Source organism: Trichogramma pretiosum, unplaced genomic scaffold (genome assembly GCF_000599845.2).
Source record: "Trichogramma pretiosum strain Unisexual culture from Peru unplaced genomic scaffold, Tpre_2.0 scaffold39, whole genome shotgun sequence".
Lineage (NCBI taxonomy): Eukaryota > Metazoa > Arthropoda > Insecta > Hymenoptera > Trichogrammatidae > Trichogramma > Trichogramma pretiosum.
In genome coordinates this window covers 943,469-1,015,557 of record NW_019640828.1, presented here as the reverse complement: position 1 = coordinate 1,015,557, position 72,089 = coordinate 943,469, and the positions used below count along the sequence as shown (strand labels likewise).

At 41.7% G+C, this 72,089-nt stretch overlaps 4 protein-coding genes across 4 annotated transcripts; 2 read left to right on the top strand and 2 right to left on the bottom strand.

Moving 5' to 3' along the window:
* The first annotated feature begins 41,069 nt into the window (after positions 1 to 41,069).
* On the top strand, positions 41,070 to 41,870 carry LOC106659497 (tankyrase-1-like). Its single transcript, XM_014382073.1, has one exon. It carries the CDS (start codon positions 41,070 to 41,072, stop codon positions 41,868 to 41,870), a length of 801 nt encoding a protein of 266 aa, XP_014237559.1.
* A 553-nt stretch (positions 41,871 to 42,423) lies between these two features.
* On the bottom strand, positions 42,424 to 43,062 carry LOC111694602. The gene is made up of 2 exons (XM_023463343.1): positions 42,943 to 43,062; positions 42,424 to 42,779 (listed from the first exon to the last, which is right to left on the bottom strand). The coding sequence occupies exons 1-2, from the start codon at positions 43,013 to 43,015 to the stop codon at positions 42,424 to 42,426; spliced, it is 429 nt and encodes a 142-aa protein (XP_023319111.1). The 5' UTR covers positions 43,016 to 43,062.
* An 11,718-nt stretch (positions 43,063 to 54,780) lies between these two features.
* LOC106659496 (zinc finger protein 710-like) lies at positions 54,781 to 56,279 on the bottom strand. The gene is made up of 4 exons (XM_014382071.2): positions 56,133 to 56,279; positions 55,949 to 56,057; positions 55,215 to 55,878; positions 54,781 to 54,890 (listed from the first exon to the last, which is right to left on the bottom strand). Exons 1-4 carry the CDS (start codon positions 56,156 to 56,158, stop codon positions 54,781 to 54,783), a joined length of 909 nt encoding a protein of 302 aa, XP_014237557.1. The 5' UTR covers positions 56,159 to 56,279.
* An 8,001-nt stretch (positions 56,280 to 64,280) lies between these two features.
* LOC106659566 (zinc finger protein OZF-like) lies at positions 64,281 to 66,017 on the top strand. The gene is made up of 2 exons (XM_014382165.1): positions 64,281 to 64,516; positions 64,591 to 66,017. Exons 1-2 carry the CDS (start codon positions 64,491 to 64,493, stop codon positions 65,864 to 65,866), a joined length of 1,302 nt encoding a protein of 433 aa, XP_014237651.1. The 5' UTR covers positions 64,281 to 64,490; the 3' UTR covers positions 65,867 to 66,017.
* The last annotated feature ends 6,072 nt before the right edge of the window (positions 66,018 to 72,089 follow it).

Sequence of the window (72,089 nt, the reverse complement as noted above, 5' to 3'; positions counted from 1 at the left end):
CTCTCGAGACGCGTTAGTGTCGATCGAAGAGCCCGCGTATAGCCGCGTGTTGCGGAAAAAATTTACGAGAGTCGAAGCGCACACACACACACACACACACAAGTGTACGCGTATACCATGGCTATTATGATAATCGTCGGTTTTTGCCTATTCGAAGCCTCCCAGTCACCGATAAATAATAAATATAAGCCCGAATGAAAGCTGACGCGGAATATATAGAGGTGTATGGGCTATTGGTTCAGTTTGTGCTTCGTCAATTCTTTCTTTTATTATTGGCTGCCTATTTAGGTATTATAGTACAGTATAATGGTATTATCGTCTTTATATTCGTGACAATTAAAGAATATCAACGTGGAGTCTATTTATTTATTAATTTATCGACTGCTGCTCGTTCGTGAATTCGCCTTGATTCGCGTAAAAGGTCGAATGAATACGTATTAATTATATCGTAAAGGATCGTGCAACTATCGAGGAAAAACATAGCAATGCCCGAAAACCTGAAGTTATATACATAGATACAAAACTCGATTGACATGTTGCGGAGTTTCAGATTTTACACCCCTTCGCCTTCAACGAAACAATAACGTCACAATTATTGCTGCATCGGCCTCCGGGCCGAGCCCTCTGTTTCTGCGACTTTTGGCACGTGGGCATCGTATATTCGCGAAAATTATATTCAATGCGTATACGTGAACGCGTTTGTAACCGCATTTGTATACCGGAGCTAAAATCAATTCGGTATTGTCGGGAACAAAACCCGCGCCGTATAGATACACTAATATATGGACGAATCTCTGGGAAATCGAGTGTCCAAGAAGTTTATTTTTCTGCTGCAAATTTTATACGAATTTTCGAGACCAGAATTTTTCAAAAGTTCATATTAAAAAAATCCCTAGCTTAATCTTGTCATGAGTTACTGAGGATGAGGGAATACAGACTGAGTTTATACTAAAAATTGTCTAAATTTTAAGAAAAAAATCAAGTTAAAACACAAAAAACTTTAATTAAAGCAAATTAATCAATTAAAGTTTATTTATTATTATTTTTTTAATAATATGAAAAATTTGCATTGAACAACATTAAACTTTAAAAAATACCAAAAAAATTTGTTCATCGCCATCACGAGCCTTGGTCCGTAGCCGCCAAGCAAATGTGACACAGATCTTCGTTCGTCAGGTCCTTGATGATCATTTCGCAGCAAAGAATCGGCAGTTGATATTTCGTCAGCTCCCAAAATAATTTCAGCGACCATCGCCGGAAAAATCCCCTCGACAGTTTCTCGCACAGATGCCTGTGGCAAGCTTCACCGGGTCCAAAAGGAAGACCTGACAGCATGCTCGAGTACGGCAACTCCAGGTAGTCCTCGTACGTGAGTAATTTCGCCGCCTCTTCGGGTCGTAATCGAATCAAGTCGTAGAGCGATAGACTTTTTAATGAATCTTCGGCTTCATCACCATCACCATCACCATCATCATCATCGTCATCATCATTGTCATCATCATCAACATCGTTATTATCCCTTTCGAGTACTCTTATTTGTTTCGCTTTACTCGCGAACTCTTTATCGTCTAACCAACCTTCGTCCAGATCCTCCGGCTTCTCGAACAATTTGTACTTGATGAAAAATTCAACGATCTTCAAGGCTTCGCTACGGTTCATTTCGTATCCTTTTTTCTCGAGATGTTCGACGATGAGCAGCAAGCTTGACGCTAGTCTCAATTTACCATCACCTTCTTTATAATATGATGACTCCAAACTCTTTCTAAATTGATTCTTAGCGGGTAAAACGAAGACAGACAGGTCAGCACCGCGATCCAACAGAAACTCGACCACCTCCGGACAAATATTCGCCACAGCCATTTGCAACGGGGTCCGACCCGAATAGTCTCGGGCATCGATCTGCACTGTTTGATTTAATTCGTCGTTCATGTCGAAGAATATCCCCACAAATTCATCGTCCCACTCGTTTGTGCATAAAGAGTGCAAAGGAGTCAATCCGTCCACGTTGGTAGAATTCGGATCGGCGCCCCTCCTCAGAAGCAATTCGATGAATTTTTTGTCGAAGCATTCCATGGACAAAGCCAAGTGCAATGGTGTGTTGCCCTCGTTGTCCCGGGCATCGATCTGCACCGGACGATTCAATGCGTCACTGATATCTAAAAACATCTTCACCAAGTCTTCATGGTTCCATCCACGGCACATGATATGCAGAGGTGTCTCTCCTTTATCGTTGACCAAGTTCGGATTTGCGCCATTTCTCAGCAGTGTTTCAACCGCCTTCTTGCTGTTGTGCCTCAGAGCCAAGTTTAACGGTGTGTTACCCTCGTTGTCCCGGGCGTCGATCTCTACCGTTTGCCGTCTGTCACTGCATATCTCAAAGAACTTATCTGTCAAACCGTCGTAGGTGTCTATCTTACTGATCAAGTGCAGAGGTGTCGATCCGTCGTTATTGGCCAAAATCAGATTGGCGCCATTTCTCAACAGCAATTTTGCCACCTCCTTCTTATCGCTCATCAGAGCCAAGTGTAGCGGCGAGTTCCCTTTTTCCACAAGAAGATTAGGATCCTGCCCGAGCTCGAGAAATTTATAGACAATTTCAACCAAGCCGTGATTACAGGCTACGTGGAAATGCGTTAATCCATCTTCGTCGACGTAGTTTACGTCGAAACTGTCGTATATCCTGAAAAGTTCACGGATGAAATTACTGCAACAAAAATACGTGCGTCTTGCCTCACGATATGCATGATGTACAGGTGTGGTGCGACACAATAATGGCTTGCCGTCTTCATCGAGGTTGGGTTCGTCTTTGTATCCGGTGTCAATCACAAAGTTAATAAATGCTTTTCGATGGAACAGAAAGTCTTTGGGGTTGACAACACACTCCGTTAGAAGCCATTCGATAGCTTCGGGCCGAAATATATCTCGAAGGTTAGGAAGTTGGCCCTCATAATTACAGATAAAGGAATTAAGATGACGAAGAAATTCGTGACTCTTTTCGTCGATCTTTCCACTGTCTTTTTCATTTAATTTGTTCGAAGAGTTTTGATTTTCTTGGGACATTATTTCACACAGTCACACACAACACACAATCGCTTATAATTTAAAATATTTATTCTTTGTCCCGATTATCACTGAAGAGTATCGCTGCACTTGATGCAATAATTTTTTGTTGCTTACGCTGCGGCGTCGTAGTGTGTACTAATAACTGTAGATACGATATTCTAAAATTTAGTGAGCGTAAAAATGCACGCGAAGACAAAGAAACGCGATCGAGCTATGTTTGTTTCACCGAGTGACTATTTCGCACGAACAGGAACAGGCTTAGTGCGAACGAGGCAAGTGAGCGAAGCAGACTGAGAAATACGTGGCCGTTGCAAAGTTATGAACGCGAAGCTGTAGCCGCCGCAGAAAAACCGATCGAGCAGACTCATTGGCACTGCGTAAGAGCGTCGGACAGCTCTTGGGCTCTTTCACTATTTTGGCCCGTTCACATTATAATTGTTATAAAAAAATTATTTGTTTGTAATGTTATCAAGGGCGTCGCAAATTTTTATCAGAATTTTTAAGACCCTAATTTTTAGAGAAACTAAAATTATATTCACAAACAAATTGACATGTAAACAACTTAAGGATCTTAATTTTTTTTTTAGTTTATTTTATTGATTGACAAGAAAATCTACTACAATTAGAATGCAATTAGACATTAAAAAATACTACAATCATTTTTGTCACAATCACAAGTTGTGGCTAGCAGCTGCCAAGCAAATATTACATAAATCTCGGTTCTTTAGTTTATCAATGATCATGTCACAGCAAAGAATCGGCAACTGGTAGCCCGTCAGCTCCAAGAATGAATCCAGGGCCCAACGACGAAAAAATCCCCTCGCGACTTTCTCGCACAAACATCGAGCTGAAGCGTCGATAGACGGTTCTTCATAAGGGAGCCTCCACAAATTTTCCGAGTTCGCAAACTCCAAGTAGTCCTCGTACGTGAGTAATTTCGCCGCATCTTCCGGTCGTAGTCGAATCAAGTCGTACAGCGTCAGACTTTCCAATAACTTTTTGGTTTCTCTCCCTTCCGCCTTCTCCTCCTCGTCATCGTCATCACTTTCGAAAACAATTGTTTCTTTCGCTTTACTCGCGAACTCTTCATCATCGAACCAATATTCGTAAAGTTCCTCCGACTTCTCAAAAACGTCGTGCTCAGCGAATAGTTTCATGATCTTCAAGTCTTCTTTTCGGGTAAATTCGTATCCTCTTTTTTTTAGACGCTCGGCGACGGCTAGAACGCCAGACACTAGACTCAATTTAAACTCGATCGCATAATTTACATCCCAACCTATTTCGAATGATGTGGGAAAAACGAAATTAGAAAAATCTGCACCACGATCCAAAAGTATATCAATCACATTCGGCAAAAGATTCGACGCGGCCAATTGCAGCGGTGTACGGTCCAAATTGTCTTTAGCATCGACCTGCACCCGCTGGTTCAATTCATCGTTGATTTTGAAGAATTTCTCCAACAAGTCATGGCGCTCGTTGAAACCATCGTCGGATATATCTCTCTTGCAAATGAGATGCAGTGGAGTCGATCCTTCGGCATTGGTTGCATTCGGATCGGCGCCTCTTCTCAGCAGTGATGCGGCTACCTTTCTATAACCGTTCTTCAGAGCCATGTGTAACGGTGTGTTGCCCAACTTGTCTCGGGCGTCCACCTGCATCGGCTGATTGACTTCGTCGCTGATCTTAAATATCACTTCCGCTAAGTTATTGTCGTCGTCGTCGTCGTCGAATTCCTGGTGTGCAAAGTGCAGAGGAGTCGACCCTTTGGAATTGGCCAAGTTGGGGTTGGCGCCTCTTCTCAGCAGCAATTTGACCAAATACTGGTTTTTGTCCCTCAGAGCCAAGTGAAGCGGCGAGTTACCCGATTTTTCCACCAGGAGATTGGGGTCTACGCCGAGATCAAGGAATTTCTTGACCACGTCGTTGCAGCCATGCCTGCAGGCTATGTGAAAATGTGTGTATCCATCTTCGTCGGTGTAATTCACATCACATCTATCGTATATTTTAAAAAGATCAGGGATGATATAACTATAATACTTAATCGCATGGTGTACTGCTGTGGCGCGATGCAACCGTGGATTTCCATATTTATCGACTTTGGGCTCGTCTTTGTACCCGCTGTTAATCACGAAGTCAACGAGTACTTTTGGTTCAAAACCGTTAAGAGTCATTTTCATCGACTCCTCGAGAAACCACTCGATTTCTTTAGGACAAAACATGTCCTGGAGGTTAGGAAGTGGGCCCTCCCAATTTCTGATTAAAGGAAAAACGTCATGAAGAAATTGGAGTCTTTTTTTTTCTATCTCTCGATTGACCTCTGTATGCTTATTCTTGAACGTGATCAAACAGTTTTGGTTTTCTTGTGCCATTGTTTTACACACTTACACGAACACGATCGCTATGAATATAAACTAATTTCCACTATCTTCACAAAAATCACTTGCTGCAGGCCAGCCGATGTTTCTTTGTTAATACTGCAATGTCGTAACGTGTATTGACTATAACCAAACACTTTCAGATATTGGTGGTTAATACGCGAAAAGTTATAAGATATTCGAATAGCTCGAGCCTAGTCCGTGTCGTTCGACTGAGTGACTCGCACGAACAGGAACTATGTGAACGAGGCAAGTGAGCGAGAAAGACAGAGATAATGTACTACAAAAGACGTTGCAAAGAATATTGAGCGTCAACTGCCAAGCTAGCTTAGTCGCTGTAGCAGAAGCCACCGACTTATATATGATTCCACTTCAGCTTCGGCCAATCGAAGCGTAAAAAAGACTCTGACCCTGTGGAGTACTGTGTTCCTACGATTTTCGCGCTCAATCGCTCTTCGGGAGTTTGTGCCTCTGGCTAACGCGTCTAAAAATATTTGAATTGTGATTTTTATCAAAAATAATTTTCGAACGTATAACTCGCGTTATTTACTGTAAGGACAATGGCTCTTTTGGGTTGAAAAAACATGTTTTCATTGCCAATATGGCGCTTTTTCAAACTCTAAATTTGAGATTTTTCTGAAATTTATATAACAAAAGTCCTATAACTAAATCTTGAAAGAAAGTGCATAAAAGCAATATGCTAAAAATTATCGAAACCATTCAAATAAATAAATCAATAAAAATCTAAACAAATAAAAAAATTCAATTCTTTATTTCAATTTATTCATTTAAACGATATAAAAAATATGCCACATTAATTAATAATAGATCAGATATAAAAAAAACAGCAAGTACTTGATGACTAAGACGAGCTTTCGCCCGTAGCCGCCAAGCAAATATTACTTAAATCTTCATTCATAAGTTGCTCGATGATCATATCGCAACAAAGAATCGGCAGTTGATATTTAGTCAGCTCCAAGAGAGGATTCAACGCCCATCGCCGGAAAAATCCTCTCGATACTCTCTCGCATAGACACCGAGCACAAGCCTCGATAGCCGGTCCTTCTTCGAAGAGATCATCCAATTTATACGAATTAGTGAACTTGAAATAGTCCTCATAGGTAAGAAGTTTCGCTGCCTTTTCAGGTCGTAACTGAATCAAATCGAGGAGCGACAGACTTGGCTTGATCACTTTTTTTTTCGCCTCTGCCGCGAACTCCTCGTCGTCGTCTTCACTTTCATTTACTATTATATTTTCCGCCTCTTCCACAAAATCCTCGTCATCAAGCCAATCGTAATTAAGGTCCGTCGACTTCATGAACAATCCGTGCTCGGAAAAAAATTTCATGATCATCAAGGCGTCTTTTCGGGCCAGTTCGTAACCTCTTTTTTCTAGGCGCTCGACTACCAACAGAGCTCCAGATGCTAGACTCAATTTGAGTTCGAAATCATTACTTTGATTCCAATCCGTCAATCCGAATGATGTGGGGAAAACGAAGGAAGACAGATCAGCACCATTATCCAAAAGTATATTAATCACATCTGGCAAAAAATTCGCCACAGCCAATTGAAGGGGTGTCCGGCCCAAATTGTCTTGAGCATCCACTTGTAACATTCGATTGAGATCTTTGTTGGTCTTGAAGAATATCTCCATTGATTTATGGTCATCGTAACAACCCCTGCAGGTACTGTGCAGAGGTGTCGATCCTTCCTCATTGGCTATGTTTGGATTGGCGCCATTCCTCAGCAGAAATTCGATCATTTTTACATGACTGTTTCCCATGGTCAAATGCAATGGAGTGTTACCCTTATTGTCTCGGGCATCGATCTGTAGCTTCAGAGGCTTGTCGTTGCTGATCTCGAAAAAAATCTCCGTCATGATCTCGACATTGAAGGGGTCCTTGCAAATAATGTGCAGAGGAGTCAAACCCTCCTTGTTGGCAAAATTCGGGCTGGCGCCACTTCTCAACAGCAATTTTGTCACCCTCGTATTGTTTTCCAGAGCCAAGTGTAGTGGCGAGTCACCTGTTTCTGGCACGAGACAATTGGGATCCTGGCCGAGATCAAGAAATTTCTTCACGACGTCGACACCGCCGTGCTCGCAGGCCACGTGGAAATGTGTGTACCCATCGTCGTCGATGTAGTTCACATCGAATTTGTCGTATATTTTAAAAAGACCACGGATGCTATTTCTGCAGGAAAAAAACTTGCGTCTAGCCGCACGATGTATTGGTGTGGTGCGGCGCAATAGTGGCTTCCCGTCTTCACCAACTTTGGGCTCGTCTCTGTAGCCGGTGTTGAATACAAAGTCGATGGTGGGGTTGTGTTCATCGTATTCATGGTTGTATACAGATTGCTCAATAAGCCAATCGATTGCTTCGGGCCGAAAAATATCTCTGAGGTTAGGAAGTTGGCCCTCGTAATCACAGATAAAGGAATTAAGTTTACGAAGAAATTCATGATTCTTTTCTTCGATCTTCCAATTGATTTTTTCATCGCATCTGTTCATACAGTTTTGGTTGTCTTGAGCCATTGTTTTACACGCACACAGACACAAACGCAATTTCACTTATAATACGATTATTTTTCACTATTTTTACAAAAATCACTGTCTGCAGTCGATGCGATCTTCCCCTGTTAACGATGCGGCGTCGTAACTTGTACTGACCATACGCATACATTTACAACATATACACGCTTCGTATAAAAACGCGCGCGAAGCCTAATCTTACGAAGCAACAGTCGAGCCGTGAACTTGTGGAGTAACTTGCGAGAACACGCAGAGCAGCGCGACTGAGACAAACAGGGTTACATGCCGCTATTTGATACTGTAGACTTTGCAGAGTTATATTAGCGCCATTTAGTTGCGGTCGGCGCGGAAAAAAGGAACGAGCAGACTTATTGGCCCTGTAAGATAAGAGTCTTTCACCTTATGGTACTATGCGTCCTTTTGAAGATGCCCAATATTGGCGTTTTTCAGAAATTCGAGCGACGGAAAACGCGAGGATCTTTTTTGCTAAGGATTGTTGGGATTTTTAGAAAAAAATAAAATCAATACAAAAATAAATTGAAATTTAATGACAAAAAATCTGTAATATTGAATTAAGTTGACATTAAAAAATACAGCAAATGTTTTTATAATCAGCACGAGCTCCCGCCGGCAGCTGCCAAGCAAATATTACTTAAATCTTCATTCATAAGTTGCTCGATGATCATATCACAGCAAAGAATCGGCAGTCGATACTTAGTCAGCTCCAAGAGAGGATCCCGCGCCCATCGCCGGAAAAATCTTCTCGATATTTTCTCGCATAGACAACGAGCACAAGCCTCGATAGCCGGTCCTTCTTTGGGGAGATACCACAATTCTTCCGTGTCCGTTAAGTCGTAAAAGTCCTCGGGCGTGAGTAGTTTTGTCACTTCTTCGGATTGAAGCTGAACCAAATCGTAGAACGACAGACTTGACGCGATCACTTTTTGTTTCGCCTCTTCCGCGAACTCCTCGTCGTCGAACCAATTGTCGTCGAGATCCGTCGACTTCCCGAACATTTTGTATTTGATGAAAAATGCAACGATCTTCAAGACGTCGCTTCGGGTCAATTCGTATCCTCTTTTTTCTAGACGCTCGACGCAGGCCAGCAGGCCAGACGCTAGACTCAATTTAAGTTCGAGAGCATTACTCGAAAGCGTTGTGATACGATCTGTCGATTCGAATGATAAGGGGAAAACGAAGTTGGACAGATCAGCACCATTATCCAAAAGTATATCAATCACATTCGGCAAAAAATTCTTCACGGCCAATTGAAGCGGTGTCCGGCCCAACTTGTCCTTAGCATCGACTTGTACCGATTGATTTAATTCGTCGTTGATCTTCAAGAAGAACTCGGGCAAGTCTTTGTACATTTGGCTGATTTCCTTGCAAGTAACGTGCAGAGGAGTAAATCCTTCTTTATCGGCCAAATTGGGATTGGCGCCTATTTTCAGTAGATATTCGACCACGTGATTGTTTGCCGACTCCAACGCCAAGTGCAGCGGTGTCCGACCCTTGTTGTCTCGGGCGTTAATCTGTGGCTTTTCATTGCCATTCTCAAACAGCATCGCAACCATGCCTGTATGATAACTACACTCGCTAATAACGTGCAGAGGAGTGTATCCTCTATGGTCGGCCAAATTCGGACTGGCGCCGTTTCTCAAAAGCAGCAGTGTCACTTTCTTTGTTCCGTTTCTCGCAGCCAAGTGTAGCGGCGAGTCACCTGTTTTTGTCACGATGCAGTTGGGATCCTGACCGAGCTCGAGGAATTTCTTGACTGCGTCGTAACATCTGGATTCGCAGGCAATGTGAAAATGTGTGTACCCATCGTCGTCGGTGTAATTCACATCGAATCTGTCGTATATTTTAAAAAGATCAGGTATGATCCAATATTTACCACTTATACCCGCATGATGTAGAGGTGTGGTGCGACGCGATGGTGGCTTACCGTCTTCACCAACGTCAGGTTCGTCTTTGTAGCCGCTGTTGATTACAAAGTGAACGAGTGGATCTGTATCTATGCGCTTTGATTTGATTGACTCTGTGAGAAGCCATTCAATTGCTTCGGGCCGAAAAATGTCTCGGAGGTTAGGAAGTTGGCCGTGATAAACTCTGAGAAAGAAACAAAGTTTACGAAGAAATTCGTGATTCTTTTCTTCGATCTTTCCATGGACTTGGGCCATTGTTTTACACGCTCGCACAAAACACAATCGTTTTAAAAGGTAAATTATTTTTCACTGTTTTCACAATAATCACTTTGCGCAGTCGGTGCGATCTTTCTGCGTTTACGCGGCGTCTACGTAAGCTGCAATGATTATACAATATACACGCATACACATAAACGTCTGCGAATATAGAATGCGGGTTAAAATTTGGCGGTCGAGCTGTGAATTTGTTGAAGTTTGATCGAGTAAGCTCGCACGAACAGGAATAGCGCGAAAGACACAAGATGCGACGCTATCGTTTGGACGTTGCAAAGTATTATGAGTGCCAAGCTGTCCTATATGTAGTCGCTGCAGCAGAAGCGACCGAGCTGACTTATGACCACTTGCAGCGCGAAAAAGACTGTCACTGCGGAGTCTATTATCGTGCTCGTTCGATTCTTAGGGTTCAGTCCTCCTATCTATCCAATGTCGATTTTTTAAATGAGCCTCCAAGTCTACAAACAACATCATGCAAAAAAATTCATGCAAAAAAACTTGGGAAAAGAGTTATATTGGCTATCATTCGCTCTATGAAATTATTTTACATTTCTCCTCGTTGTCTTCTCGTTATTCAATTTTCTTGACATTTTCGTGACTGCCCGAGTTGAATTTGAAAAACTTTATTTTGGGACAAAAAGTTAGGCCGCTCGGTTGTCAACTTATTTGCCCCCTAAAATCTCGAATGGAATTTCGTTTTCACGGAAATTGATTAAATTAACAAGGAAGTATTATAATTTTTGATACTCATGTACTTTCATGTACTTTCAATGTACGGTAACAATACGATCGCCATCGTTGTTTCGTTGTAGCATCAAACGCTAGATGGCGAATGGCAATCGAATCATAAATACACGATCAGAATAGATAAGTTTGATAGATATTAAGCTGCTAAGTTCGTGCGTTTTATCATGAATTATGAGCCGCTGTTTAAGAAAATTTCAAATTTTTCGCCCCTGCTATACTGAAAGTTAATAAGGGACTTGAACACCTCAAATTTAAAAAGTAAAAAAATTTGATTATTTAATCGAACAAAAAATCAACATACGAAATTTAAAAAATCGTCTATAACAAGAAAACCCCACGAGGATACTCGAATTACCCCGAATTCGAAACATCATTTGATTTCACACAGAATCTGCCATATACACAACGTACGGGACATTTATAAGCAGCAGCAGCAGCAGCGGCGGCAAACGCACCCACAGGCTCGAGCGCGCAAAAACGAACTCAATCAAGAAACAAAGAGCCACTAATACCATGCAGATTTATCGGCATCGCTGCAGCAGCGGCGGCAGACTCCATATTATATGTAGGCTCACCGCAGCAAGTGTCGGGGCACAAAAATCCCTTTTCCAAAATCGCGACTGCTTGTGTTGTGTGTACACACACGTATAAGTTTATATAAATGGGAAAGAGAGACGTGGGTTGCGTAGGTGGCGTGGCCCGAGGGACCGACAACAATCTCATTTTCTAAGCCGCACAGCAGCAACAGCAGCAGCATAATATACCAACGCGTTACAACGTAGGCGCGCGAAGTGTATTATTGTTGCTGCTGAACTGAGAGTTAAGACTCTTGGGGGGGAGTGAGTCCGTTTATATATTTGCGCGGGAAATCGCATTATACTACTATACTACGTGCGTGTGCGTATGTGTGCAGTGCTGCAAAGAGAGAGAGAGAGAAAAAAAAAATCCCAACAGTCCTCTTATCTAATCTTCCGTTTATTTTCTCAAAGCGGCGGTGGCAGCAGAAATCTCGCAAAGTCCCACCAAAAGTCACACACATACAACCCTCGTATATATACCGCTATACAATGTAACATATATAATGTAAGCGGCGACGAAATCGATTCAATTAAAATCTTACTTTAAAAACTTAAACTCTCGACCGCAAAAGTACTCGATGTACGTATTTTTCATTATGCAATGCACTACGCTCGTACGTATTATATATAGTTTTACCTGTTTTCGCGTAGTAGTAGTAGGTAGGTAGTACTCGCGTGCTCGTTCGAGCGCGTAAACGCCACCGATGAGAGAAAAAAAATCGTTTAATTTTATTTGATTCCTTTTTTTTTCTCTCTCTCTATAAACTTCAACAACCCCCCCGGTTCTCGTGCGCTCCCAGCATGCAAATAAACGTTGTATGGTGTGTGTGTGCCATGCGATCGCGACCAGAGCCGCTGCTGCTGTTGTGTTGTTTTACCTCGTTCGGTCTCTCTCTCTCTCGCGGGAAACACATATATACATGTGCATGTGCAGCAATATCTCAAAAAGCCACTCGATGTCCCGATCTCCCCGCGTCCGTCGAGTGGCCGGGCGCGAAATACACATACGAGACGGCCAGCTGCCACCACCACCACCACCACCACCGCTACTTCGGTACGTGTATTTGTATCGCTCGAATTCTTGACTTTATTGTTCTTAATACCCGCGCGCCATACGATTGAGACAAAAAAAATACCCGCGATTTGTCAAGAGCTCTGCTGCTGCCGTGGGGCACTCGAAATATTATACATATAGTGAACGAGGGAGAGAGATAACGAATTGGCGATGCAGGGGATTTATTTTTCTCTCTCTCACTCACTCATGACGTTTTTTTTTCTACTTCAAGTAAAACGTTTTTCGAGAGAGTCTATATCGGTCGTATTATATACGCAAGGTGGACATTTTACGGGGGTTGTGTTCATATATTGTACCATCGCTCAGGCGTTTTCTCACCGTATAATAGTATACACACGTATCGTATCACCTGGCCACATTACAAGCCATTTATGTGTAATATATATAAAACTCAAGTGGTTGGTGGTGGCGACCGAGAAATTTTTATACACTTTTCTACACTTTTTTTGGGGTATGCAACCCCTTTCTTCCTCTTTCTTCTCATTTTTTCTACGCCAAGGCGGTAAGGTATATTATATTTCTTTCTTCGCGCGTTTATATACAAAAACTCTGCGCGCATTGCAAATATTACAATAATATCTAAAAATCGCATCGTACTCGTTGTTAATTCGCAGCACACGTTCGAATCTACAATTAGTCGCCTTCGAGAGCTCGATGTATACATCGAACGGACGAAATCGTCCCTGCGTACGTACATGAAAGTACAAAAGGCCTTGACGTGCGGTATACACGTCCTGGGCAAGTTTCGGCCCCTTTTGTATATACATAATAATGTACTGTGTTTAAAGCGCCTCGGCGCACACCTACGCCTTTCTCGCCTTTCTATCATGTAGAGTCCAATAATATAGACGCGATAGTGGCGCGTCCATTTCGACCCTTGTAATGTACTCTCGCAGGAGCTTTGAGTTTCTATAAAGTACAAACAGCACACACACACATTTATTGTACATAATAGTGAAGGCAGAGGCTCGGGTGCGACGCGCGTGCACGTGCTCCGCACATCGGTGTGTGTAGGTGTAAAATCCGTTTCGATCCCCTGACCGCCACAAGAGAATTAATTACGCGTTAAAATTCGTACCGTAAATAAACGCTACGTACTCGAGTCGCATACACACACACACGATGAATATATGACTTCATCGTTTTAGATTATGCATTTATATGTGTGCGCGCGCGCAGATGCCCAAAAATTTAAGCTCGTGCGAGTGTGTGTCGCAGAAAACGAGTTTTAACTTTCGTTATATACAGTATAATAATAATATACGTATGATAAAGATGACTTTGGCACATATGTGCGCTCGAGGATGTATTTATGTTTACGCGCGCGCGTCGCAGCGGATATATATATCTACATTGTGTATGAATTACGTTTTGTGCGACAGCAATTGACGATGGGATCGAAGTGGAATAGGCTAAAAGTGTCCATTTGGTCAAGTCGCGCATAAATAATATACTTCAAACTCGCTCCCAATCAGGCAACGAGAAGAAATCAATAGATGCAAAAAAAATTTAACTTTAATATCTCGGAAGCTCGAGTTTTTCACTTGTGTATTTCAAAGTGAAATCTGGCGGTAGAGCTTGAGACTAATCCCAGACCGTCTTTTGACTTACATAAGAAGAGAGGCGTATGTGAGAGTCAGATCGAAGAATGGTCGGTTCGTAATATACAGTAAAAAAAAGGTCAGATTTAATAAAAACGAGCCCGCACTTTGCGAGACAAAAATTCGAAACGAATTTATAAATGATGGATTTATAACAAATTGTTCAGAGCTATTAACATGTTATTAAAACTCGTAACATAAGGTGGCTAAACCGCTGAGCTCCGTGGCACCGATAAGCTGCCGTTGCCGTGGCACTCATAAGATATAATTTTTTTCCAAATCAAAATACAAAAACCTAGGTTCGCGGTATACCGCAGAATTATGTGACTTATACAAATATTTTTACTTAACCACTTGCAGATTAACAGATAAAGGTACACTCGCCATCTAGCGCTAACGGCTCAAAGTAATATTATTGTAATTAAAGTAGTCATATAGTAAACAATATTATTGTAAATAATTTCGACATCGTACCTAATCAAAACACTGACCATGTTTGTAGTAAAATCAAATTGGTTGAATGTTATCTTTGACAACCGAACAAGCCATTATAATACTACACGATAAATTTTACTCATTTAATTTTCGTGTCACTAAATAGACTGATCCTTAGTTTGATTTAGGTATCGAAATGGATAAAAGTTATAAGCAATCAGAGGAAGTCATATCGGAAAATACTTTAAGTGAACGCGACGATGTTGTTTCAAGCGAAAAACAACGTGTTTGTGATATTTTGCAGGAGGCATTTACACTAGAATCAAGCATGATAATACACCGAGATACAATTATCCAAGAACAGAAAAATTTCACATGTGACAAGTGCGAAAAGAAATTTGATTTCCGAAGTCATCTAAATAGACACCAAATATTAGAACACAAAGGCCGCAAAGATTATGCATGTGACAGCTGCGAGAAAAAATTTGTGAAAAAATCAAGTTTGTTGACGCACCAAAAATTAGTACACAAAGATAGTAAAGAATTCACGTGTAAAAAGTGCGAGAAAAAATTTGAAAATAAAACAACTTTACTAAAGCACAAAAAAATTTTCCACGAAGTTTTAAAAAATTACTTATGTGAAAAATGTGCAAAGAAATTTGACACTAAAAATAGTTTGCTCTTGCACATAAAGAAAGTCCACGAGGGTTGCAAAGATTATTTATGCGACAAGTGCGGGGAGGTATTTATAAAAAAATCGCAATTGCTCTTCCATCAAAAGACAGTACATCGCGTCTTCAAAGATTACTTATGTGACAATTGCGGGAAGAAATTTGGAAGTAAGTGGAATTTACTGAACCATGTAACTGCAGTTCATGAGGCTCGCAAAGATTACGCATGTGACAGATGCGAAAAGAAATTTGGATATAAAAGTAATTTGCTCGAGCACAAAAGAACAGTACACGAACGTCGCAAAGACTACGCATGCAACATGTGCGAAAAGACATTTGGACAAAAATCGCATTTGCTTTTGCACATAACAACAGTCCACGAAGATCGCAAAGATTTTACTTGCAACAAATGCGAGAAGAAATTTGGACACAAATCGAATTTGATCAGACACCAAAAGACAATACATGAAGGTTTCAAAGATTACGCATGTGACAAATGCGAAAAAAAATTTAGACATAAATGGAATTTTTATGCCCACCTAAGGACAGTCCACGAAGGTCAGAAAGATTATGCATGCGACAAATGCGAGAAAAAATTTGGACTCAAGGGTAATTTGCTCATCCACATAAGGACAGTGCACGAAAATAAAAGAGATTACTCTTGTAACAAATGCGAGAGGAAATTTGTAAATAGCTCTGATCTGTGGAAGCACCGAAAGACCGTACACGAAGGTCAGAAAGATTATGCATGCGACAAGTGCGAGAAGAAATTTGGACGAAAACAGCAATTGCTCACCCACCGAATAACAGTCCATGAAGGTCGAAAAGATCACGAATGCGACAAGTGTGAGAAAATATTTGGGCATAAATCAGCTTTGTTGCAGCACCAAAGAACAATCCACGAAGGCCGTAAAGATTATGCCTGCGACAGGTGTGAGCTGAAATTTGGAGATAAGACGGCATTGATCAGACACCAAAAATCAATCCATGAAGGTCGAAAAGATCACGAATGCGACATGTGCGAGAAAAAATTTGCACTAAAATGGACTATGATCCAGCACCGAAGGACCGTACATGAAGGTCGTAAAGATTACCTATGTGACAAATGCGATAAGAAGTTTGGAACTGGAAGCAATTTAATAAAACATCGGAAAACAATGCACGAAGTTCACACGGATTACGCATGCGAGAAATGCGAGAGAAAATTTGGAGTAAAATCGAAATTGATCAGACACCAAAGGACAGTACACGAAGGTCACAAGGATTACGCGTGCGAGAAGTGCGAGAGTAAATTTGGATTAAAATTCACTTTGCTTACGCATCAAAAGACAGTGCACGAAGGTCGCAAAGACTACGTATGCGAGAAATGCGGTATAAGATTTGGGCAAATGGTGCAATTGCTTAGACACCAAAAAAATATACACGAAGGTCGCAAAGAGTAAGCATGCAAACATTTCAAAAAGAAATGACGATTTCGACAATTGTGAATATGTACAGATACTATAAATGCATATGTTTTTTTTATCGAAAATTTCAATAAAAATTGTCCTGATTTGACGGGGTTAGTTTACTGAAAACCCCAAGGAGGAATCCACTCCATCATTTAATATATACCGAAAAATTACTTTCGACATTCTTTAAAATTATTCACGTAATTGATAAATCTTTCTTAGTTACTTTGCACTCGGTATTCATCATCAACAACTACAAAAAAAAGAAAACATAACAGAAACAAACGAACTGGAAAATCTACACTTTATAATGGGTATATACTAGTTGTGCCTGTCGCACGCACAATCGCTACACTGCAGCGCACACAGAAGCGCGCGCGACGATATAATATATAATTACAATTTCCGACGCGCGACGCGGGGCAATGCGCGTGACGCCTTTTTAGCCGATCTTTTGTCGCGTCTATATAAACATATAAAACATCGCGCCGTTTGACTGTGTGTTACAAGCGAATGTAGTAGTACTACGCGCCGCATCCTTTGTGGCTCATTGCACACACTTTATGTATACACTGTAGAGAGATCGTAACACATTATGTCAGCATTTATACACACACACCTACGCCTCGCGAGAATCCGATATGAAGTGTTATGTATAGGTACTACTATTATTGCTGCAAGACGAAATCAAAATTTCGATCGCTCGCACAATGCATACACACACATATATAATACGCGCAGCACGTGATTAATAACAATTCGTTGCGGCAGCAGCACAATACCTCGGCATACATACATATACGTATGTATACATCTCAGGGCTAGGGGGTGATTTGTGGCTTCGATTTGCCTATTTAAAAATTTGTCACAGGTAGTATGGCGTATGAATATTATACAGGTGAGATAGATACAGAGAGAGAGAGAGAGAGAGGATCGTCTTGTCCAGTAAAAATACAAGGCGACAATAGCGCGCCGGCGACGACGACCCGGGCACGACCATCGTGCTGCAGATCAAGAGAGAGAAAAAAAATTCGTCTCGATTCTTTTCTTCTTTTCTCTCTCGGGCTTGAAAATACAAGGTACAGCCTCGAAGCTACATACGGAACAATATCCTTTTCTTTCTCTCTGTCTCTCTGCAAGCTCGCCTCGCACAGGTCCTCCCGCGGAAACAATGTCCGAGTATACCGGTATTACTTATTATTGTACGATACACAATGCTCTCTACACTCTAGTCCGGTGCAAAGGCCCAAGAGCCAAGCGCGCGATTGAATAGCGGTTAGAGCTCGTTAAGCTCATTCAGAGCATCGGGGATATTATATTATAATGATATAATGTATGTATAAAAAAGTCAATGCGGCGCAGAAAGAGTGAAAAAAAATTCGTCGCATGGGAAACGAGAAGACGAAGTGGAAGAAGAAGAAGATGCTGTGTACATCGCTTTAATATACATAAATTCAAATTATCCATTTTAGGCCTTTTGGCCGCGATGACAAAAGAGCCTCGGTTGCGGCTGCTGCTGCTGCTGTGGAGATAGGTGCGATTTTTATGCGGAGATAATTCGTGCGTGATCATAAATCAGTGCGCGCGCAAGCAACAACCCTTAAAAAAGTAGTAGTAGTAGTAGTGGTAGCTGTTGCTGGGCTAGCCGGTACGAGTAAGAAAAGAGGAAAGAAGTCTCGCGGCGGCCAGTGGTGTGTGAGGAGTTTTACCCCCCGTGAAGCTTATATATCTCGACGGCGAAATTTTGCGCGCACTATACTGCGACTGCAGCAATGATGACGATGATTTCAATCACAATGGCCCCCAATGAAAAGCCATTAACGCTGAGCGCGGCAGTACTTCAGCGGTGGTGGTGGTGGTGGCGGCCCGGCGTACAAAACCACAAGTAAAGAAGAAGCACAGAGAGCGAGAGAGAAAAAAAAAGTTATGGTCACTCTACTTCTTATGCGGCGCGTGGTATGAATGACTCTCTTTCTCTCTCCCTCGCGCGCGCGATGTATACAAAAACTGACCTGCACGCACGGACCCCCCCAGAATGGCCGGCAATGGTGTAGTGTCGCGCGAAAACCGGACACCACATGTGTCGTCGTCGTCGTCGTCGTTATTATTATATAGCTCCCTGGAAAAACTCGCTCGCAAGATACGAGTCCTCGGGAGTGAAAATGATAATAAAAGAAAAAAAAGGGGTTATATAATAATATAAAACTATAAACGACTATAATGCATTGTAGTACTACCACCAGCTCCGAAAGCTGTATGTGTGTGTGCGTATGCACGATCGGAAGTCATTTATATATCTGGTTTTTTGTGTCATTGCCTATACGGCTTGTGGATTGAATCTCTCTCTCTCTCTCTCTGTCTCTTCTATTTTGTGTATCCCGCGTGAATAAAGGTGGTGCTCGAGGCTCATGTAACAATAATATAATCAATGGTACAGTTGGTAGCGCACGGCTTTTTTTTCGTAGACAATCGCGCCATTATGCGCGAGGCGTGTGCTCGTCGTTTCTTAATATTGTATGTATAGGTGTGTTGAAGACCGGTTAGCAACGCCGCCGCCGCTGAGAAGCTACCGATTTTTCGGTGTTACATATATAGCGGTGATTCTTCATCGACGCGAGTCAGGTGTGTGTTTCGACGCTTTTTATATAATAATAATAATAATAATAATAATAATAATAATAATACAGAAAGACCGGCGTACTGATCGGGCGCGCGAGCGATAATTACGCGTTTCTTTCACCTTCGGTAATTAATAATATATCAAGCCGATTTTTTTCTCTCCTCTCTTTTAAAGCCATTATTATTATTATTATGATACATTCTTCGAAAGCTCGCGAATATATATAACTCACTCACTCGCTCGCGTAAGGAGGTGTGCCCGCGTAAAGAAAAGAAAAAAAAAAGATAATACCAATTAGCATAATATTCTCCATATATACGCGTGTACTACATTTTTCCGATGTATGTATATGTATTTTTGACTTTCGAATTCCTTCGGCCGCAATATTATTATCATCGTTTCGAGCCGATCGCCGAGCGCAGACTGCTTGACGCCAATTTATAATACACACGTGAGCAGGCAGCCTTTCACCTCTCTTAAGCGCGCGTCATCGTTCAAAAAAAAAAAAGAGCTGAGGAAGAACGAGGCAGCCAAAAAAAAAAATTCCACTCCACGTGCGTGAGGAATCGTTGAGGTATCCTGCAGTGCCGCCGTCGCTGCTGCATGCTGGGCGCGTGCTCGCGCGCCCCCGGTGCAGTACTACTACTACTATACTACACAATTGCGCGCACGATAATTCGCGCGATCGTCTTTTGCCGGTCGCGCGCTCAGTTGGAGCAAAAAAAAAAAAAAACAGTGTAATGTATTATATCGTTCGATACCGAGTGTATAATGGGTCTGGCCGCTTTTGTTTTGGCTAATTGATCGGGACGATCGCGCGAAAGACACAATGACGCCTCTGACACACTCTACATATAAATATAATGCGCGCGTTTCCTCAAATACGCGCGATTGTGTACTACAATAATGGTATCGTCGAACTTCCTGATTCGTACAAAAAAAAAAGAGAAGAAAAAGAACTACTGCTAATATCCCTGCGGCTTCTCGGTATTTTTGTGTGTTATATGTCGTTGCCGCCACCGCTGCCCGAAAAATTGTCAAAAGATGAAGAGACGCACGGGGCCCGTCTTTAAGCGCTGCTCTCGATGTACGTATATGATACGAAATTTCGCGCCTATACGCCATTCACGCGGTACGTAACAATCGCCTGGCCCTCTCTCCCATTCTCGTTTATACAGGCATCTCATTGTGCCTCTCGCTTTTCTTCTTTTCTTCTCTATTTTTTTTCGAAAAAAAAAAGAAGAAAAAAAAAGGGAGCGTATGAATAGACGCACGAATCAAGTTAAATGCTTGACTCTCTGGTCATTCTCTGTCTGTGTTTTTTTTACGCGCTCACGGGCTCTTGGAACCTTTTTTTCTTCTTTTTTGAGAAAATTGAATTTATGACTGCCTTTACGGGTGATAATCCGCGAAAATTCGTTTGTCACTCGTACGAACGTATCATCATCGTCGTCGTCTATAACAAAAAAATGTGCTAGAAAAATATATATCCCCCCATTGTCGGACGTATACGTATGCTATTGTGACGGCCGTGAAATATATACAAAGATATACACAGTTTATTAATAACAAAAGCGCACCTTATAACACCTCGAACGTGTATAGCTAGCTAACAAAACAGTCAACGAGATTGGCCTGTTACATATCGACGCTGTCGATGTTATTTTCGAAAAAATTTTAATTCGCGGATTACCGATCGTAAATATTTCAAAGTCATCGTCGCCGACAAAGCGAGAAAGTTCGCACTTTCCAAATGCTCGATTACGGACACACACGCGCGCAAAAATAATCGAAATAATTTTCATTTACCGCAAGACGTATAAGGATCGCGCGTTACATATACGCATGGACGTCTTTATCCGCATTGTAATGTACGAGGGCATTTGGCTATATAATTGCGAAATTAAACCCGATCATTTATTGCGTCGTTATAATGTGCTTCTCTCTCTCTATCTTTGTTAATTGACCCCCCTAGAGAGAAAGAGAGTTACATTTGAGTCAATGTAATATAGTAACGGGTAAAGAGCAGCAGCAGCAGCAGTTGTTGCTGCCACATAATAATGATTAATACATTATTTCGAGAATGGACAACTCAGAAAACGTTTAACGAGATATCAAGTTTTGTGGGTATACATACAGTGGCTGCCGCAATCATTAACTCAGAAAAAAAAGGAAGAAGCAACCCCGGCGACTGACCAGTACACACACACACACACACACATTATAAGCAGTAGCCTAGCGCAGTGATATTGTATATCCCACAAGGGCCAGAGAGCCATATTATAGTGTGGTCAGTAAGTGCTCGATATTATATTCCTGCACTGTGCACGATAAACGTCGCGCGAGAGAGCCCCGGAGGGTGCGAGTGTTATGTATTTCTGCGTCCCGCGGCGACATCGCACGCGCCTCACTTTGAAGCTCCGTTAATGTAAGGAAAAAAAAATATTATACGAGAGAGACGGAGAAAGTCCAGTTTTTAAAAGTCGCGCAGCGGGGAGCTTTTTTACACGAGCCCGTGGCGCGTCGATCTTACTTCCACTATTATTACACGTATGCGAGTGCATTTCGTGATATTATGGCGAAAGAAAAATTTTTATAATCGCGTTTTAGTCTCTCGAGAGTGGGCTAGCCAGATGAGCGAGTGTGAAATGAGCAAAATCGAGAGAAATATTAGCGGGTATAGTCCTGGTGTGCGTGACTTCGAAATTATAAACTAAAATTAATGTAAAAACTTTCAACAGTTCGGAAAGACATTTTCATGATAGAAGAAGCATCAATATTATATACAATTATTTAGCCTTTCTCACTTGCAGGTTTACATTTAAATGTGCTCGCCATCTAGCGGTGAACTATGGATTTGATTGTGATCGAAATACATTTTTCATAAACTTTATTAAAACAATAAATTAGTATAAAAACATCAACTTTCAAATGTTCAAATGTTTAAATGTTGAAATATGACTAAAGAATTGAATCGCATACTGTTTTTTTTTCTTACTGATACAATAATTTTCAACGGCGAGTTCATGTAATGATACCTTAATTTCAACGTCTGAAATTACATTAAATTTGATTTGAATTCGAGGTAGAGCCATAAAAAAGCTCGTGTATTGTAAAATCAATTTAGAATTTGGTTTTTCAACGCTCCAAATAACAAAAAAAAAACAAATTTTTTTTTCTAATTAATTCTAATACAGAAAAATGTTTGTTAGGCAAAATAAAAAAAAACCGAAGCAACCGGTTGAATTTTGAACCGTCCGTTAAAGCCATTATCACGCGTTTAGCTGATTATCCGAACGCGGTATTAAACGTGCCATAACGCGCACACGAGCGCCGATGAAAATTTCACGAACCGAACCGCGACGACCGCAGCTCACACGATTCATTCGAGCAATCGCCAAATTGTGCCGTTTGCGGCTAATGGTGTGTCCATAGGGGCGGGGGTGGCGGCGATTTTCTCGCGTCCCCCGCATTTACAAACGCAAACGGCACTTGCCACGCAGCAGTGGTATAGTACTTGTAGTAGTTGGTGCGGTGGGCGACGACGACGACGCGTAGGCCTGCGTTTGATAAGATACGTCAGGCGCCACACGTAGGCCGATTTCGGGCGCGCAAATATTACAAACATCGTGCGCACCGTATACATAATGCGTATAAATAGAGTCGTGCGTGCGTTACGCACTGTATATAAAAAAAGGGGGGTAACAACGCCACGCACACCTCGTTTTCACGCCTTCGCGGTTGAATCGTGGGTTCGTCGCTTTTTTTCTTCTTCTTCTTCTTCTTCGCCTTTCTACATACGCATCTGCACTTGATGTGTGTGTCTCGACGAGCTTTGCCTGGGGAATTATATACATATACACGCCCATATACGTATGTATTTCCAGCGCGTTATGTTTGTACGTAATAAGTGGCCGCGAGGAGAAACGCATGGTTGCAGTAGCTCGAGTAGTCGCGAACATAATTGTTTTTTTCACGGCTTGGACAGCTACGGGATAGTCGTATTTATACCAATTGGAGGTTGGTTTTACCAATTGCGAATTTACCGTACTCCATCTGTCGATGGAATCAATAAGCTCGAAATCAAATTGTGCACTCAGTTCGCCATAATAAAGTATGCGACAGTCGTATTAATACCAATCGGAGGTTGGTTTTGCCACTTGCTCCATTACAATATAAAAGGATTTCTTCGATAATACTCGGCGTGAGATTTGGGTTATAAAGTAACGTTTTCGAGGGTGCGCAAGGAAAAATTACAATTTGCTTCGCGCTGAATACTATCTTATCTACCTAGACTAGGATGAAAATCAATATTATATACAATAAGTTTTGTTATATATTTTTGTACATAATATCCCAATGAAAGAAGTTTGTCGCCCCTCTACACATTATTAAATTCTATATGTTTTTTTTGTATATATACTAATTGGAAATGTTTTTACCACTTTCGAATTTACGACTCTCCATCTGTTGACGGAATCAAAAAGCTCGCGCGATCAAACGCGAAACCTCGAGTTCTAATCAATCTCCTTACGATACGAAATAATAATTCTGAAATAATAATTCTTACGCGTTTCCTGCAACAATACGATTCATTTTTCAACTGGATAAGCAGCTGCGTCGGGACGGCTATCGAGAAGTGAAAACTTCAACGAAATTCCACAAATGAAAAAAAAAAAAAAAAAAACATAACGCACACAATATTCTGAAAAATTCACATTACAATAAGATACACTTCGAGTACACATTAATTACGCGAGTTTGTACAGTATACGCGCGAATCATCGATCGCTCGAAAAATCATGTCGATGCGTATACGATGATCTATCGGGCGGAGTTGTGCCGTATAGCGAATTATAAACACGTCAAAAGCGATCAAATTGAAAATGCGCGTATATAGACGCGCAATCGAATGTGCCGTTTGTCCCGATATATGCCTCGACAACAACAACAACAACAACAACAACAACGGCAACAAAACCTAAAGTCACTTAAAAATCGTTTGCTTTGTTTATTTTAACACGGGTTATATACACCGGTGTATTTTTATTGTACGCGCATCCACCGCACCTTTGCACGGGCTTTTATGTGCACGCACGCACACACGCGAATGATTGATTACCTCGACGCGACGCGACAAGTCGTCATTGTCAAAGCCTGTCTGTCTCTCTTATGTGTGTATATACGTCGTTATAATGGCTACACGTGAAAGAGCAGCGCAGCTCTCGACTCCGAGACTGTGTAAGGTAAACAACAATAACTATCGCTAGCAATAATGATATATTTATAATTGGACGCTGTGTACTTGGGCTAGGTATCGAAGAAAAGAAGAAGAAGAGGTTGAGATTGGAAGAAAAGAAGCACCCGAATTCAAAGCTAATTAGCGAGGACATTGTGGGAGCATTACCCATCGATTGAGCAATTGTCCGCTCTTTGTGTGTGTGTGTCCATTTAAACACGAAATAAATCACCTATACACGCGTTACATAATCCGACTAATAACCGATCCGCCGCCCGAACAATTAGCCGCTTTTGCGGTATATTATACATTTAGCTATTTCGTGAACATCGTCTTATTCTTCTTCTTCTTTTCTTCGTTATATTTAAGCGAGAGACAGCAGAGAGCCATCAGAAAGGGAAATATCGATGTAATAAAAGTTGAAACATCAGTCGAAAGTAGCCGCTCGCGCGAGCGGCTCGCGACTTATATTAACTCTTTTTTTTTCGTCCTTCCTCTCTCTCTCTCTCTCTGTCTCTAGGCCTATTGTAGGGATTTTTTTTTCCTCTGTCACATTACCATTGTAGATGCGGTATATATATATATAGGAAGAGAAAAAAAGGAACAGAAAAATAAAAGCCTTTCATCGAACGTATATATACAGCTATACGGAGCACAGCCCGAGTCATCCTAAGCCGCTCGCGCGCGCGCGCGAAGAGAAAACGGATATCTTCTCTGAAAACTCGGTGTTATATATTATATACGCGTATACGATTCTCGTGAAATCTTTCAAAAAAAAAAGAGATGAAGATGGAACTGACGCTTGCTGCCGCTGCTGCTGGCCGACAAAGCTCTGGTAGTTCCTGCATAATATATTATAAAATACTGGATTCTAAACTCCTTTTTTTCAAATGGAGAATGGCCATATAGCTCTCTATGTATGCATGTGTCTTTTAAGTTGACGAGAGCCCGAGAGAAAGAGAGACTTTGTATTTTATTATATTCTAGAGAGCCGGAGTAGAGAGAGAGAGAGCTGTGTATATGCAGGAGGTAACTATAACGTCGTGACAATGACAGTGACACAACGTGCACGAGAAAAAAGAAAAGGTCCGAGACATAGAGAGAGAGACGAGTTTTACGCCGCCATTGTTTTTCACCGACGATGCGAGAGAGTTAGCCTGCCAAAAAAAGGACTCGGGTCACGTATATAATATGCGAATTGTCAGTCAAAAATCTCAGCTCGAGTCAAAGAGTTGTATACATTTTTTGGCTTTCTTCGAGGTATGCGCGAATAAATACTCTCTCTTTCTCTCTAGCTTAGCTTAGGTGTTTTGTGTCTATACGTCTGTATCTCTTTGAGAGCCTTTGAGAGCCGAGATATAAGGGTGCAAATCGTATTAATGCGCGTTTTATATATATAATAAGATTATATACGTCGCCGACGTGTATACGTGTAATTCGGATGTGTATAAAGGTCTCTTTCTCTGCTCATCATCGTCGTCGACATCGTCGTTGCCGTTCATATATACATAAATAATTACATTTGCAACATTTTTGCGCGTAAAAAGTAGAAGAAGATGAAGATGCGAACAACGATCTAACGAGCGTAAACTTTGCAGCGCAAGCACAAATCGTAAAGCAGCGTAAACATATTATAAGCATGGCTAAATGAGGCTGGATTCAATGTGTATATATAGAGCGACTTGGAAGCTCATTTTCATGCGTCCCTTTCAAAAAGAGCGAATCTCACTCGAAAATTTCGTACGTGAAAATAAATTCTAAGCGCCGTATAATACGTATTAAACGTTAAAGCGCGAAAAAAACGTAAATGTGTATAATATAATTATCGAGGCAAAGTGGCAGAGAAATTGACTCGACATCGCATAATGACGCATATATACGTGTATCTCGTTAGCGACACACATATATTTTTGATACGTGTATACGAAGCGTTTATTTATTTACTTTTTCATTTCTCAGCGACGCATCGAGCTGTATGCGCCAATTTTTTTATACGTAAAAATGTGCACTATTGCTGCGCGTCTATTTCGGTTAGTTAAATGAGTGCCTCTCTCTCTCTTGGAGCTTTGGCACAAATTTTCACGATACACATGAAAAAAGTAACAAAAAAAAAAAAAATAAGAGAATTTCGCGCTCGGCTAGAACCTGCGGTATATTATCTCGAGTGCATTCATTATTATTATTACATATTCTGAAATCCGCATCGACGTTAATACAGATGCATGTGCGTACATGAATTTTTCGAGCGAATAATGAGGTGCGCTAGTAACGACGATGCTGCCGACACGGTCCAGTGCGTTATTATTTATTATAATGTACCTACGTGAATATCTCGTTACTCGTGCGCTACAGGACGATGCAAAAATGATAAAGACACGCACACATACGCACACTCGAGTAGTAATCTTCTAAACTCATCCTCTTCATTATACGGCTAGAGCTTTATCTCTATTTCTCTCATCCTAGTAAGCTACTGCGAGTCTATATATGTGTATCGAATTACCTCGTGTGGATGAAGATGACGACGACGATGATGGTAAAAAATGACGAAGAAAATAATTTTTTTTTCGTCTCTCTCTCCCTGAAACGAAGGGTTTTGATCGTTTCCGGACTCCTCTCTGGCCGTCATCGGAATTCGAGCGTAAGTGTTGTGTGCATCGCTGGTATCGCAAAAAATGCACACGGCGCGCGTTAACATAAATTAAATCTCCGGTGCGTATATAGTCAGCTGATCGTCGCGGGCACAAGCACCCCATTGACTTGGATTTTTTGCTCGTGTCCTAGAAGAGAGGAAAATGCTCCGCACGCTGGAGACTAGCTAGCTATACCAAGGCTTGATGCTGACTTTGTTTAATATTATCTACGGGCGATATCCTCTGCCGTGAGAAGACCTATTCCTTGTCTATCTTTTTTTTCGGTATTTTTAAGTCGAGAGAGAGAGATGAGTTTGCGCCGATTAAAGGCTTAACGACGCACTCGACTGGACGCAGATAGTAAGATCACTTTACTGCGCATGTGTGTGTAGTACTTGTTGGTACGTATAAAGTAGATTTTTTTGCACAATTTTACGGTGGTTACTCCTTTCAAGGGGTCGATTCAATAATGTATCAAATTTAAAATAATACATTTATTTAAACAATCTCGTTCACGTAAAATCCGCCTTTAAAAAACCAACACTCGTTACAATACAAGTGTATTGCGCGTCCGAAAAGTATACAACCTAGATAAGAATCGCGAGCTACCTCTACTACCCCTACTGTATACATGATCACAGCCAGCGATACATCATCGTGAGGCGCGCCGCCTCACGGGGATCAATTTTCCTCGCGACGGCGGCAGCGGCAAAAAAAAAAAGGACACTTACATCCCCACGAGCGGGTCTGCAGCGCGCGCGTTTCGACAGATCAGGTGACTGTGTGTACATAATGTACGTAAATACATGAGAATCTTCCGCTTTGCTATTTCGTTATTGTTTCTTTTTTTTTTTGTACTTCCGCAAACGAGACCGATAAGTGTCCACTTTTTTTTTTTACATCTACCTCGGTCAAATAGTTCATTTTCATTTTTCAACGAGCTGTTGCACGTTTAGGGTTCGCCCAAAAGTACACACAAGTGCGTTGTTATCCGTTGTCGAGATCGGAAATTCCGTTGCTTCGTATATAGCGCATTTATTAATTCACTCGGCTGGCGCACACGATAATCAACTCAAAGGATCCATGAATCCTGTTCCTTTTTTTTTTTTTTTTTTTTTTTTTANCTTTTTTTTTTTTTTTTTTGTTATTGTTGTATCTAAAACGTAATAATATTTGCGCAACTTCTCAACGATGATTACGATGATGCGGTGCATCGTCGAGAGAGGTAATATACACACACACACACACACACACACACACACATCAAAGCGGGATACCCCGAAAATCAATCGTTATTGTTATTTATTCTTCGCGAGGAAGCCAATGTGTACACACGGCGAATATAAGTCGGGCCCGCAACATTGCATCCCATTGTACACAACTACCTGTACACTTACACGCACACACACACACATCGCACATAGAGAGAAATATTTCCAATTTAGACATGGTGATCGAACTTATATTCTCCTCATTGCTCCGCGGTGTATAATACACCGGATATGCCACATGCTATATTTAACGCGAGGAATTGCACGTACTTAGTGGCCCTTTGGTAAATCTTTTTCTCGTTGTTACGTACTACCTTGATTCTCTCTCTCTCTCTCTCTCTCTCTCTCTCTCTCTAGTCGAGCAAAACAGAGAATACAGACTAGTTCTGTTTACTTATACTCTTGGTAAATGCTCGGGCATATACAACGTCCGCGAAGTCACATAAATTCTGCTTTACGATCTCGAGGCACATGTACTTTGTAGATGTATTATGACGTTCCGTCGTACCGAGTTTCTTAATAAGTCCAGCGTCATTATCGCGGATACGTCGAGAGCATTATGCGGAGGGGTAATTAAAAATTTTATATCGCATAGGGAAATAGAACTGGAGTAATCAAAACTTGCTAATAAATTCCAGATTATATTCCAGGTTTAAAAGAGCTCATTTGCGAGAGCCGAGTGAATGATCGTCGTTCGAGCCTGGTGGCAGATTCGAAAATCATAACGCCAGTGAAATTATATTATTTCGATGTTTGAAAAACTGATTATTATTAATGTTTCAACAATCATATCGTTAATTGGCTTGTTTTTATTGATATTAAAGTTATCTAGCTCGTCTGAAATAGCCAAAAATGACAGTTTGATTATTTAGCAAAGCTTAGAGCAGTATTCGATCCCTCCAAGACGATAATACCAATTAGAGCTTTCACCGCTAGATGGCGAGTACCATCATTTTTAAAATCTGCAAGTGGCAAATTGAAAACAAATGTATAAGAATTTCATTTTTATTATTCGTGACAATTCTCGGAATGTGAAGTATGCTTATGATTTCTCACTTCGAGGCGATAAAATAATTGTGCACGCACATTTATCTCCCACAAAAAAAGAAGAAGAATTAAAAATTATGGTGTCCTCGCGTTGAAACATGAACTATCAACCGCAGACGCCCTCGTCTCTCGAGAGATCCGCTTCGACCCGCTAACGGGTGCATGCAATAATACATACTGTTATATACAAAAAAAAAACAGAATAAGAAGGGTGGCTGCCGCTACCGTGCGAAGCTCACGCCTCCTCAGGTGATGAATATCGCACTTTTTCTTTCTTTCTTTTCTCTTCTCTTCTCTATCTGTATAAACGATATCCCGCGCACTGCCCCCGAAAATCTATCCTTCAAATTACTTTGTCTTAGACAATAACGAAGCAAAAAAAAAGGAAGAAGTACATGAAAAAGCAGAAGAAAGGAAACCGAGAAAGATATTACAATAACAGCAGCGTATACACAAGACACCACGAATCGATGCGACCGATGGTTGCTCGGGTGCGATTGACAGGCGTGAACAATTTTACACAATGCCGTACATTACGTGCGTACACGAAATAATGTGTTTTTCTGTTTTTTTCACGCGGTATATCGAATGTAAAAGAAGAGAGAGAGAAAGAGAAGCGACGACGTCATTAATATCGCGACTAGAGTGCAAAGGTAGAGAGGCCTTCGCGCGCTGATCAGGGGGGTTTGCGTTATAATAATAATGACAATTGTGCTGAATCAGCCACTATGCATTAGAGAGATGCGTTCATCTTATTTATACCTTTTTTTTCACCTGCGCGCTTCTTCTTTTCGACTCGAAGGTGAAAAAACTCGGAATGTCGATGTATTACTTACGATATTGCGGAAAAAAAGCCAGACGCCCACGCAAATATAGCGCTATGATAGCGCGCGCGCTCGTCTAATTTTCGTTACAAGAGCCCGAATTTTATGTATATCGAGAGTCTGCGAAAACGCGATGAGTCGAATTTCTCTACCTGAGCAGGTTACCATATACGACGTCTCGAAAAAAAAAAAAAAAAATTGCGAGCGCCCCAGAGAGCGAACTGAGAAGAGAAGAAAAGAAGAAGTCTCTCTCTCTGGCTTGTGTGCGCGCGCGCGCGGCCGAGTCATCGCGCACACGCGCGCGGCAGATGCCATACATTCCAGCTCTCTCTCTACTCGCGCGCCTTTTCTTTCTCTCTTCGTCGCTGCTGCGAGACAGCTTGGTGCCTCTCGATTCTCTTGCTTCTATATACATATATACACGCACCACTATATAATACTAAACTCTTTCTCTCTCGTTCCTCTTTAATATTGTTTTTTTTTATTCTGCTTCTGCTAGTGGTTCTGTTAAAAATTCCCTCCCGCTGAGTGTAGGCGGCCTTTTCGACTTTGCTCCGCGAGCGGCGGCAGCACGCGAAAAAAGCATCTTTTTCTAACGCCCGAAAAATCCGAGTGTGTCATTGATATTTTATGGTGGAGATTAGGGTTTTTTTAGGTGCAGTTCGGCTCGGGCTTGCTCTTCTTGATTATTAAATATTTTTATTATATATTGTATTATATTGCCTACGTTATAAAAAACTATTCGCCCGAGGTAATTAATTTTGCGAAAAAATATCAACATATTTTTGTCGTCCGCGAGGCTTGACACAATACTGCATCGAGAGTCAGCTCCTGAAGATATATCAAGAGAGAGAGAGAATCAAAAATATGAAAAGTGCGGTATTATTTTCATTCGACGCAGCATGTGTATCACCTGTTATGGTACCAAGTCCTTCTCTCTATGGGCTTCGACTGTTATTTTATTATTCTTTCCTCGCGGGCTCGAGGTTGTATTACACCTCGTGACTATATATACGCACGTATCATACGAGTACTCGAGTGCGAATCGTGATTTTTTTTTCTTCTTTTCATAATAAAACGTAGTGTACAGCTGACTGTACTCGAAGAGTTAAGCAAATATCACTTCGGAGGCCTCTTTTTGAATGGCTTGCCTAAATATTTATATCTATGCCATGTATCGACACTCACATAGGGAGGATTATTTTGTCGAAGCGGATTAATGTTATACGCACGCATAGATTAAAGGAATATTTTTTCTCGCTCGATCGCTGGAGTAGAATTTTTAGGCCGAATGATTTTTGTTGGCATTCGTTCAAGGTGTGCCCCAAAAAATAAAAGAAAAGAGAGAGAGAGATAAATAGAATATATACAGTATTCAAAGTATGCCGCGCGCGCGCGAGCTATCGTCATCACTGATGCTGCTGCTGCTGCAGTGCATATCCTATATATGGGCCTCTCCTGTCCGCGGGTGGTATAGAATTTTTTCTCTCTACCTCGGGCATGTTGTATGCCGCGTGTAATAATCTCAAACTCTTGACATCTCGCGCGTACATACGTATGCATCATCATAATTTTAAAAGCGACGAGAAACATCGCGTCTCTCTCTCTCTCTCTCTCTCTATCTGTCAATTATTATCGACGGCTCGCGCGCGTGGGCGCATAGAAATATGGTACATGTGATGTATAATAATGACGCGATTTTACGAGACTGTATCGTATCGCACGTGTATGTGTGTGTGCGAGCACAGGTATATCTATGTATGTGACTCTGCAAACAAGTCTCTGTATCCGTTTGCAGATGAGACTCGAGATTCGTGAATGGGTAAGAAGATAAATCGTCGAACCGAGAGAAGATTGAAGTAATTTCACTTGGTTTATGTAAATCCTTATCGTTGCGTTTAATCTGCAAATGTATGAAACAAAAAATTTGATTACTGGTAAAAATACTCAACGTTGATGATGTCAAAATGACCAAAAACTGACCATGTGAAGAAATTTAAAATGTTTAAATGTTTTTACTTTTGCAATTACATTACAAAAATTAAGGGCATTTTTAATTATTTGGAAATAATAATTTAATTGTTTCAAAAAATAGAGACCAGTTTTCAACCATTTTAAATGCAGTAATAACATCTTAAGCCGTCACCACTAGATGGCGAGTTGCCATAATATGTAAATCTGCAAGTGGTAAAGTGAAATAGTTGTATAAAACCATTGTATAAGAATTATTCTCATGCTAGCTGTAACGGCGTCTGTCCGTATTCTCATGTAAAATTGCCTACTGAATATGTGTTATTGCATTTACGAAAGTACTAGAAGGCAAGTTGAATCGATTATATTTTTAACAAATATTTGGGAGTGAACATTTTTTTAAAAAGCTACGCGGATGTCTATACTTTACTGTTTTCTGTATGGAGATCTCAGAAAAAGTGTTAGGAAGAATCAATGAAAACTTCAATCATCTTCTTTAATTCTTGTACGGTATACCCTTGTACAAATACTCAACTTTAATACTGGGCTTACGATCCATTTAAATTTTTTGTAAATACATTACAACTAATTGACTTATTTTTGGCAATTTTGATGTGAAATTTATATAAAAAATGGCAATTTTAACAGTTTCAAAAAAATTAGACCACTTCTCAAATACTTTTTATACGATCATATTTACTGCTTTCGAGTGCTAGATGTCGAGTACAATCATGCAGGTTAAATCTGCAAGTAGCTAAGTAGAAATTATCGTATAAGTCAGAGAGCATGGTATTTTCATTGCCCGTTATGGTTTGTTCATTGCCCTATACCTCTAATAGTTTTTTTGTTAATCTGAATACAACACAATTAGTTTCATTGCTGAACACATATTTCTATGTATGTTTAGCGATAATTTCATTGAAAATCAAACTTAAAAAATTCAATTTGATTGACGTTTTACATCTCTAATATAGAGAAAATCAAAAATAATTATTAAAAACGTAATTAACGATTATTAAAGTGAATTTTATGTAACCATAGAACGTCTATACAGACAAAAGCTAGCGATCAAAACGTCGAGCATTTCACTTTTTTCAAAGTCACTCACGGAACCAGTATCGTCGTCATTCGCGTCGATGAAAATTGGCACGCGAAATCGCGCAATCTACGAAAACTTATACTTCGATACACGCAATTATAAAGGCTAGAAGCGGCTCATCCCAAAAAGTAACCGTATTAATCTCGATCATCGTCATCATCATCATCCGCGCGAATCTTCAAACGCTCGGCTCGAGGAGACATGACGGATCTCTTTCTTCCTCTCTATCTCTCTCTCTCACTCGCTCACTCTCGAGCCGGGTAATAATAATATGCAAAAGAAGTATAAGAAAGGAAATCCCTTTTTTGACGGGACAATCAGCCGGTCAGATCTTTCTCTGCAGAGCTAGCTCGAACCGTTACGTATATATATATAGGCAAAAGTCCGCGCGAGGAGAGCTACTTGGACATTTTATACCCTTGAGTTTTGCACATGTCTCATACACGTATACATACATACCTGCATGCGACTTTATACTCGCAAAACTGACTGAAGAGCTCTGCGATGCTATATATATATAAATGCGCGTCGCGTATCAACAATGACGACGATGCCGCTGGCCATTGGTTTATAAACGTCCCGCTTCTCAATGGGCCGGAGGGTTACAAGTGCCCTATACAGCAGCAGCAACAGCACCATTGACTGCTGGTGCTGCTGGTGCTGCTGCTGCTCCGTCGCTGCAAAAGCCTGAGAGAGACGAGAGAGAGAGGCTGGTGGTGATGCTTTTGCCGCGCGCGCCACACTGTCCGTGTCTCGTACACAAATATATATATGACACACAGAGTTAATCTCCGATTTACGTTTACACGTGTCCTGGCATCGCGTGTATAAATATATGATATCGGAGTCAATATATATGACCTTGAAAGGGATATTAATCGAGCTTCGACGTCCACTAAATATCTATTAGAAATTTCTATCGCAATTTTTTCCGTATTTAATATCCGAGGCGAGGGCCTGTATCGCAGTTTCATATACAAAGTTCCCAGGACAGATCGTACATACAGCCAATATGTTCAGCCACTCGGACTCTTTTGATTTTTTTCAAGTCAAAAGAGAAGACTTTGGCGGATGAATCGAACGTTCGACAATGAGCTCGAAAAATCTTGAAATTTTGCGCGAAAAAAAGCCTCGCCTCTCGAGAGCCAAGAGAGAACGAAGAGAAAAGAAAAAAAAGCACAAGTCAAGATTCGTGAAAAAAAACCCCCAGCAAACTTGACAAAAGTTTCTGCAGCAGCAGCTAACCCTTCTCTTTCTCTCTCTCTCTCTCTCTCTCTCTCTCTCGTTCATACATACGAATAGCGAAAAAAAGGGGCTGATATTGCCGGTACGGTATGCTGTATGTGTATATTGTGTCACGGAGAACACGAAATAAAGATCGATTATAAAAGTAATCGCGAGCGATACGGTTAGTATATAGTGGGTATAATACACACGAACGTCGAGTGACTCCGAGAACACAAAAATTCACGTACAATGAGGAGAGACTTTGGGCTCGAAGGCAGAGAGAGAGCATAATATGCAAAACTTATAATATATATAAATTGACCGTTGATTCGCGCGCGCGCGCTCGCGTTAAACGTTCTTTCGTTCTTGCTAATGCTTTAACTGCTATATATATATACACGGGCCTCGACTCTCGAGTGGCTCGCTCGTGCTTTTTCTTTCTGCCCTCTATACGTATACACTATGGGACTTGGCGTTATATGGGTCTCGCGTCATTGTAAAAGCTCGAAAGAGAGAAGAGAGAGAGAAATATCCCAAAAGCCAACGCGGACACGAACGTTAAACGGCTTCGATAATGGGGCCCATTATGATTTTTCTTAGGCCTCATTCATTTTTACGACAAAGTCAATGTATATAACGTTTCGAGCGCGCGCGCGCGCATGTGCGCGAGTGCAGCAGTGTGCCGGGTACAAAGCGACCAGGCTATTTTTTCTTTATTTATTTTTTTTTTATTCTTTCTTTTCTTTTTGCGCTCGCGCGCCTGTGTATGTGCGTACGCGTGCGCACATGCTGGAATTGTTTGACATCATTGTTATAAATTGCTCAACGCGCCGATTGACTTTTTCTGTCGATCGAATTTAGTCGTTGTTTTTTTTTTTCCTGTATGTAAATTGCCCGAGCGATTGATTATGTACGCAAACTTGAAAAATGCGTGTGCAACATAATGCTCTGCTGCATAAAAATGTCGATTTAATGCAGACTTTATGTAAAATCAAACATTAAAATTACAGTAATAGATACTTTATTTTATTTAAGATAATTTTCTCATGAGATCGTCGTTAAAAATTAATCAGTATGCAGATGTTGTACGTTTATCGCATAAAAAATGCAGGAACAATTTCATTCTATGTTCGAATTTGAACATATTGATTAGATTTTAAGATATTTATACAGATTTAATTTTGGCGTTAGATGTACAAAATTGTATGGAAATTTAATCGGATATAAGCCAGCGAGTTCCGCCGCTAGATGGCGAGTACCTTAATCTATAAAAATCTGCAAGTGGCAAAGTCAAAATAACAGTATAAGTCGAACAATTTTGAACGATGTTTTTCAATGTGCCATCTTAAAATGATTATGTAAACCGGTGGATATTTAAACTGCCTCATTATGGGTGCGATATACACGACATATATCGCGCGTTGCGCATTGATTAAGATCTTTCTTTTAGCAGCAGCTCGCGCGCCTGGCATAACGACTCTCATAACGCGCAACAATGCATCTTGTTTTCTCGTTCGGAGCATTGTGCACGCGCGCACACATTTATGCGCATCTTCGAGCCTCGCATTGACATTACATCGTGCGTTGTTTCGTCGATATAGAGACTGTCGTTTGTCGTGATTCATTCGTTCTCTCTTATCCTCTCTGTCTTTGGAGCTAAATGGATAACTCGAAATACCTTCGGCGCAAAGCGTTAAGAATGATATTCTTGGACGATATAGCTTGTCCACATCTTGGATCAACTTGATTGTCAACATTTTTGTACTTGGGTCACGGCCTCCGACGAATATTCCATGGATTAATACTACAGAACCTTTAATTACTGTGTGTAGAAAGAAAATAAAAACAGCGATTCAAAGAGTGTACGTATGAAACAAATTATATGCATATAGGAACTTACTTTAATTGTCTCCTGAGTAATGAAGAAAACGTCATAAATATAACAACGAAGCACCAATAAAAGGACAAGGGATATGTCTGGCGGATTTTCCAGATTTTTTTATCGACTTTTTACCATTTTTTAAAATATTTCAAGTCTGACAAAATTGTACTAGACTAATTTCGCGGCTTTATTAAGGTAAGTAACGATACTTTGAGAATCACACAAGTATTCTTAGAGGCTCCCTTGCCCCTCCTTGGATTTATCAGAGTGTTGATTAAGTGTGTAACCATTCCCGTATACTTTTGATGATGAATTATTTTCTTTTCGTCTTCCACTTTTTTGTTCACGTACATTGAAAAAATTAATGACTTGTTTGTTGATTATTTAAAATTATTTGACATTAAACGATTTCCAAATTTTCACGTTTACAATCGTTATTTTCATTAAATATGATAATAATTAAAAATTTTAAAGTACAAATACACAATTATAAGGATTGGACTAACTTCGAAAAATACAATTTTTCGAATCAACTCTCAACAAAACACTTTATACCCAAAGCCAAAGATCCCCACGATCGTATATCGTCGTGCATTTAACGCGACAACAGCGTTCTTATATTTATCTGCAAATAATGAAGTCACGATTACATTATTGTACGATCGTCGTCAATTACGACGGCCGAGGCCAATTCAACGAAAGTTACGAGCTAATTATTATCCAATTTTCAAAATTCGCACACAAGAGAGCTGGCCCGACACCATTGTGCGCGATCGCCACCGGCTCAACAACGGGCGCACAAACAGATGTACAATACGAGGCTCACGGCCGAGCAAACATCTTCTATAACTTATTAATAATAAGGCTACTTTAAGGCTCCCATGAAGGTGACTCTCTTTCTCGCATATATATCTCAACGAACCTGTGTGTGTCGTATATATATAATAGTCAAGTGTCTCTCGTCAAATACATACGTATCTGCTTTACTGGTTACAATACAATTTTGCACACTAGGAATAAGAGAAAAAGATAAAGGAAAGCGAAAGAAAAAAAAAGCGTCCGGTGTAACATCCGTTTGAGCGCAATGCCCGAAAGTCGTGGCCCCGAAAAAGGAATACAGGTTCCTCTCTTACTTACTTCGCGAATCTTTGAGCGCGCGCGCGCGCGGGTTGAAAGAAAACCCGTCCAGCGAGAGAGAGAAAAAGAAATGGACGACAATAGTTGAAAAGAAAAAAAAATCGGGCGAATACGCGTCAGGTTCCGGAGCGACGCGCGCGCGAGAGAGAGACTGTTTTACCTTTACACATATGCTTTGGCGCGTCGCCAGAAAAAGTCCGCTCGCGCGCGAGGCGACGCTGCTGTCCGACATACACACACACATCATTCTAATGCAAATCCTACATATATGTATATACAGGAGGAGATAGATGGGGTGGGTCAAAGGGCGACGAGACGCGCATTGAAATAACATTAATCTACTGTGGCAAGTCTCCTGTCCCTTTCGATTAAAAAGCGACGTCGACCTTAGAGCTCGCACTACTGCCGTTACGGCATTATACGTATAATGCCGTGTGGTATAAGTGCCATGCACCGGACTAGCCTACCTTTTCTTTCGCTTCTCTTGCTTCTTTTTTTTTTTATCCACGTGCATATCTTGCACAATAAATATTATAGAAACTTTCGCGGAGAAACGAAACGCTAATGGGAACGGACATCCGAGGAGTTTTGCGCGCCCTATAACATACATATAGGATAGGATAATTCGACTATGACTGACACCCGACTGTGCAAGGGTAGTTTTGTTTGCGGATCTGGTCTATGATGTGTGTGTGTTCAGCTCCTTCCGGACATTCGTTCTTGACGTTTGTCAATCTCGAATGTCTTTTTAATACGTATAATATAATTCGCGCGCGACTCTGTACTCTTTTTTTTTTTTTTTTTATTGTCCCTCGTTAGCCCAGTTCCGACGTTATGAATAATTAATCACATTACACGTCCTCGACCTATGAGCAAATATATGTATTTGCTCGTGGTGTGTTGTGTATGGGCCCATTGAGCCGCGTACATGTATATCTAATAATATGACTTCATTCGCGCAACTGGAGTAGGCCAAATCAAGTTTCCATTAAATTGTAATCTATATCTTGATTGCATTGACGCGCACAGGATGTAAACACGCTTTAAAGTGGACAATGATGCTCTCTCGGTGTCCGGAACTATGCGGCCGGACGGCCGTTACACGCAGGTACACAGTAGGCAAATTTGTTCATCGCGCGCAAATAGAGATATATCTCTCACGTTGTAAATAAGCCGTTGACACGATTTTCGGCCTTTCATTATGCAACTCAACATTCGTGTGTAAAACGAGTAATTCAAGGGCAAAAAAATATACGAGGCCAGTTACTAGCAGTAGTAGTTGTAATCGTTACTTAAAAAGCCATGTTTTGGCCCATTGTGTAATGCGCGTATACATCTACTCTCGACAACGACAATAATTTTTTTTTTCTTCGTTAAAAAATGAGTAAGTACAAAAATTGAAAAAAAAAAACGTATCGCGTTACGACGCAACCGTTTGGCCACCGAACTTTGTAGCGCAATTTTTTAATAAAGAGCCGCGACAGTGTCGAATTGCCGCGGAATTAAAAATCTACAATACGATACGCAATATAGCAAAGTTCGACCTTTTACACTACAACCCTTTAGGAGTCAAAAGGGCGCAAAAGAGTTGAAAAAAGTTTCGGGGCCACTTTTTCGAGCGAAAAGGGGTAAAAATAGTTTCACACGGTTCTCTCTCTCTCTGTCGCGCACGCGAAATAATCACTTTTTTCCAGAAAAAGAGAGAAAGAGAGAGAAAAAAAGTCTTTATCGTCGCGGTGCTCGCTGCCAATGACCGTTAAATATTATTTATCTCATAAACTGCGTAACAGCGAACGCGAAATTTCGGCGTTTCGTATTGTGTACGTGGTACACACAAGCGTCGAGAAGAAAAAAATAGTTTTAACCCCTTTTTTGCGTCACTTGTTCACGGGTTAAGTTGCGAGAGGGACGCGCAATAAATATATTACACGCACACACACATAGGGCGTTAGATAAGTGCATTTCATAGAATTGCGCGCGCGTAACTCGATATCTCGCGCGCAAAACGTTTCCCGCGTAATCGACGTTATACTCGCGTATAGAAAAAGAAAAAAAAATTTATTCATCGTCGTTATTAATAATACAGAAAACCTCGGAAGGCTCTTAATCTCCGTCGAGTTCGCGACACATTTGTACGCGAAAATTTTTACTAATTTTTTTTCTGCCTGGACCGAACAAAGAGGGTTAGGATATGGTCGGACAAAAGTGACTCGAAAAATAGAAATTTCTCATACATGCAGCGCGCGCGAGTTTGACTATAATAGCGAATTTCTTCTTCTTGGGAGGTCTCGCGCTTATTATATATATTATTCGCAGGCGCAACACAACGGGTAGTGTCCGGCGTGAATGAGAGTCGCGATTGTAGAAAAAAAAAAAAAAAAGAATTGAAATGAAATGCAAAGAATGAAAATTCATATAATGCGAGCGCATTAAGCGTCGGATATGTCACACACACACACACACGCGCGCGCATACATTCTTTGCATTTCATTTTTTGCTACATCATATCTCGCCGCATCATTCGCGCACCAAAGCGATGTGTGTGTGTGTGTACGCAAATTTCTTTCCCTTTTTTTTTTAATTCTCTTTCGTGTCTCTTTGATGTATAATACGCGCGCATACCTGCGCGAGGCACTAAACGCGTAGCTGTACATTTTTTTTTCTCGCGAACGATTTCGATCAACGAGCCGAGCGCGCGAGCTTTTATACGAATCGAAGCGAGTAATGTGTGTTTGTGTGTATGTGTGTATGTGATTGGCGTATTACGCCTCGTTTCTCGCGCCGCTGCTGCAGGCAGTCGCCGTTTTTAGTCATGCCTCTTTGCGGAGAGATAACGAGACGTGTTAAATCGCGTTAAACGTCCATCGACAAGGCAGCTGCGTTACGTGTACAGCCACTTTTTATTGCCATTAATTTTTTTATTTTATTTTATACATTCATTCGTATATTATTTATTTGTCGCATTGAAGTAAAACTTGTGTAGGTGCGTTAGGTATTAAAGAGGAATATAAAAACGATAATCGTAAGAAACATTCTGCTGCGATATTATTCCATATATGGATGGTATACCTACATGTCTGTCTCTCTCAGACGTATACACGCTTATACTTGCCTCGTTCGCTCGGCAGTGCGAGTTCGTACGAGTCCAGAGGTCCAACGTCAACAAACTCACGGCAGCTCGGCCGAATTTCTTTGTCAGATAGGTTCGCGCGCATTTCTGAACTCTGTGGATCGAAGTGCGCAGTAATAGTCAGTCCTCGGTATACGTTACGACGCCGCGGAGCGAACAACAACAAAATATCGTTTCTGTAAGTGATTCTCTATGTGTTTTATCCAGTGACACTCGTGAAAAGGAAAATTATAAACGATTGTGTGTTACGTGAGTGCGCAAAACGATGACCCAAGAAAATAAAAACTGTGTGAAACAATTGAAGACGATGCTTGATAAGGTCGATTGGGAGGTCGAAGACGAGCGACGTGAACTTCTCCGTCAACTTTATGCTTTGATCAGCGGTTGGTACGGTCAACTTCCAGATCTCCGGGACATGTTTCGGCCCGAAGCTATCGATTGGCTTCTCACGGAGTCTCTGAAAGACACCTTCGACAGCGACGACAGAGGAATCGCGCCACAAACTCTCATCGACTTCGTGATCAGGACCGGCTACAAAGACGAGCCCAAAGTCGATGGAGACGACAAGCCATCCTCGCGTCGCACCACACCGATACATCATGCGTACAGAATTAGTTGTAAAAATTACATAATTGCTAATCTTTTTAAAATATACGATAGATTCGATGTTAATTACACCGACGATTGTGGACACACGCATTTTGAAGTGGCCTGCGAGTATGGCCTTGAAGACGTCGTCAAGAAATTCCTCGATCACGGACAGGATCCCAACTGCATCGTGCCAAAAACAGGTGACTCGCCGCTATACTTGGCTCTGAGGTGGAACGAAAGCAAAGAAGTGGCAATATTGCTTTTGAGAAACGGCGCAGATCCGAATCTAGCTAATGCAGAGGGATCGACTCCCCTGCACATTATCAGCACTATGAACTTCGATGAAGATATAGTAAAGGTATTATTCGAGATTAGTGACGAAAATAATCTGTCCCTGCAGGTCAACGCTCTGGACAACGTGGGTGACACACCGTTGACCTTAGCTTTGACCATGGCTACTCGTTACGCAGTGTGACCAGCACCGAGATCGAGCGCGCCGCCACCTGGAGACAAAAAGTCGCCACTAATCGCCATTCAAAGAAGTTTAAATCGCACAAAAATCGCACACAATATGACGATGAAGAAAGTTATAACAATTTGCAGAAAATAACTTTTTTCATCGTCGTATTGTGTGTGATTTTTGTGCGATTTAAACTTATCAGAGGGAATGTTACTAGAGGAAAAGTGAACAATGATTTATAAGGAATTGAAAAAAAAAGATAAATTAGACCAAGAACTTTATTATTAAAATAAAATTTATAATTATTAATGAGAACAAACATTTTCCAAGGTTGATATCTCGTCGATAATATTGTCCTCGAAAGAAACGAGATCGTCGGTATCATTTTCTCTACCCATTGATACAGTATTGTTATACATGACTTTATAATTAAAATCTTTAATCATTTTATCGGACGGCTTAAACTTATTGCAGCACTCACCGTTTGAATAAAAATTTAATCTTATACGTAGCAAAGAATCTAGAGAAATTAACTCTAATCTATTTTTGGTTTTAGTTTTAATTAAATTCATGATCGAAAATGCCCTTTCCACAACAGCGTNTTAAAATCAGACATCCCTGGAACCGTTGCTTTAAGAACATCGCAAAGATGATCCATCGTTCTAAATGAAGCGTGGCAGGCGATAAAGGCCGCAATTGTTATGTCGCGAATCTTGTCGTTCTTGGAATTACTTGTTGCGACGCTATTCATCGACACAATCGTTTTTTGTTTACTCGGGTGGATGGAATCCATTAATGTCGAATGTGTTGGTGTATTTGCATGTTTTTTCAGATCGGTTGCATGTGCTCTGAAATCTTTCGTACATACTTTACACCATGCCTGATTTCCGTTCACTGGTATTGGTTCGGCTTTGACAAGCCATCCTGTAACAAAGAATCAGATGTCTACGTAAATAAACAAAGAAATAACGCATCAAAGCAGTTGATATCTTTTGACCAAATAAATAAAATTTTAGTATATTATTGATCAGTATTTCAAAAATAATATTCATATTGATACGTTATGTATACAAAAAATCATTCGTACCTTTTGCCCAGCTTTCTTTTTCCCACTTTTCTTGGTAATGATAAATTCTAGAACTTTTTTTAGAAGACATCATCTATGAATTACAATACACTACTTTGAAACTTATTACGGTTGAAAATAGTTCACTTTGAAAATAATCAGATTCAAAAACTTTGTCAGATTCTTTAATGACACACGTACGCTGAACGATGTTGCAAAGAAACAAATGAGCCTCTGTCGTCCTTAACTATAGCTGTCTTTCTTTATCATATGTAAGGCGCTAGAGGTTTGTTTGTGTCCCATGACGCGTACTATAGGCCGAACTCAACTCGCTTCCTATGCGCCAACGCGATTGCAGACTTCTCATCGATTTGCGCATGTGTGAGGCGTGAGCTGCGTGATTTGCGCGCGCTCTTCGAGTTGCGAGTTTGCGAACGGCTGACAATTGCTACGGCGACACAGTCGGTTTTGTGCGCGTAAAACATTTTTATTTTTATTTAGATATAATGAGTGTGCATGAGTCAAAAATCGCAAATTTGATCTTTAATGGCTGAAAAATCGCCAGTCGCCATAATAAAAAAAAAATCGCCATGGACGTAAAGAAATCGCCAATTTGGCGATAAATCGCCATACCTGGTCACACTGGTTACGGAAGCGCGGAGATGGTCAAATCACTGCTAAGAAGAGGCGATCCGAACTCAACCAATGAGGAAGGAGAGACACCTCTGCACAGTTTAATTCACGAAAAACCTTTTGACGATGACTTATTGAAGATGTTCTTTAAGATCAAGGGCGAATTAAATCAACCGGTACAAGTCGATGCAAAGAACAAGTTGGGTCAGACACCGCTGCAATTGGCTGTCGTTTATTGTAGCCCGAAATTGGTTGATGTTCTTTTGGATTATGGTGCTGATATGTCTAGCTTCGTTTTTCCTACCGAGAGTTACTTCACCAAGATGTATAGGTATTGGATGTTTGGATATAAATTACGTCAAGTGCCAAGCTTACTGATCATCGTCGAACGTCTCGTGAAAGAAGGATACCAAATGGATCGAAACGACGCCCTGACAATTATGCAATTTTTCACTAAAAACAGTATATTCGAAAAGTCGGAGAATCTCGAAAAATATTGGGTCAACGAAGAGTTCGCCGGCAAAGCTAAAGAAATGATGATAACTTCGAGTCTGTCGCTGTACGATGTAATTCAATTGCGACCCAAGGAGGCGGCGAAACTACTTACACTGGAGGACTACTTCGGGTTTGCGTACTCGGGAACTTCATTCTTCTTTGGTAAAGGACCGGCTATGGAGGCTTGTGCTCGGTGTCTGTGCGAGAAAGCATCGAGAGGATTTTTCCGGCGATGGTCGCTGGATCCCTTTATGGAGCTGACCCACTATCAATTGCCAATTCTCTGCTGTGAGATGATCATTGATAAGCTAATGAACGAAGATTTATATAATATTTGCTTGGCAGCTGCCGGCCAAAACTTGTGACGATGGTCTGGTAATTTTCAATATTGTTAGTTTTTCAATTTTTTTGAATTCAATAAAGTTAAAGAATTAAAAATTTGTTTTTTTTTTATCGATATTATAATCCATGATGTGCATGTAAATAAATATTAATAGCTGTACCGTGAAATAAGATGAGCTGAACGCGTAAGTATCAACAGGATCCATCATCGAGTATCACACACGCGCGTAAAACGACTCGACCATCATTTGCGCTGTAAGTGCGGCCGCGATCAGCTCGTCCGCGATAGTTTCTCATTCGCACCTTGCGCAACATTACATTACATATATATGCAGCAACTGCTCATAGGTGGCCTCGCGCTAATCCTTTTTCCCGCGGCAGCAGCAGCAGCAGCAGCAACTCGCGCGATCATCCGTCAAAAAATGTGCGCGTTCGGTTCTCGCGGCCCGGCATGTGGCGCGCACGCGGCACTTGTATATGTATACACAACGAGCTCCTTTATATTGGCATTTATACGCGCGTATACACAACCATGAACACAGTCAGACAGGACAGATACACTGCGCGCGCGCGAGCTTCATAAATCAAATTTCGCTGCATACACACATCCGCGATCGCCATGCAGCAGCAGCATCGGTCTTTCTCTCGTTATTTCTGCGCCGAGCACGAGAGAGTCCATACATTTACACGTGCTTATTTATCGCGTTGTTCGTTAACACGAACGTGTGAGTATATATGTGGGTATATGTGTGCAGGCAAGAACCAATTCAAGACCGCCATCGATGATTTTCAATTGACGTCTCTCGGTCGTCGAGTTTTCTATTCAACGTTTATAAACGACTTGCCAATGTCTCGTCAACGACGTCGTCTTCGTCGTCGTCGTCGTTGTTGTTGTTGTTGTTTTTTCCCTCTCTTTCTCAATACCAAATAGCGAATAGGTGAAAGGGTTGTTGTGCTCGCGATCGGAGGGGGGGGGGGGCCGCCGTTATAACTGCCTTTTTTCGTCTCCTCTCTCCCCCACTCACCGTCCATTGTTTTTATCGTCAGCTCGACGAGAGACATTTCGTGAAGGATTAATGAGAGAATGCCATTAATGCTTCGTCGCTGCTGCTGCTGCTTTTTTCCGTCGCGTATTATCGAACTATACAGCGCCATATTGTGCGGATATACACATAAACGCACTACAGTGCAAAGCGAGCGAAAGGGGGATGATTATTGCCTGTGACTGACTATATGCCGTTCGTATAGAATGAACGAAAAAAAAGTCGCTATAGGCCAAAAACTTTTTTCACCATACACCATCGAGCGTAAAGTATAAAAATGTCAATGAAATAAGCTCGAGTCGTGTGTGGCATATGTTTAGAGCAGAAATTTATAATACATATTTCAACGTTCCCGAATTGAAATGGATCGCGACGCGGATCTTTTTCACATCCGTTTCTTCCTCTATTTTTTTTTGTCTCTGTCTTTGCCGTTTGTACGCGTTTGTAATTCGAAAAAACCGCGCGAATGCATTTTCATACTCACGCATATATGAAAAGCGAGAGAGAGAGAGAGATTCGAGAAAGAGGATTCGCGGGCTAAAGACAAAAATATTCTAAAATGAAAGGGGGTTGCGTGAAGAATTCTTGGATGAAAGAAAAAAATGAGAAAAATTCAATACCGTGTATACGCCTGCGAGCTCGCGTGAATATTTCGCGGATAATGTACGTATTATAATTATGTATGACATTCGCGCGAGCTGCGTTGCGGCTGCACTTCACACACGCGGACGCGCGCGCGAGATACATTGTCGGGTTGCAAAAATAAAAAGATAAAATTCTATACACGCGTCACCCAGTCGTATTACATAATAAATAACGTAAAAGGAAACGGTGGATTCGAGAGAAGAAAAAAGGGGTGAAAAAAAGATTTTTTTCTCTCTCTCTTTCGCTGGCTGAATGCGCGCGGGTTCTTTCGCGCGCCTTTTTTTTTTATTATATTATCAGTCCTGCGTCTATTCTCAGGAAACGAGTCTACACTCGCGGATGGCGCGAACGACGACGCGTTTCGCGGGTTTTTTTTTCTGCGGCTGCGGCTCGTGTAACCAATAGCAACTTATGTACTTTTGTACACACGCCTATGCATATTATTATTGTATATAACATCATTTTCCTCGGCGCGAGAGATGAGATCCGAGTTCCGTCGTATATATATGTAAACCGCCGCGCGCGTGGCACAATTAGTCGACGTACATAATGCATCGCATACAAAAAATTCATAAATGTATACATTTTTTGAAAGAGAGAGAGATCTGACCTAGCCGCAACGCGCGAAGATAGAGAACGGGGGAGAAAAAAAGGCGGAGAGGCGCCGCTTCGCGTAATGCGTTGCATTTTTTTTATATATACACGTATTTGTATAAGATTTTCTTTTGTGAAATCTAATTAAGCCAAAGTTACAATGTCACGAGTGTATACGAATGTATATAAAGAAGGAGCGAACTCGCGCGCGTATTTTAATACACGCGCGCATTGTGTAATTCGTTCGCACGCCTCAAAGCGCATATTATATATAAGCGCAGCAGCGACATTCACAAAGGAAAAATGTGTCTGTGTGTGTGTCTGTTTTCTATGGCGAAGTGAGGTTTTTCTCTCTATATATTATATTATATAAATGATGATATATTTGTGTGCTCCTTTTTTTTGGTTTATCAGCGCTGAAAAACCGGGGGTGTGCCTCGGCGCGCATCTATGTATGTACAGTTAATTTTCTATAATTCACACGATTTCTGCCAAATGCAAACTACGTAATTTTTCGAACGATTCGATCGTACACTTATACGTTACCTTTAATAAATGGACTCTCGAACCTCCGCATACATACGTATGTATACGAGTCTCTTTAACGCATTCATCGCGAGGCTATTTTTTTTTTTTCATCCTTTCTCGTTCTCTCTCTCTCTTCTCGCTCGTTCGAAGATTGATAGGCTCGATGCATGTGCGAGTGTGTATGTAGCGCGCGAGCAGCACATATCGCAGTAATGGATAGCCCCCCTGTCCGAATGAACCGATCGGCTACTAATGGATTCTGCGATTGTTCGTACTCGCTTCTCTTCTCAATTTTTTTTCTCTCTTTATCTTTCTCTTCTTTTGTCGACCACTCTCTCTCTCTCTCTCTCTCGCGCGCGCGCGAGCTCGGCAGCAGCTTTTTAAGCTGCCAATCAATGGATAATAGGTTACTATACGCAGCGAGGGAGATTCGGATTCTCGCGCGTTTCGAGTGTGACTAGACGCGTTCTTGAGTGCCCCTCCGCTGACGATTTCATACTATACATAAGAACTTTTCTCGCGCGTACTATACGATGTTCTTTTGGACGCGGGGGCGATCATCGCGAATATCAATGTCCCGCAGTCGAACTGTTTCACCTGATCGGTTGATGCTGTTTTTTTGGACGTACGAGTTGCATATTTGGGCGTACGATTGTCGAGGAGGTGAAATTTCTACGTAATAAAAATTCTAAATCATTCGTTTTTTGATGAAGGTAAGATCAAAAAATTATACTGCAACAGAATTTAAAATCAAAAAAAAAAGTTTAATTTAAGAAAATTAATTAGTTATTACATTTTTAAAATTTTTTTATTTGATGTTATGAAACATATGCAATACTAATAAAGAACAATGACAATACAAAATACTTCAAATATAACGAGACCTTAGCTCGGTGGCCGCCAAAAAAATACGATACAAATCCTTGTTCATCAGTTGGTCTACGATCATTTCACTGCAGAGAATCGGCAATTTGTGGCGCGTCAGCTCCTGGAAAGAATCCAGTGCCCACCTCTTGAAAAATCGTCTCGACGCTTTCTCGCACAGAAGAATCTCAAAATCCTCCCTGACTCTCCGGTCGAGGTCCCACCAACGTTTCAAACCTTCCAACTTCCCGTAGTCCTCATAAGCGACTAGTTTCGTCGCCTCTTTCGGTTGTAGCTGGAGCAAATCGTAGACCGACAGACTCGGCTTGATCATCAACCTTTTCGCTTTGATTGCGTACTTCTCGTTGTCGAGCCAACGTTTCGCAGGATTCGCCGACTCCACCAACAACTTGTGCTTGACGTAAAACTCCATGATCGTGTGGGCGTCGCTCCGGTCCAATACGTAGCCTCGCTTCTCGAGGCGCTCGACGATGTCGGGCAGACCAGACGCAGGTATCAATTTATAATCATCTCCATAACCTCTACTTTTAAAACACTCGGCGATGTGATCCTCAGTGGGAAAAACGAACTTGGACAAATCGGCACCACGATCCAAGAGTTTATCAATCACATTCGGCGCGATACCCACCACGGCCCATTGCAGCGGAGTCCGGCCGTTCCTGTCCTCTGCATCGATCTGCACCTTCATCTGAATATCATCGGCAAACTTGAAAAATCGACTGTACAAGTACTCCAAGTTGTCCGACGTGCACACATAATGCAGAAGTGGCAATCCTTCGTACTGTTTGTATGTGTAGCTAAAGCATGGATCAGCACCATATCTCAGCAGCAATTTAAACATCTTCTCGTCGTACTCCAAAGCCAAGAACAGCGGCGAACCTTCTGTGAGAACCATTAGAGCGATGCAACAATTTAGATCCTGGCCAAGCTTGATAAATTTCACGACCTCGTCGTAACACTCGCACTTACAAGCCGCGTGAAAGTGTGAAAATTCATACTTATTGGTGTAATTCACATCAAACCTGTCGTATATTTTAAACAGCTTTTTGACCAGCACAGGTGCTATTAAAAAAGACTTGAAACGCGTAGGAATACTAACGTCGCGACAATAGCGCTCAGCCGCCTCGTGTATCGGTGAGTCGCGACGCGCCGATGGCTTGCCGTCTTCGCCAAGGACGGGCTCGTCTTTGTAGCCGGTCCTGATCACGAAGTCGATGAGAGTTTGTGGCGCGATTCCTCTGTCGTCGTTGTCGAAGGTGACTTTCAGAGACTCCGCGAGAAGCCAATCGATCTCTTCGGGCCGAAGAATGTCCCGGAGGTTAGGAAGTGGGCCCTGCCAATTTCTGATCATGGGAATGAGTTTACGAAGAAATTCGCGTCTCTTCTCTTCGATTTCTTTCGTGAGTTCTTGGTGCATGCTCTTCAATTCGTCGATACAGTTTTGGTTTCCTCGAGCCATTATTGTATGCACACTTACACAATACACAATCGCTATAAATATAAACTATTTTTCACTATTTTCAAAAAAGTCACTTGCCAAAGTCGTAACGATGTTTCTTTGTTAATGCTGCGACGTCGTAACGTGTACTGCAGGAGTGGATTGACTTCGTATTACGCGTCGTTCTACAGAGTGTAGAAATTGGCGCGAAGCTATCTAAGAAGTGCGGCAGAGCCGTTGGACCGCTGTGCTCAGTATTATATCTCTCAGTAACTTGTGCGGACACGCACTGTAGCAGCGCGACGATGTTTACACGCTTGAACCTTGAACGTTGCAAAGCTATATAATATATATTGGCGAGCGACGCAGCATAGCAGACGCGTCAAGCGAGCGGATGACTATGATTCGGGCTCGGTTGCACCTTACTTCTGACCAACAGAAAACAAAATACATGATAAAATCAACGATGCTCGGTCAAATTTGAAACTGAAAGATTTGCTAAGTTTCAACGCCTGCGTGGAATCGAAAATAACCTTCGAAACATTTAGAAAATAAACTGAAATTAAATCGAGGAAACAAACGTTTTCTCAAGTTGAAACAAATGGTTGAATTCGTTTTCTTTAAGAAATTTATTTATTAAATTATATGAAAAAATATGCAACATTTAATGACAAATAAAAAATACTAAAAATAAGTTTATCATGAGTTTTGACCTGTAATAGTTGCCAAACAAATCCAGTTTTGATTTCGCGTATTGTACCAGTGCATATAGTTACAAACTTGCATCATAACGAAACATTCGATCGTTCGATTACGATCATTTCATTAATGATCAGTTGTACTCATGCGCATCTTTGCGACAACGTCTTCGCGGAGTCCTGTAATAATTTGAATCATTTTAGATGAGTTAATATCTAGTCATTTTTATAAGTTTTGTTCTACCATAAGACACGTAAGTAATAATAAGACATGAGAAATAACACGCACTATAAGAATTAATTTTGTGTACAAATATAAACATAATATACACATTGGATTCTACACTCCAAACCCTACTTTTATTCACGATTTGGCCTACAGAAAATATAGGATTTTGTAATATCAAGCGTGTTTTCAAAAATTAAGAGATTCTCTATGAAACCCTACGCGTACCCGAAATCGTCCTATCGTAACCGCATTTTCACGCGACACTCGCCGATCGAGCTCTCGAATTCTATCCTACAAATTGTGAATTTCAGCCATAGAAGTACGAAAAACACTTGGGTTTTTTCAAAAACTTGCTAATTATCGAGTAAGTCGTAAGAACGATCCAGCTTCCCCTTCCCGTCGATTTTCCCCCTTTCTCGGCGGCTACCTACGAATCGTATACCTATTTATATACGTACGGTGGTCAGTGTACGTTCCGACGCCGAGTCGTATATAAGCAGCCTATATACAGAGAGACCCACAGAGAGTCGGCACAGCGAGTGATTTTCGTGAAAACGATCGAAAATATCTCTTCAAAGATGGAAAAGTTAACACGTTTGAGGGATTCGAATTTGGACTTGGAGAAGCAGGAGGACAGGCGCGAATTCCTGCGCGAACTCTATCCCTTGATCGAGAATTGGAACGGCGAAATTCCGGATCTCGGCAAGATGTTCAAGTCGAAAGAGATCAACTGGCTTCTCATGGAGGACGTGCGTTGCGAGAGCAAAAAAGCCGCCTTCGTCGACTTCGCGATCCAGGCCGAGTACAAGGACGAGCCCGACAGCGACGAGCGCGCGAATTGGGTGTTCCCGTCGCCGAGGCGCACCACCGCCGTACACGTCGCGGCCAGCCAGAAGCGCCCCGACCTGGCCCTGATCGCCAAACTGTTCCGCATCTACCGCGGCGACTACGATTACACCGACGAGGAGACCGGCCTGACGCATCTGCACGCGGCCTGCATGTCGGCCGAGCTCGTGCCCTTGGTGGCGCGGTTCCTCGACCTGGAGCGATCCGATCCGAACGTGCAGGTCCGCAAGACCGGCGACACTCCGCTCCACTTGGCCGCGCTGCACCGCAACCACGAGGCGGTGAATCTGCTGCTTCGAAACGGCGCCGAGCCGACGAAGCCCAACCGCCAGGGACTGAGCGCGCTGCACGTACTCTGCCAGGTGGACGACGACGAGGGCGACGCTCGATTGCGGGAATTCTTCCAGGTCTGCGAGACAGTGCGGAAGCAGCTGTATCCCGACGCCCGGGACGCCCAGGGTGACACGGCGCTGCACGTGGCACTGCGCTGGGGCAACAAGAGGGCGGCCAAGCTGATGCTGGCCAAGGGCGCCGATCCGTTTGCGCGCAACGCCGCGGACCTGACGCCGCTGCGTATGATCGTCGGCCTGGGCGATCGCGACTTCGCACGGATGTTTTACGAGATGTGCGTCGAGCTGGGTCGAATCGACGATCCGCATTTGGTCAACAACAACATCATCGACAACGACGACCAGAAGGAGGATATATTTCTTAAGATCCAAAAAGCACACGATAGACGGATGGTGGGGGCGCTGCACGCGGCCATCGAGTCGCACGACATGTACTCCGTCGATCGGTACGTGAAACAAGGGGCGAATCCGAACGCGCGCGACTCCATGGGCCGGACGCCTCTGCACGTCATCTGCCAGGTGGACGGCAACGGGGCCCGCTCGTTGATCGGCGAGAGCCTGGCCGCGCTGTTCTTCGAGACGTGCGACGAGGCCAAGCAGCGGCTCGAGGTAGACGTCCGAGACCGCCACGGCCTGACGCCGCTGCAGTGGGCCGTCGGGAGACTGCTGCCCGAGACCGTGGAGCTGCTGCTGCAGCGCGGCGCCGACCTCGCCAAATTCCGCTTTCCGCCGCGCGCCATCTTCTTCTACGACGAGATGCTGCGCCCCGAGGATTACAGCGGCGGCGGCTCCTCGGTGGAGGCGAGGCTGGAGATCGCAGCGTGCGCCGCCAACATCTGCGACAGCCTCGAGAAACGGGGCTACAAGCCGAAGGACTGCGAAGTGCTGAAGCTGATGGAGTGCCTCGCCCAGTACGGCCTGTTCAAGAACGAGGGCAACGACGATTCGCGGGAGCTCGCCGAGAGCGAGGAGTATCGGCGCCACGAGGAGCGACTGAGGCGCCTGTTCTGGCCGTGCGTGCTGCCGCCATTCATGGAGAAAAGAAAGTATCAAGTGCCGACGGATCGGACCTGCGTGGACCTCGAGGCGAAGAGCTGCCCCGTATTGTGGAATATTTACCGTAAGGACGCGGGACTCGAGAAGTAGCTCGCGATGATCGAATTTTTTGTATCAAGTGACTTTTGCGAATTTTTCACGTCGAGCCGGTGTATTTTATGAATAAATTTAAAGATAAACGCAGTTTTGAATATTCTTTTTTTTTATCGATCTATCTACCTACGCATCGAAGATAAAAGTAAGCCATGTATCGTAATAGGTGATGCAGGACAAAAAATGAGATATCCCTTGACGATATGGAACACAGAGCGGAGAAAAAATTATTGATTTCTCAAATATATTGGACAGAGATATTCCTGCACAAGTTCTTGACAAATAGTAGGTTAAGGTAAGGGATTAGGTAAAGGATTATGTTTAAGTATATTTTCTTTGTTTGCTTTATATATACGCTTTTAATTTGTACCATTATTGCAAGTTGCCGATCGGTCTTTCGACTTTTGCGAAAATAAATTTGACCGCATCATTTTTATTCCTATTTTTCTCTGTCTTCGTTTATCTTTCTTCTAACATATGTGATTTTGTTTACGTATCAGCGTCGTCTATTTCTCGCACACACGTATAGCGTGTAAGTCGGTACACGTTACGATCGATCGAAGCGTGAACCAAGCGTAGACCATAGACCACGGCAAGTGGTCCGCGTGACAAAAAAAAAATTACAACGACATCTCCAACGATGGCCGAAGACGACGAGCGCGCGTGTTTGGACGAATTGAGAAGATCGAGAGGGCGGGTCGATTTTCGTAACGGAGCGGGGAATTACGCGAATTTCTCGAGCAACTGTATCGTCTCGTGGAGAATTGGACGGGCCAACTGCCCGATCTGCGAGATATCTTTGAAGACGCGGAGATCGATCGGATCCTCTTGTGGGACTACGAGGACAACGAGTACTTTCGCCGTCGCACTCCTTTCGTCCATTTCGCGGTGAGGAGCGGCTACAGGGACGCGACCAGACTCCACGAAAACGGCGCGCCACTGTTGCTTCGATGCACGGCGCTGCATCGCTTGGCCCGCGCGCGACTCCGCCTACTGCAGCTCCTGGGCTCTGTTCGCGATCTACGAGCAGGTACGAGGCCAATTACCGCGACGAGTCGGGCTTTAATCGGCCGATAATTAGATGGTAGATAGGGATACGGTCGCAATCGTGTAGGACCGAGTATCGAGTCTAAAGTCGAAGGATGAAGCAGAAGCGGTGATTTTACATTCGTAATGATATCACATATTGTTACGGTTATTTTATACATATATAATGAACGTATGTAGTAACTTTATATTTTGCCAGTATCGCTTACGACAGATCTATCAATTTTCCTTTGTTTAACAATGTGTTTTACGCTCGAAATTAATAAACGAACGATCGAATTCATTGATTCGCTGGTGTTTTTATTTAACTTCTATTTTATTTACGAATAATCATAATTCAAAACAATGATAAATTTAATCTTAAAAAAAAGGTCGAATTCGTCATAAAATAGTCGAAAAAAAAGCATCCAATTGAATTAGTTCACAATAAGTGTGTTTAGCACGCGATTTTGGTATATGGTAAAAATAAATATTTATTAAAAATTGCACTACAAGCATCGTATTTTTAATCCTTGTTATTTTTGTCTAGAAATGGAGTACTCGGTAAAAAAATGCAATGATCAATAAAGTTCTTTTATTAATCATTGAATACGCGTGAATTTTTTCAGGATTTTATTTGAAGTCCACTAACACCGATGATTCTAGTTTCGATGCAAGGATTTTCTACTGTCTTATGAATAGGAAGTGATTATCTGGGAGAAAACTTTACTGATAAATGGAATAATTGGAAGACCTGTTAATACTTTAGTTCGCGCACAAAACGTCAGAATGAGGATTTCACAATCAACACAAAATGAATAAAAGTTTGAAATATTTTATTATTTTCAACAAAATTAAAGGATATTTAGGTGAAAGATTTTTTATAAATTACAAGGCGTAATCATGTATATTCACCAGTCTTCATCGCACCCAGAAGTCTAGGAAGAGTCTCGGGATCCTAAGGTTTGCTCCTATTATGTATTTTCTTTATGTGAGCCTTGAGGGCATCTTTGCGTCCAAATGATTTGTGACAAACATTACACTCAAAGAGTGCGTTTCGATCGTGTACTGAATTTATGTGATTTTTGAGTACATTCTTGTATCCAAATGATTTGTGGCAAATTTCACATTCGAAGGGTTTGCTATGTTCATGTACTGCATTTATGTGTCGTTTGAGGGTACCCTTTTCTCCATATGATTTGTGACAAATTTCACACTCGAAGGCTTTTTCTTTACTATGTACTACAGCATTCATGTGGCGATTGAGATCACTTTTTAGTCCAAATGATTTGTGACAAATCTCACATTCAAACGATATGCTACGATTATGTAATGCATTTATGTGTCTATCGAGTACACTCTTGTATCCAAATGATTTTTGACAAATCTCACATTCAAAGCGGTTGCTCTTATCGTGTACTGTATTTATGTGTTTATTGAGGTCACCCTTGTATCCGAATGACTTGTGACAAATATCACATGCAAAAGGTTTGTTACGAATATGTACTGCGTTTATGTGCACTTTAAGGTTATGCTTGCGGCTGAATGATTTGTGACAAACGTAACATTCATGTTGTCTTATGTTCTGTGTCTTATTGATATGTGTTTTTAGATTTTCTTCTACTTTCTGAGCTTTTCGACACAAATTATTATATTCGAAAATTTTTACCTCTTCTGATTCGTCAAGATTCAATTGTGATTTTTCTTTTTTTACTATAATCATTGGATTTTTTTTATCCAAGTTTCTGCTCTCAAGATGATTTTCTATTTTCGCAATAGGTCTATAACTTTGATCCTCAGTTTTGAAGTTAGTTGCTAATAGAGACTTCAGCGCAGGTTTCATATACTCGAACTCAAAATCAATGAATATCTTTTCATTCACGTCATCTGTCTGATTTCCGTTTTCTACTTTTACAATAGGTTGATGACTTTCATCTTCAGTTTTGCAGTTGGATGGAGTCTTCAGTTCAAGTTTAACATTTTTGCACTCAAAATCGACTGATATTTTTTTATCTAACTTTTTCCGCAATACCATAACCTCATTCGCGTGATTCGCCTAAAATAAAAATTATGTCATAGTTTTCGATAATGGAAAAAGATTATATCATTCGAATAATTAAACTCACCGATGATTCATAAAATGTGAATGTTTGAAAATTATCGACATTGGAAGACTCCACCGAATCCAAAATATTATCGTCGCCTACATCTGTATCGCTTGACTCTTCCTTCACCCTGAAGATTATAATCGAGTTCGATAAAACGACCGTTTGAAAAAATATCATGGCAAGAACAAAAATTAAAAAATACCTTACTGTGTCCTCTCGGCTTTCCATCGGTTTAATTAAACTCGTAATCGCTGGGAATTTTCCGCGATACACGTCGATCAAATAATTGAGGTTAATTTAGGTTGAGAACGATACTCTTTCACGGATATTATTTGTAAACACTTGCTTACTGCGGGAATGTAGCAGCTCGCTCGCGACTGAACTCACTTAGTAATCGTGCATTCGCGTTTGTGGTAGCTCTTCGCCGATGCTTCCCCTTCCACCATCAATTTGCCATACGCAATTATGTGCTGCGATAGACATGAAAAGCACTCAAGAGTCACGGGTCATTCAAACTACCCCAAAATTGTAATGTAAACTTTATCTTTCCAGGTGCATTGACTTAGTATCAGGTGAATCATTTAAAGATGCTTCGACACATGAACAAAACATAATTTGCATGAGCTACTTTTCTAAATTTGTGTTGAAATCGACGAACGATTCATTGTTTTACAATGGACACATTCTATTTTCGTTGGATTTCTTAACAATCAAGTACTTGTGAATCGACGATAGATTAAAAAAATTTCAAATATTTAGAAATTCATCGCAGCACAACCCACCGTTAAAAATAATGATTTTCAAGTAACCGGAATGCCTAATTCATCTATCAAGATTGATAATAAAACATATAATTTAAAAAGTGCAATATTTCATGAAAGTCGATCGATGATCGAAGGCCATTATATAAATATTATAAAGAAAGAGACTTTGATAAAAAAAGGTGGTAAAATAATAAAAAAATTCAATTTAATAGAAATAAGTGATAAAGCATTTTCTCGCTTAGAAATTTCTGACTGGCCAGAAGACTCGAGCAAACAAATTTATATATTACTGTTTGAACAAAATTAAATTTATAATTTTTATTGAGTAAAAAATTGTACTCAATGATAAATCGATCAAAAATATGTTTAAATTGAAAAAAAAACTTTGAACAAAATCTCCTTTGATATAAGAAACTTGATTTTTTGTAAATATTTATTTTATTGTAATTATGAAAAATATAACGACAATTAAAAACTTCGGCACGAACTATTAAATAAAAATTTGACAGTAAATCAAAAAAATATTATTAGGCTGTCTATGGACAGCCATTAAAAGTGAAACTTCTTTTAATTAAATTCAATCAACTCAATTTAAGATTTAAAGAAAATCTAAAAATTTAAGAAAGTCAATCGAAATTATTAACTAGCTGTCTGTGTTTAATTCAAGTAATTCAATTCGAAATTTAAAGAAACTGTAAAATTTGAAAAAAATCAAAATTAAAGTTCAAAATTTGAGTAAATTAAAAATATTAAGTTAGCTGTCTATGGACAGCGATCAGAAGTGAAACTTCAAACAAGTCACAATGTAATTGTCAATAGTAAGTAAATCCAAAAAAGTCAAAATAAATATTAAAAAGTAAAAAAGTTGAGTAATTAAATCCAAAAAAGTCAAAGCAAGTCAAAGGAAAAAACATCAATGTTCAAGCTAGTCACAATGTAATTCAAAAAAACAAAAATTCGAAATCGAGAAAAGTTGATGAAAATTTCAAATTGTAGAAAGAAAAGACTCTGAAGTTTCACTTCTGGTGGTTAGATTCTCTATAATGCATTATACATATATGAAATTTACTTTTTACTTTTTTTTCTAGACATATGCCCGAATTCGTAGGTTCGTGTCACATGAGTCATGCCTGTGCATCGTTGGTCGCTTTCTAATCGTTATGCCCAGTCAAGTATCTCTGCATCGCTCACACTTTTTCTATACTTTCTCTTTCTTTCTCTCTGCACGTAGATCGTGCGATGCGCGTATACAGTCAGTACACTTTGAGCAGCCGTAGCGTGAACAGCAGTGAGTGAGTTTAATTTTTTTTTTTTCATCAAGTTTCAAGAGCGTAAAACCATGGCCCAATGCGATCAACATAGTCTTATGTTATTGGAAACTTTGAGAGCCGAGGGGCGATACAAATTTCTGACCAAAGTATATGGCTTGATTAAGAATTGGCGGGGCCAACTTCCGAATCTCTTGGACATCTTTCGAAAGGAAGAGATCGAGTGGCTTCTCGCGGAGTCCGTTAAAAGATCTAACCAGCGGGATCCGCTACTGCTCGCGAATTTTGCGATCGACTCCGGCTACAGAGACGAGCCCGATCTCGACGAAGACGGCAAGCCAATTTTGCGTCGCACCACACTGATACATCACGCGCATAAGAAGCATCACAGTGCATCCACGATCTTGAATCTTTTCACGATGTACAACAGATTCGATTTGAATTACACCGACGAAGATGGATACACGCATTTCCACATGGCCTGCAAGTACAACTGTGTCGACGTCGTGAAGAAATTTCTCGAGCTCGGCCAAGTTGATCTCAATCTCGTTGTGGAAAAGACGGGGGATTCGCCGCTACACTTGGCTCTGAGGGTCACTCACGAGGAGGTAGTAAAATTGCTTTTGAGAAATGGCGCTAGCCCGAATTTGGCCAATAAGGACGGAACGACACCTCTGCACTTGATCAGTAAGATAGACACCTACTACGGTTTGACAGATAAGTTCTTTGAGATATGCAGGGACAGACGTCAACCGGTAGAGATCAACGCTCGGGACAGCAAGGGTAACACACCGTTAAACTTGGCTCTGAGGCACAACAGCAAGAAGGCGATCGAAACACTGCTGAGAAATGGCGCCGATCCGAACTTGGCCAACGAGAAAGGAGAGACACCTCTGCATATGATCGACACATGGACCGAAGCAGGCCTGCTGAAGACGTTTTTGGACATCAGTGACGCAGTGAGTCGTCCGGTGCAGGTCGATGCCCGTGACAACGAAGGTAACACACCGCTGCACTTGGCCGCGAAGTGCGGCCTCGATGATACGATCGAGCTGCTGCTGACACGAGGCGCCGATCCGAACTCGTCCAACGAGGAGGGACAGACGCCGCTGCGATGGGCGGTGGCGAGCGCCAGGCCGACTGCGGTCGATTTGCTGCTGGAACGTGGCGCCGACCCGTCCGGCTTCGTTTTCCCCTCGGAGAGTCACATAGTCGAGGCGCACGGCGAACGGGGGGTGGAAACATTCCTGCTCAATTTCAAATTGAAACTGACCTCCGGCCTGCTGGACTGCGTCGAGCGTCTGGAGAAAAGAGGATACGAGCTCGACCGCAGCGACGCCTTGATGATCATGAAATTCTTCGCCAAGTATGAATTGTTCCGGAAGCCGAGCAATCCAGACGGCACACTTTGGTATCGCGATTCGATGTACACGGGAGAGGCACTGACGAAGACGAAGGTGAAAGAGGGTCTGTCGCTACAGGACCTGATTCAGACGCGACCCCAAGACGCGAAGAGACTGATGACGTGCCGGGATTATTACGACTTCGCGTGCTCGCAGATGGATTCGCAGGAGCACCGTCGCGGCGGCTTTCAAGAGGTTTGCGAAGCGGATCTGTGCGAGAGAGCGTCGAGAGGATTTTTCGAGTTGTGGGCGCAGCAGCCCTTCCTGGAGCTGATACATTATCGCCTGCCGATTGAGATGTGCGAATTTATAATGTACCATTTGAGTAACAAAGATTTGTACAATATTTGCTTGGCGGCTACGCCACGGTCAAATTGACCGATTAACCCAATAATAAATAAATTATAAAAATGAAAGTTTGAAGTTGTATGTTTCAAATTGTTTATTCATTACCTCATCGCATTATCGAGACAAAATTGATCTTGACGCAGATCAAAAATATAAATATGATTTCTTTAAAAAATCATGTGAAATCGTTGTAATATTCGCTTGATTGTTATTCGCGCGACTCGCTTCATGATTGGTTGACATTTTTTGATCACCAAGATCGTAATATGAATCTTTGTGCAAATGCCGATCGTGTCAGAAAATAAGCAGTCATCTGGTTAAAAAATAAAACACCAACGACAGTGACAGAAGGTGTAATGATAGTTGATAGCAGGAGGTTCGGGTAAAACGAAATCACGTTGACACGAAGTCTAATTATCTAAAAGAAATTAGTTCGAACGAAACTTTATTGAACTTGATACAAAATATTCCGAAAGTCAATTAGATAAGTTTTCTAAGAGATTCGAAGCTTTTACATTTTTATAAACGATCCTTACGTCACTTACGTTCTCTTTACTAACCTAGAGAGTTGTCCAATGAGTAGTTTATATGAATTTTATAAATTTAACTTCGCGTGTTCATTTTCACATTTATTCCGTGAGTTATCCTAACAAACTGTTTTTCGGTGTACGATCAAAGTAGATCGATGACCAAATTTCTTTTTACACTTGTCGCATACATAATCTTTCCGATCTCCGTGGATCGTCCTTTGGTGTTTTAACAAAGTTGATTTTACTCCAAATGTCCTCCCGCAATAGTGGCATGCGTAATCTTTGCGACCTTCGTTGCAAAGACTACGCATTTTCGTTTGGTGTTTGATCATATTGGATTTTAATCCAAATTTTTTCTCGCACTTGCCGCATGTGTGATATTTGCGACCTTCATGGGTTGATTTTTGATATCTTAGCAATTTCGACTTATATTTAAATTTCATCTCGCACCTGTCGCAGGCGTAATCTTTACAACCTTCATGGATGATCCTTTATGTGTACGGTCAAACTCCTTTTATCCGTAAATTTCTTCTCGCACCTGTTACAAGCAAAATCTCTACGACCCTCGTGGACTATCTTTTGATGGTTGAGCAAATGTGATTTTTGTCCGAATTTCTTCTCGCACTTGTCACATGAGTAATCTCTGCCACCTTCATGAACCATTTTTTGGTGCTTTATAAGATTTGATTTTTCTCCAAATTTCTGCCCACACTTATCGCATGAGAAATCTCTTCGACCTTCATGGACTGTCTTTTGGTGGGTGAGTAAATGACATTTATGTCCAAATTTTTTTTCGCACATGCTGCATGCGAAATCTTTCCAACCTTCGTGCATTGTCCTTTGGTGGGTGAGCAAACTGTGTTTTTGTGTGAATTTCTGTTCACACTTGTCGCATACGAAATATTTATGACCTTCATGGTCTGTCCTTTGGTGCACAAGCAAATCCGATTTTTGTCCAAATTTTTTCTCGCATTTATCGCATGCGAAATCTTTCGGACCTTCGTGTATTGTCCTTTGGTGAAGCAGCAACTGCTTTTTAACCCCGAATTTTTTTCCGCAATTTTCGCATGCATAATCTTTGCGACCTTCATGAATTATTTTATGATGTATGAGCAATTGCTGTTTTTGTCCGAATTTTTTCTCGCACTTGTCGCAAGAGTAATCTCTGCGACCCTCGTGAATTGTTTTTTGGTGGTTGAGCAAATGCGATATTCTCACAAATTTCTTTTCGCACCTGTCGCATCCGTAATCTTTTTGACCTTCATGGATTATCTTCTGGTGTTCGAGTAAACATGATTTGGATCCATATTTCTTCTCACACTTATCACATTCGAAGTCTCTCTGACCTTCGTGGACTGTCCTTTGGTGAACAAATAAATACCCCCTTTTTTTAAAAACCTTTTCACACTTGTCACATCCAAAATCTTTTCGACTTGCATTGACTGCACTTTGATGTCTAATTAATTCCGATTTTTCTCCGAATACTTTTTCGCGCTTGAGGTATACAAAATCTTCGCGATCTTCGTGAACCGATTTTATGTGCAAAAGCAAAGTCCGTTTATTTCCAAATCTCTTCGCACACTTTTCACATAAGTAATCTTTGAAAACTTCGTGGAATATTTTGTTGTGCTTGAGTAAAGTTAATTTATTTTCAAATTTCTTCTCGCATTTGTTGCACGTGAAATTTTCGCGATCTTTGTGTACCAATTTCTGGTGTGTAGTCAAACTTGATTTTTGCACAAATTTTCTCTCGCACATGTCGCCTGCAAAATATTTACGGCTTTTGTGTTCTGATATTTGGTGTCTACTCAGATGACTTCGGAATTCAAATTTTTTCTCACATTTGTCGCATCCATAATTCTTCTCTTCATTGTGAATTGTGTCGCGGTGTGCTATCATGCTTGATTCCAGTGTAAATGCCTCCTGACAAATATCACAAACGTATTGTTTATCGTCTGAAACAACAATGTCGTTGTCACTTGAGTCATGACTTGGGAATTTCTTCTCACTTTTATCCATTTTGGTGCCGAAATTAAATGACGGATCTTCCTATTTGGTGCCACGAAAATTGAATGAATAAAATTTATCTTCCTAGCATGATGGCTGATTCGGTCCGACAACATTGAAACTAATTTGTTTTTACTATAATCATGATCAGTTTTCGATGAAATACGTCGAAATCGTTTCATGATTGTATTGTTTACAATTAAGTTAACGATTATTCTGTTTATACATTTTCCGTACAATATCTGAACCAGTTTGAAATTCTAACTTGGCGAAGATTCTTAAGCTATATTGTACGCCGTCGTCCATTGTCGCCTCCACGGCCCACTCAAAAAGTTTTTCACGTCATTCGTAATAATATCTATAGATGAATGCGTTATTTTAGATCAAATTAGTTCAGTTAAAACTTTTTTTCGTCGTCTTCGAAAAATCACCATTATCGATCGATGCGTCTTTTTCCACCCTCAAAGACTCCTCTACTCTTAATCCTTTAAACACGAAAAAACTACGTGCAATTCTTTTTTCTTTTAATGTTGTATACATACTCGCGTAAGAGTACGAAACTAGTTATTTTTTTCAAGAGATTCTCGATTCAGCGAGCTAATTGGCACGCGGCGTTGAATCGCGCACATGGTCCGAGGCCTCGAACGCTCTAAAACTTCCGCCTCGCTCGTTACGAATGACATTATAAATATATCTATAGAAGGGTTAACTCAGCTTTTGCGCTATAAACGAAGAGAGAGAGAGAGAGAGAGTGGGAGAGGTGGCAGTTTTACAAGCTCCGTCGGCCACTTGCTCGAAATTTGAATTCTCTCTCTCTCTCTCTGTTTTTTATGTATAGCCGCCCTCCTCGTACATACATACACCATACATACAGTATATAGACGCGCTGAAGCTTTGCGCCTGGCCGTGCGCCTCGTCACTCGTATATACTGTACACGGCTCGTGTAGTGTGGCAGCAGCAGCAGCAGTAGCAGCTCGAGCTTACACACAACGCGTAAAGGTGTTTGCGAGTAAATTAATAAGGGTTTGCGCGTGCTCGAGCGACGAGGAGACCCGTACAGTAATGCGTATTATGTACTGGGCTGTTTTTGCACGAATTCGAGAGCAAGATGTATGCTGCGAAGCTTATTCAAATCATTGGGGTCTGTCTTTAGGGAAAGTAAGTTTGTGTATTAATAATGAAAAACAAAGGAAAAAGAACGGTCAGTCAGCGAGCATTAAGAGATATTGGCCTTTGCTGTGCACTTATCATTTTAATAGTAGAATTACGAGAATATAAAACTTACGCATTAAAGTATACACGAATGAAAAAACTGCTATTAATACAATATGGCCAATCTTTCTTCTAAAAATTTTCACATTCATATTTTTGTATATAAAATGAAAAGGAAAAAAAGTAAGACTTTTTAGTGCAAAAAGTCGTCAGCCTTTTTTTTTATATTTCTATATACGCCTAAAAAATATCAATCGGTTGGAAAGAATATCAGTTGACATTGCAGGAAAATGTTCGGTAATTAAAGTTCCTGTTCGAATTCCATCAAATTTAGACTTTTATGTTTGTAGTATACTTCGGAACAGACACTCAGCGGCTGAGATGAGAATTTTTGCGAAGTCTATTATCTATTCACTGTGATAAAGAAATACAATGAACAACAATTGTTCTCATTGTCAAGCCTCAAAGCGTTCATTGATTTTAAAACTTCACAAACGTACTTTACACAAGTCATACGTTTTGTTGGATTATCGACATCACTCCAATGACTAATGAAACTTCATTTGATTCCTAAAATCACATAAGTAATTGTACCATTATGTACGCACGTCGGCGTCGATTCACAGAAACCCGCGTATACAACCCAATTCTGCGCCTGTATACGAATGTCACTTTCATCACGCACATTTATACACAACAAATAGACACGCGACTGACCGCCGCCGCACACGTCCACAGCAAGTAGTGGTCGTCGTCGTCGTCGTCGTCGTCGGTGGAAGGGGGAAAAATACAGTATCACCGCAAAGAAGCTATCACAGTCACGCGGCGGTAATCGCCTCTCGAAGTGTTCGATCGCGCGAGGAGCCCCATAAATGTCTGCCCGCGTGTAATAGAGTGTGTTTACGCGAAATCAGTGGGATCGAGGCGCCCGTATAACCTCGAATGTATCATATTCTCATAGCGTGCGTACTACATCGCGTTCGAAAATTCGCACAGTGATAACGTACGATCGAACGCGCGTGTAGCGATGGCGAGTCGAGAGACAGCGGCAAGGTATTATATCGCACTTTGTATGTTTTCAAAAGGGTTCTCTCTCTCTAATCCCATAACTTGGGATTATTCTTCAGGTCGAAGGAGAAGCCGGTCTACATCCTGCCGGACTACGCGGACGACGACGACACCTCCAACTCGATGGACCCTTCTGCAGTCGGTAAGTGCAAGGACCTCGCGCTTAACCTCAAATCGCACATCGACGCTGGGGCCCACGACGATCCCGACAAGAGCGACGAGTGCGAGGTCTGTCGCGAGTTCTTCGGCCAGCGGCATCCCGTCATCAGAACTCGCAGCGTCGTCGTCGTCGATCTCGAGAAGCCGCACGTCTGCGAGATCTGCGAGAAGCCGTTCAAGCAGAAGCATCATCTCAAGACCCACATGAATTCGGTGCACGATCGTAAGGACTCGTTCGAGTGCGAGATATGTCGCAAGTCGTTCACGCAGAAGTCGCATCTCACGTCGCACGTGCAGGCCGTGCACATGCGCACCAAGCCCTTCGAGTGCGCCGTCTGTCACAAGTCGTTCGGCCGCAAGAGCAATCTCAACACGCACCTCAACACGGTGCACTATCGCTGCAAGTCGTCCGAGTGCGACATCTGCCACAAGTGGTTCGGCACCAAGGGCGACCTCGCCAAGCACGTCAACGCCGTGCACAATCGCGCCAAGCCCTTCCAGTGCGCCACCTGCGGCAAGTCCTTCGGCTACAAGTACAAGCTGAAGCTGCACGTCGCGACGGTGCACCAGCGCGCCAAGCCCTTCGAGTGCGAGATATGCGGCAAGTCGTTCGGCCAGAAGATCCATCTCAAGCGTCACGCCAACGCCGTGCACGTGCATCGCGAGTCGTTCGAGTGCGAGATCTGCGCCAAGTCATTCAGCTATCAGCCCAATCTCAAGAATCACGTGAAGACGGTGCACAATCGCAGCCGGCCGTACTCGTGCGCGATCTGCGGCCAGTCGTTCGGCTACCGCTGCAAACTCAGGCAGCACGTGGAGGCGGTGCACGAGCACAGCAAGCCCTACCAGTGCGAGATCTGCTTCAGGTCGTACGGGCGCAAGGATAACCTAAAATCGCACGTGGCGGCGGTGCACGAGCGCAGGCGTTCGTTCGAGTGCAGGCACTGCGGCGAGTCGTTCGTCTACAGGAATCTGCGCAAGCAGCACGTGGTAGCGGAACACAGCGACGAGTTGGAGCTGGAGCTGGAGCAGCAGCAGCAGCAGCAGAAGCCAAAGCAGCAGCAACGTGCAAGAGAGGAGGTGTTCGAGTGCGACATCTGTCACGTCGCGTACGATCGCAAGGATAGCTTGATAGCGCACATACACGTGGAGCACTACAGTATCATTTCGATGTGATGTTGTTGTTTTTTTTTTGTTAAGATTGTCCATAGGAGATTAATTATTAGTTTTTCTTTTTGTTGTAAGATTTTTGTAGTCGCTTTATTCGTATGCTTTGATAACACATTGATAACCTTTATTTTTCTAAGTAACAATATAATACTTTCATACTGTCGTTTATTTTGTCGTGATTGTAAGATCCTTTACTGACCTATCCCAACACAGCAACTAAAATATAAACGAGTTTTTGTTTTGAATCTTTTCTTTCAATTTCATGTTCAGCTTCTAACATTCATATAATCTAAAAATCATTAATTTTTTTTCAAATTTTAATCAAAGTTTAAGTACTGTTTTTTCACATTAATCTCCCTTACTCGATAAAGAAATAAATATAATGAATAACGACGGCTCGGAAAGGCTCGATCGATGAAATATCATAAATAGAAATTCTCAATCGTTTTCAACATGTTAAATTATTCCGTGCCTACAATTAACGCAACATTACACGACAATTATCGTCATCTACATCGTATTATTATATATTATAAATTACACAAGCCGTTGTAAGTTCAACCCTCGGCACCAACGTGTTATATCGCTCGTTGCGTTTTTACTTTATGTGCGCGATGTATCTTCATACACAGCGCCGAGCTCGTAAACAATTCGAACGCGGCCTAAACGTTACGAGTCGACGCAACGACAGAAAAAGAAAAGAAACTATATGGAAAACTATACCTTCCCTCGGCATCCTATATCCTACACATATCATACGATATATATTGCGTGTATTACACAACTTGATCGTGGCGCAGCAACGATAATAATCGACGAAATCCGCGCGCGCATTTCATTACAACTGTACGAGTGTAACAATGTGTGTATGCGTGCATGTGTATGTGTGTGTCGCGCAGATACTTTTGCTTTATTACACTACAACTGCGACACGACTACTCGCGCCTTTTGTACCTACCCCTTTTTTGCTGCTGCTACTATTCAATACATATATTTCGCATCACTCGGGGAGGTATAAAAATCGATCGTTTTGTTATCCTTTTCTTACAGATATTATACACGAAGCGAACATGTATTCTTGCCAATACGCGCATCGATGAGGCCTCATTCTCGCGAGATTTTTTTTTGACTCCCTTGAGAGACGTGTATACGTACGTGTCACGTTTATAGATATACATATGAAAAAAAGAGAGAGAGAGAGACATGTCAAGGATATCCATCCACACACGCACTAAGAAACAAGACCTGCTGCGTATATATTTGTAATGAAAATAACGCACGAGAGCAGAGCGTGCGTAATGTACAGCCTTAGAGGAATACGAGCATAATACTAATTAAAAGCCAGAGCTTAGCTACGGACCGGTGAGCGACAATGCAACGGAGCGAGACGCGCAGACGACAGGTAAATTCGCACACGCGTCGAGCCCTTTTGGGTATGCGATGTCGTGATTTTGATACGCTTAGGCGAGTTTACGCCGCGACGCGATAGTATAATATTTATTAAAGTGAGAGGGGCGTAAAGAAGGTTTAACGAATCGAAAGAAATATCATGGCTGAGAAAAATGTATAAATTATAAATGAAAATTTCGATGCCTCGTCCAGTGTTTTTACGACTTTTTTTTTGCGCTGCTTCTTCTACGCTCCTGTATGCAGTGCCAACGGCTCGCTGTTTCGCGGTTAGCTGAGTCATAACGTTGTGTTCGTGTATAGCTCTGTCTCTCTCACTCGCGCTGCTCCGCGTGTTCGTGCAGGTTACTCGATCCAACGTCCAACAATTCAAATTCACAGCTCGACTGCGTTGCTTTGTAAGACTCGGCTTCGCCCGCCTTGTTTACGCTAAGAACATGTTGTAAATGTATGCGTATGGTCAGTACAAGTTACGACGTCGCATCGTTAACACGGAAAGATCGCATCGACTGCAGACAGTGATTTTTTTGTGAAAATAGCAGTGAACAATCTTTAGTGAGTGCATAAAATAATGGTTGAAGAGAACCAAAACTGTTTGAATTTGAACGAATTAAATGAAACAGACGATGGAAAGATCGACGAGAAGAATCACGAATTTCTTGGTCATCTTTATTATTTTATCGAAAGTTACGAGGGCCAATTTCCTAACCTCCGAGACATTTTTCGGCCCGAAGCAATCGAATGGCTTCTTAACGAATCTGTCAATTCCGATAAAGACTTGATCGAATCAACAGCAGCTATCAACTTTATGATCAACGCAGGATACAAAGACGAACCAAAAGTCGATGAAAACGGAAAGCTATCGTTGTGTCGTACTACGCCAATACATTATGTGTCTAGGGGTATAACAAGATTAGGCAAAAAACACTTAATCCGTGATCTTTTTAAAATATTCGATAAATTCGACGTGAATTACACCGACGAAGATGGATCGACACATTTTCACATAGCCTGTGAGTATGGCTGTGATGAAATCGTCGCAAAATTTCTCGATCACGGAGTGGACCCCAATTGTCTTGAGCCAAAAACAGGTGAGTCGCCGCTACACTTGGCTGTGAACTACCTACACAAAGAAGTGGCTGAATTGCTTTTGAGAAACGGCGCCAATCCGAATTTGGCCAATAAGGAGGGTTTGACTCCTCTACACATCATTTGCAAGGATCCCTTCATGGCCGAGGACATGGCGAAGATTTTTTTCGAGATCAGCAACGACAAACCTCTGAAGCTACAGATCGATGCCCGAGACAACTTGGGTAACACTCCATTGCATTTGGCCATGCAAAACAATCGTGTAAAAATGATCGAATTGCTGCTGAGGAATGACGCTGATCCGAACATAGTCAATGGGGAAGGATCGACACCTCTGCACAGTACTTGCAGGGGTTGTTGCGATGATCGTAAATCGTTGGAGATATTCTTCAAGACCAACAAAGAAGTCAATCGGATGGTACAAGTCGATGCTCAAGACAATTTGGGCCGGACACCGCTTCAATTGGCTGTGGCAAATTTTTTGCCAGATGTGATTAATATACTTTTGGATAATGGTGCTGATCTGTCTTCCTTCGTTTTTCCCACATCATTCGGATTGACGGAGTGGGGTCAAAGTAATGATTTCGAACTCAAATTGAGTCTAGCATCTGGAGCTCTGTTGGTAGTCGAGCGCCTGGAAAAAAGAGGATACGAGCTGGCCCGAAAAGACGCCTTGATGATCATGAAATTTTTTGCCGAGCACGGATTGTTCATGAAGTCGACGGACCTTAATTACGATTGGCTTGATGACGAGGATTTTGTGGAAGAGGCGGAAAATATAATAGTAAATGAAAGTGATGACGACGACGAGGAGTTCGCGGCAGAGGCGAAAAAAAAAGTGATCAAGCCAAGTCTGTCGCTCCTCGATTTGATTCAGTTACGACCTGAAAAGGCAGCAAAACTTCTTACCTATAAGGACTATTTCACTAATTCGTATCGATTGGGAGATCTCTCCGAAGAAGGACCGGCTATCGAGGCTTGTGCTCGGTGTCTATGCGAGAGAGTATCGAGAGGATTTTTCCGGCGATGGGCGTTGGATCCTCTCTTGGAGCTGACTAAATATCAACTGCCGATTCTTTGCTGCGATATGATCATCGAGCAACTTATGAATGAAGATTTAAGTAATATTTGCTTGGCGGCTGCGGGCGAAAGCTCGTCTTAGTCATCAAGTACTTGCTGTTTTTTTTATATCTGATCTTTTATTAATTAATGTGGCATATTTTGTATATCGTTTAAATGAATAAATTGTAATAAAAAATTGAATTTTTTTACTTGTTTATACTTTTATTTATTTATCTGAATGGTTTCGACAATTATTAGCATATTGCTTTTATGCACTTTCTCTCAAGATTTAGTTATAGGACTTTTGTTTTATAAATTTCAGAAAAATCTCAAATTTAGATCTCGAAAAGGTATAATAGTCGTTGTTAAAAATTGTAATTAAATTTATAGCAAGCCCGAAAAAGTAGGGGCACACCAACAAAAACATGTTTTTTCATTTAAAAAAAGAAAAAAAGAGAAATCAACCAAATGTTTTGCATCTACCATTTTCTTTACAATAAATAACGCAACTTATACGTTGGAAAATTATTGTTGAAAAAAAACACAATCCAACTGTTTCTAGTCGCGTTAGCCAGAGGAATAAACTCACAAATAAATCGTAAGGATGCATGACTCCACAGGGTCAGAGTCTTTTTGCCGCTGTGATTGGCCCGCCAAAGCTGAAGTGGTATCATAAGTCCCGTGGCTTTGCGCATTATCTCTGTCTTTTTCGCTCACTTGCCTCGAGTCGTTCGCACAATTCCTGTTCGTGCGGGTAACTCGATCGAACAACGACACACACGTAGTTCAAGTTAGTCTTATTTCTTATAGCTCGGCGCGAATTTTTACCCCCAATTTATCTCTATGGTCAGTACACGCTACGACGCCACTAAGTAAACAAAGAAAAATCGTATCGACTGTAGCAAGTGACTTTCGTGAAAATAGTGGAAATTAGTTTATATTCGATTGTGTTTGTGCGTGAGTGTGTGAAACAATGGCTCAAGACAACCAAAACTGTACGAACAGACGCGATGAAAAAATCAATTGGAAGATCGAAGAAAAGAATCACGAATTTCTTCGTAAACTGAATCTCTTCATTAGAGGTTACCAGGGCCAACTACCTAACCTCCGAGACATTTTTCGGCCCGAAGCAATCGAATGGCTTCTGATGGATTCTGTTGACCACTATAATGAACCAAACCTTATCATCGACTTTGTAATCAATACCGGCTACAAAGACGAGCCTGACTTGAATGAAGATGGCAAGCCTCTGTTACGTCGCACCACGCCAATACATTATGCGATAAAGAAATATTATAGAAGACGAATCGTCCCTGATCTTTTTAGAATATACGACAAGTTAGATGTGAACTACACCGACGAGAATGGATTCACGCATTTCCATGCAGCCTGCACGTTAGGCTGTACAGACGTGGTCGAAAAATTCCTCGAGCTCGGACAGGATCCCAATTGCCTCGTGCCAGAAACGGGTAACTCGCCGCTACATTTGGCCATAATCAATAAAAACAAGGAGGTGATGAAATTGTTGATGAGAAACGGCGCCAATCTGAATTTGGCGAATAGTAGAGGAAAGACTCCTCTGCACGTTACAAGCGTGATGAGAAACAATGACTTAGCGGATGTGATATTTGAGATCAGCGACGAAGTCAATCAGCCGATCCAGGTGGACGCCCGAGACAAGTTGGGCAACACACCGTTACTCATAGCTCTGGATTACAGTAATAAGAAGGTTGCCGAATCACTGCTGAGAAGAGGCGCCGATCCGAATGCGACCAATGCCGAAGGATCGACTCCACTGCATGTCATTTGCAAGCAAGCCGAAGAGAAACTTTGCAATGACGGCTTGGCGACACAATTCTTCAGGATCTGCGACGAGAGAAAACAGCGGGTGGAGGTCGACGCCCGGGACAAGATGGGTCAGACACCGCTTCAATGGGCCGTGGCGAGTTTCAAGCCGGCTGTTATCGATGTACTTTTGGATCGTGGTGCAGATTTGTCTAATTTCGTTTTTCCCACATCATTCGAAGTATATTGGGATGTAAATGAAGTGATCGAGTTTAAATTGAGTCTAGTGTCTGGCCTGCTGGCCTGCGTCGAGCGTCTGGAAAAAAGAGGATACGAACTGTCCCGAAACGATGCCTTGGTGATCTTGACATCATTCGGTAATCACGAATTGTTCGAGAAATCAACGGACCTTAATTACGATTGGCTTGATGACGAGGAGTTTGCGCAAAAGGCGAAAAAAATAATGGTGAATGGAAGAGATGATGACGACGCGGAAGAAGCGACAGAAACTGAAGATGTATTGAAAAGTCTGTCGCTGTACGACTTGACTCGATTAAGACCCGAAGAGGCGGCGAAATTACTCACGTACGAGGACTACTTCGATTGGGCGAACTCGGGAAATACAAGGGATCTCCCCCACGAAGGTCCGGTTATCGAGGCTTGTGCTCGTTGTCTATGCGAGAAAATATCGAGAGGATTTTGCCGGCGTTGGGCGGTGGATTCTTTCTTGGAGCTGACTCAGTATCAACTGCCGATTCTTTGCTGTGACATGATCATCAAGCAACTTATGAATGAAGATTTAAATAATATTTTCTTGGCAGTTGCCAGCCAAAACTTGTGATGGCGATGAACACATATCTGGTATATTTTAATGTCTGCTGTCATT

Excerpts from the sequence above, each read along its gene's own strand:
- LOC106659496 (XM_014382071.2), bottom strand. The coding sequence starts at position 56,158 with ATGGAAAGCCGAGAGGACACAGTAAG. Across the intron at positions 55,879-55,948 it reads TCACATTTTATGAATCATCG|GCGAATCACGCGAATGAGGT; the intron begins GTGAGTTTAATT and ends TTTTTATTTTAG. Across the intron at positions 54,891-55,214 it reads TAAGAGCAACCGCTTTGAAT|TACACGATCGAAACGCACTC; the intron begins GTGAGATTTGTC and ends ACATAAATTCAG.
- LOC106659497 (XM_014382073.1), top strand. The coding sequence starts at position 41,070 with ATGACCCAAGAAAATAAAAACTGTGTGAAACAATTGAAGACGATGCTT.
- LOC106659566 (XM_014382165.1), top strand. The coding sequence starts at position 64,491 with ATGGCGAGTCGAGAGACAGCGGCAAG. Across the intron at positions 64,517-64,590 it reads AGTCGAGAGACAGCGGCAAG|GTCGAAGGAGAAGCCGGTCT; the intron begins GTATTATATCGC and ends ATTATTCTTCAG.